Genomic DNA, 71,048 nt, shown 5'->3' with positions numbered 1-71,048 from the left:
GTTGCTTTTGGAGCATTTAGGGGCTTTTCCCCTTTTTAAAAAGGAACAAACTAAGGTGATTTTAAACTAATCAACATCAATAGATTATAATTTGTGCCATTGGCTTTATGGGAACATAATATCAAGGCTTTATCATGATTTAGCATCATTACAAATACATACACTAGGACTTGGAGCCGACTATGACGCTGCGTCGGGTGACATAAGGTCGTGGGACCCCGACTCTACGTATGGAGAAATCAAATCATCGCATCTCACCTTGGGAGGGACTAACATTTTGAGGTGAGTGTATATAAAAAAGAAACACCAATGGAACCATACTTAGAATTATTGACCGTGGCGCATCATCTCTCACTTTAGGACTCTTTAGAGTGCTCGTCATCATCGATTATCGTACTTGGTGCCTTGACTCTTCTTTATCTTACACGTACGCCGCTCATATATTCATAGACTCATCGTTATTACTATCGTACTCATAATGTCTCTTATCTTTCTCTCGTAGGACTATTCATGAACGTGGGCTCTTAGTTCTTCGGAATTTAGGAGATTCATGGAGAAGGAAACCACTTTTGTCCAAAACTCCGTAGGCGCGACACGTGCCTGATTGGACACTCTTTACGTACCTTAACCTAAAGTGCTTGAGAATATTACAAATAGCGAAATACGATAATAATTTAACAAATCGAGTGGGCATGACGCACGAAAGTGATAAGGCGTCACAAAACATAGATAAACTCTAAACGTACGCACGTCTCACGAGACATATACGAGAACCCACGCCCCGCGTGTCCCTACGGACTCTGCAAAGGAACAAAACATAATCAAATGACGGGACGGGGGCCCGCCGTGCCGAAACAGAATTAAATGTACATATGCGGCGAAAGTTTTTATGCAAAATACGGGCTCGGGACAAAGGAGCACTCAGCGGTAGTGCGAAGAAAACTAGGCGGCGGATCAATGAGCAACCACCGCCCACGCGCGGGCAGCCGGCGCCCGAAAGAAAGGGGGGTCGATACGGAAAATGTACTGAATATGTAAAGCGGAGACTGTAATACATAAGACTAAAATCAGAACAGAATGTACGGAAAACAAACGAAATGCAGAGGTAATCAAAAAAAATGCGTATCAGAAAGTCATAAGTAATGCGTGCAGCAAACATATGCAAAAGCCGGCCCCGCTATGGGACTCGGTGAACGAGCAGAGCGCTCCGCACGTCGCGCCAAACACATCATACTTCGAGTGAATATCAAAACGATCAACATACAGTGGCCAAATACATCGCGTAATCGGATCGGATATCAAAATATGTACATGGCACATCATGCTTCGGACCGTGTACATGTCATACCCCCCTCACGCGGGCACGGCGGAGTAATGCGAGAAAATACGGCTTGAGAACATCACGGCCCGGGCTCGGTGGGGGAAACATTGAGCATCCGGTGGAGTAAGTGAGAAACTAATGCAATAAAAATACCATAGAAAATTTGGAGACTCGGTAGGGCATGAGAATGACAAATCAAAGTAGCAATCGGACGGAATCATAGTACGTACCTTTCGGACATCCGATAGGTATGTCGGGACGGAGCATTCGAGTCAAAGTACGTATCAAACGTTTCATAGGACTTAATGGAATATTTAAAATGATTTTTTGTTTAGTAGCTAAAACATTCCTTAAAGGCACTTGAAAACAAATCGTAAATACAAAAAGAGTAAAATCGAAATAGGGGGCCCACCTCGGTCAATTGAGGGTGGCGGACGTAAAACCATATGTTAAACTTATAATATCACTTACGAGGATATTAGGACAACCGGAATGCATTTATACAAGTTTTAGAGGTTTAAACAATTTTTCTAACCATTTGCAAAATATTTAGTTCAATTCATTGAATGAAAAGGGGCATTTTTGGACGTGGATTAGAGGAGTAGAGTTGCGAGTTGAAAGTCAAGCCTAATGCACAGCTAAGACGTGCCAATAGAAGAAATGGAGAGCTTTACATACCTTTCTTGCCCTTTACGCTTACCAAAACTCCAATCTGTTTTCGTCGAAATGCGAAATGGTCATCTTTACCGATTACTATTCATGCAAGCCGACATTTCAATCTTTGGTTTCTGTTGCTTCTGAAATTTCGGCAGCACTTCACTATAATGTGGCACCCCGAAGTCAACTCGAAACAAAATAGTCAACAACAACAGAGAATGGAACTCGGCCACAATAACAACAACATACTAACAACAATATGAACAACCAATCCAAAACACATTCCAACATAAGTAGTCTTCCTTACTACATAGTATGTCAACTTTCAATCCAATTCCGCACATTAGAACCAACGTGGTGGTTTTATTCATTCGCTAATTTGAGATCATTTAAACATAAACTAGAGCATTTCAAGCTATATGTCCAATATTCAATACTTTCACCAATTTCCATATTCCATCCAAAATTCTCATATATGAAACAAAACCATTCAACGCATTTTCTACTTACTAATTCATCTCCAACAACAACAATTTACCTTAACAACTTAATTCCCTTAATGTCATAAAATCATAAAAAAACGACATAAGTTCATTCCGTTTCAAAGAAATCTTAACTCATACATGTTCCCTTTACTTGACGATCATAACGACGCAACTAACACATTAAACAAAATAAATTCAACATATTTCCTTCTACCATATACCATACGGCTAAGCACCCATATTCCAACTCTGACAAATTTGTTCAACTTTCATTTTCCAATGTGAATTTCACCATAACCACAACTAGAATACAACACAAAATTAACATAACCATGCATGCATACACACGGCCACATGCCTATACCACGACCATTTGCAACCTTCCATATTTTCATTAATTCTACTCATTTCCATATGCTACAACACAAACAAACCTTGAAAACATAATTAGAAGGGATGAATTCTTACCTTCTTCTTCAAGTTTCTTCACTTCACCAATTCATCCAAACGACGAAACCAACGAGTTATCTTCCGAAATAATTGCACCACGTTGTAGAGGGACCTTGAATTAGTATAATTGCCACGAAAATAATTTTGAATCAATAATTTTGAGGGTTGGTTTTTCTTCGCCCTCATGCCTTGATATGGCCTTATTTTGCTCCTTTTGTTCTTGTTTTTCTCCTTCTTTCTCTTGTCTTGAAATTTCTAGAAAAATGACATAGACCTTTGCCCCTTATAAAGTTAATTTGTCACTGACCTTGTCACATGATTAATTCGTAGGGCTTGGACCATTTTTGGACCATGGCCGGCCACCCTAATCACTTGGGCCTTGATTTCTTTTTTTTTTTTTTTTCATTTCCAAGCCAACTACTTAGCCCATATTTTTGGTGATTCATGAAACCATTTTCCGACATTCCAATTTTGCCCTTAGCCTTTTCCGATATTTCCACATCTAAATTTTCCATAACTTGAGCCAAACATGATGATATTCTGTTACAATGTCCTTAACCATGTTAATATTTCCCCGCGTCAATATTTCCTTAAACATCCCATGCACACTAAGTAAAATCCAATTAGAACCTTAATTCCTACCATTCCGACTTGTTTCTAGTTTTTCCGAATACGCATAAAATGCGAGGTATAACAAATCATGCCTTGCAAAGAAAGAGACGAACATCATAAAATAGGTCTAGCAACAATAAGTAATAGTAAAGGATCGTATGAAGGTCTGGGTAACTCGTAAGGAATCTTGTGCATGGGTCTCGGGATCTCTAGACTTGGGCTCATCATCATATACACAACTTCACCTTTTTAACTTTATCTCACGAGAGCTCTTTATATTAGACTCATCATTCAGATACATTCATATGTAGAGAAGTCATAGAAGATAGGAGGATTCATACAGAGTCGTACCTTAGAAGAAAGGTTGAGCCTCACATACCTTTGTCGTTTAACTACTCGATTGCTTGCTCGTCCTCTTTTATGCACTCGTTAGTACCTTCATATGTGATTCGTCATCATTAGTTAGACAATCATGAGAGCGTGCTTACTAAGGCTATAGAAAATTGGGCAGCATTTCCTTTGTTTATATACTTTCCGCCCATATTCCATATCAACTCTGACATTCATAACAATTACAATATCATAAACAATAGGCATCATCCAATTACATTTGCCACAATTCATGATTTCACTACAATTCTCCTGATTATGACAAAAGTCCATCGTAGCACTCTTTCATATACTATACTCATTTCATGTTCTAGGCGTCATTTATAGCTGGCATTTGTAACATCAACACAACCATTTTCATGATTCATTCAACTCTTATTTCAAAGTGACATTTATTCATCCATTTGATGACCCATTTACTATACACTTCTACAATCCATGTGTTTCAACTTATAAATACTTCAAATAACATGAATAGGTCATGAAACTCACCTTAGATGATGAAGGAATAGGCCTTGGTTGCTAATACACTCTTTTGTAAAACCCTATTTCATCTCTCTTGGGTTTTCTTGATTTGTATGACTTTTGATGGGTTTCTTTCACTTGATTCTCTTGATTTCTTGTTGTTGATCTTTGATTTCTATGGATTTCTCATGGATGAAATGTTTGGAGTGTTCTAGAGCTTTTTTCTTGAGGCAAATTGGGAGATGAAATGAAATGAAATGGAAAAGTTAACTTATATAAAATGAGTTCGGCCACGGAAGCCAGGATTATACGGACCAACATACGATTAGTATGTTTTATGCGGTCAGGTATGTATGGCCGTAGATGCGAGGTCCCGATCGAAGTATGCTCTACTGGACGGAATCTACGTTGGGACATACGCCCATTACATTTATCGGGGTTTTTCCCGGGGGGGTTTTAATCGTTTTGGGTTGTTTGTGGCTCGTTTGATCCCCGACCCCTTATGGAATTCTTCCTTGTTCATCCTTAATCCTTCAAAGGGACTTTATAACTTTTCCCTTGGGCATCTTCCCTCAATTCTTAAAACCTCAAATTCATTGTTTGGCTATGACTGCTTCTCTTAAAACTTTTTTTCCCTTTAAACTCGAATGTCTTTGGAAATCTTAATTGGCCATCAATTACTATCTTTACTTGCCCCCATCGTTTTTATTCCTATATGCAAAATTTTTTCGAGTGTAATAGTACGGGGTTTTGAGATAGTAAGAAAATTGGGGAAAATCGAAATTTTCGAAAAAAAAACAAGAATGAGGTATGGGGTTTTAATATCCTTGAAAGGTTTCAATAAAGGATGGAATTTGACTAGGTTCGTAGGTGACCTTGATAAATAAAAATTAACTTTTGAATTAGGGTAATAGTAATTGGAGGGGTATTGATATAATGAAAAGGAATTTGGAAAGGGCCGAATTAAGAAATGCCTTAGAAGGGTTGGCAAATCTTGATAAGTGTTACATTAAAGGGACCCAAATTTAATTGATAAACGGGGGTAAATATGACGAGTTCATGTTAGAAAAATAAAATGTTAAACAAAACACGGAGGAAAAAAATTCGGAAAAATGTTGGGTTAAAAAAGGGGGAAAATTAAGGGTTTAAAAATTTACCTTTTTAAGATTGATTACGACGGGATTTATTGAAAAAATAAGGATTGTTACAAAAAAGAGCAAAGCCCGGGGGGGGTGACTAAAAAATATGTCGGGGTCATGTCACTAAAGTATAAAAATGGGAAAAGATCAAAAAAAAAAAAAAGGGTTTTTGAAGTTTTCATAGGGAAAGTTGAATAAAGATTAGAGATAACGAAAATGATAGCGAAGAAAAAAAGGGGTTAATTGGAAAAAGAGATGAAAGAAAAGGGGACGAGATAACGGGGCGGAATAGATTGTGACATGTTAGCCAAAAACACGGTAATAACGGTAAGGGTGAAAAACCAAACTATAAAAAATGAGTAACGGGGTGGGGGGGGGGTGGAAATTTGGGGGATATAAAAACACATAGGGGTGAATAGAAAGGATTTGAAAACGAAAGGGGTTTGTAGGAATATTATTTTAAAGGATGAAGAATTTAAAATTCCTCGTGCGCGAAAGGAAGGATGGACATAAGAGATAGGTAAGGGGATAAAGGAACCCAAAAAAGACGTAATTAAATGAGTACGAATATGGAGCAGGAATACATAGTGAATTCAAGGGTGTAATACGACGACACGGTGGTAAGACGAACCGTTATAGGAGACGAACTTGGTATGTTTTGAGTAAGTTAGATGCACGTGTTGATTTACACGGTAAGGGTAGAAAGGCATAAAGCATAAAGGGTGTTGCGTGCACACGACTCCACACCACAAAGTAATGGAATCTTGGGGCGATAAAGACGGTAGGCTTAAAGGCAGGTTTCGTGAAAACGAATGATATAGGTCGAGATTGAATCTTTATTCCCAAGAGAGCTTTCGACATATAAGCTCGGAATGTAAATTATACACTTAGCGAGAATTTGGAATGCCTACAAGTATTAAAGAATTATTGAGGTGAAGTACGGAATACTTTCTAATTCGGCGGGAGATGTGTTGTGAAGACGCTTTGGGCTGTCGAAGCCCAAACTACTCCGGATATGTCTTTGAAGGTCCTTGCGACGAGTTGACGCGATCGTAATAGCATTAGAACGTCGCATTTCATGGGGTCCCAGTTAAGCGTCTTCAGGTGGGAGCAATTTGCAGATGGGTGACCCCACAGGAAGTTTACTAAAATCTTATAGATGTGTGCTCGGAATCTCTCCGTGTGCCAAGGTGAAGAGTAGAACGATGAAGAGCTTGAGTATATGATGTGTTGATAAATTAGAATTAGCCAATCATGAATTTTGTGAAATAGTAAAGTTGCCAAATTTCCGACTGGTCGATAGTGCCACAATACGGCATCAGAAGTGTTACGGACGGGCGTGGTATGATCGTCCTCCACTTACAAAAATCTCAGTTTTGTTAAGTGTTGAAATGGTTAAACACGACCAAGTGTACGGTTGTGAACCGGTTTTACGGACGCGTAAAACGTCGTAAATACCGGGTCCTTCAACATAAACTTTCTGCTTTTCCTTATGCTTAAATACGTGCTGACATGGAGGGACGGACGTAGAACTATATACGGTGCGTAAAGCGTGGTTTACGACCACCGTTCATCCCGACAATAATTCATTAAGGATCGTTTAGATTTTTAAAGGACTTAAGCTCATTTCACTTCATTTCTTCAAGGCACTTCAAGAAACCTCTAGAGAGTTCCACACATTTCACTCATGAGAAATCCCTAGAAATCAAGGATCAATAACAAGAAAACAAGAGAATCAAATGAGGAAACCCATTCAAAAGTCTTCCAAGTCAAAAATCCCAAGAGAGTTGAACTAGGTTTTGGTGCTAAGGGTGAATCACCATTCCAAGCTTATTCCTCCATCATTAAGTAAGTTTCATGAACTTTACATGCTATTTGAAGTATTATTGAGATAAGATTCATGGATTGTGTAAGAGTACAACACGTAGGGTCACGATTGATGAATGTGACGTTTTGAGAGATAGTTTAGATACGGTGATTGTTGTTGTGTTGTGGTGTGAATGCATTATAAATGACATTTAGAACATGAAATAAGATAGGATACGAAAGAATACGACGATGGATTTTTAGTCATGATTATGGAATTTGAAGTGAATTATTAAATACGAATCGTACAGAATGAATGACGATTTGTTGTTGGTGATATCATGATGATTATTGTGAATGTTGGGAGTTGATATGGAATATGGCGGAAAGTAAGATAAACAAGGGAATCTTAAATTCCTATAGCCTTTAGTAAAAGTACGTTTTCATAAGTGTTATATAGCTAATGTCGATACGAATTCATCAAGGTAAACGAGAGCGAAGAGAACGAGCAAGCGATAGAATAAGCTAGACGACAAAGGTATGTAAGGCTAATCCTTTCCTTCTAAGGCATGAATACGTATGCATTTCCTCCTCTCCTATGAGATTCCTATCTCCAAGAAAGTGTCAAGAGTCACCTGCGTAACATTTATATTGAGATAAGAGGTATGCTATGAGCATGAATACGATAATGATGATAGTAAGCTAAAGACTAGAGATGCTACGGTCTATGGTATAATGTACGTGAGCATTAATAACGCTATATCCGTAATCTATTGGTATTGATCATTATGCCTACTCACTTTCATGCTTAAGCCTGAGAGCGAGGCAATATACATATGAATGTCCCATGTGAGAGGGGGTCCGCGACCTTATGTCCTACTTGCACATAAATACGTATGTCTTGAGTTCAAATGTATGTGCTAAGGATATGCATAGTTATATGTGACGTAAGAATGCCAAAATATGATATGCTTATGATACGATTATATGACACGATTAAAGATGAAAGGATAACATGTTCATGAAACAATGATAGCGATGAACTACGATAATGTATGATGACAAGTACATGAAGTATATGGTGTCTATGCACAAATATATGTACTACGGCGAGATGATGATGCATGTACGATATGAGACATATGTGATGTGATGTCGAGCCCTCGTGGCCGACGAAATGCCGTCGAGCCTATGAGGCCGAATACGGATAACGATCAAATGTGTATAAATATATGCGACATTATGATAAGTATATGTGTGTACGATGAATGCAAGATGATGACTGGGATAATGCAAGTGTCATGATACCCCTATGTGATGTATGTGTATATATGTGTGTATCGAGCCCAAAAAGGCCGAGTACGCATGCGCTAAGCCCATCGAGCCCATAGGGGCCGAGTACGCATAATCCCATGCCTATCGAGCCCAAGAGGGCCGGTACGTACGGTGGTCCCATCGAGCCTGCCATTGCGGTCGAGTACGTATACCCGCAATGCCATCTAGCCATATACGAGTACGCATGCCAGTGAACCCATCGAGCCGAGAGGGGCAGAAAGTACGAATGATAATTGATCCACATGAATACGAGTACGAATGATACTAATCTATATGAATACGATTATGTTTATATGTATGATTATCGTCATATGAATCGCGCCTGCGTAGTACGTAACGTAGATAAGTATACGATATCTTTTCCAGTACGCTTTTATGCTATGTATATGACAAGATTAGAGTACGGGTATGTTAATACTATGTAAGTGCCGAAAAGGGCCATGTATATGCAAAGTATGTGGTACGAGCATGAGTATGACGGGGAGACTAGATACGACGATGTGTAAGTAAGTAAAAGATATGAATGTATGTATACGAAGCACGAAATAGAACATGGAACGTCCTACGGAAGACAAAGTACTATGAAGAGAATGTTAATGTCTCCCATCTTATGTTATTTCATATATTACCGTTATGTTTCTCCATCATTACTTCTGCCGTGTTTTACATACTCGGTACAATATTCGTGCGGCGTCACGTCCTTAACTTTCGACGCCGTGTTCAGCCCTACGGTAGACGGGGAGACGGTGCCGATTCACGGTAGCCATCGGCGGAGTTGCGAAGCCCTCCTTTATTAGCCGAGGTGCTATTTCGAGACATCATTTTGTGTACATGTATTTTGGGCAAGGCGGGGTCCCGTCCCTGGCCCATATGTCTAGTATTCCGGGAGAGGCTCGTAGATACGTATGTGTGGGTAGTATGATCCCGTAGTCATTATGTAAATGAAAGCTTATGTACGGTATTATTATTTTGGTGAGCCCAAAGGACTACGTTATATAAGTAAATATGTTCGATATGAAAGTCGTTTTCTATGATTGTATACGGTAAGGAAAGAATAAAGCGAGGTTAAGCAATAGAATGAGGGGTGCTCGGTGGTCGGCCTCGGGTACCGTCGCGGCCGTAGATCGGGGTCGTGACAATAGAGTCGGACATAGGAGAGATAAATGGGAAGCTAGGGGTAGCCTAAGAGAAACCGAGTATACGAGTGGCGAGAACCTGGGGGTCACGTAGGACGGCCCGAGCCGAACCCAAGTGAAAAGAAAGAAGGCGCATTACAGCTTTAGAATCAGGGTAAGTTGAATAGTATTTAGGAATATTTTGTAAGCAAGATGGTAGCAATTATGTATACGTGGGTATATGATATCCCACACATGGCTATATTGAATCCCGGAATCGACGTTGTGACATATTGGAAGGCATTCGTCGGACGAGGGTAATGAAGTTCAAGTGAAAAGGAATAAAATGACACAAATGCCATATAAGGTGCCCGATCGCGTTTTTACTACAGATTAAGCTTGGAAAGTTCTAAACTAATGATATTGGAGAAAAAGAAAGAAAGTGAGTAGAAGGAAGGTAAGGTGACCAGAATATCGGGAAAAGCGAAAGAGTAAGAAACATGAAGAAGTAAAGCCTCCAAGAGATACGACGGGCGAATCACGATACTGTTTGGGTAAAAATTTGGGGGAAGGCGTGTGAGAGGGATAGAGTGTGGTAGTATGGACAAAAGAGGAATGAGAAGTAAAGGAAAGAATGATTAGGCCATGCAACGATGCTAAGAGATTTCTAACTCTCGAAAGACAAGTGCCGAAGACGATGGATATTTAAAAATTATTGGTGTATTAGGACCTCCTTAATATAAGGGGGGAGAACATATTGAACTTGGAAGAGATGATGGCGTTCTCATGCTCCGGAAAGGGAAATTTACTAGCTTGGAGCTAGAGTTCGAAACGATCGTCAATACATGGGGATCGAGGACACGTATGTTTGTGCTATAAGAGAATCGAAAGGCAGTAAGGCTTTACCTTGTACTTTTGTGTAGCATTAGAAGATTTGAGGGCAAAAAGCTAAGGAAAAGTTATGGCAAGAGCCCAAGGATCTGTTTGAACTCGAATTACGAGTTGCCGCCATAGTATAGCGACGCAAAGGATGGCGAAGGGTGCAGGACCATTTCGTATATACATAACCATTATATTTACTAGCGACAAAGTCATATGAGTGAGCATTCGAATGTAAAGGTAAATGGTGACAAGGATGTAAGGATTAATGACGTCGTCTATTGAACCGCAAGAGTCTTAGCACGGCATTTCACCGCCGATGGACGCGCGTATCGAGCGTACTACTATTTAGACATTAAGAAATATGTTACGAACTCGTTATTGATTTAAGAAATTTCTTGAAATGATCATTTGCCGCTTGTGAGTTTGAATATAACAATACCTACCATTCTAGCATCCAGATAGCCGTATGAGGCTTTGTGTAGCAGGAAGTGCAGGTCACCCAGTGGTTGGTTCGATGATGGTGAAATTAAGTCAGTTGGCCCTGGTATGATCCAGCAAATTATTTATAAAGTGAAGCTTATTCAGGAAAGGCTCTTAGCAACCAGAGTCGACGGAAGCCATATGCCGATGAGCGACATCGACACTTAGAGTTCCAATTGTCGATTGGGTATTTAGGGAAGTGTCACCCATAAAGGGTGTTATGAGATTCGACAAAAAAGGAAAGCTTAGTCCGAGAAATATTGGGTCTTATCAGACTGTTCGTAAAATAGGCAAGGTTGCCTATGAATTAGATCTACCGTCTGACTTTGAAGCAGTGCATCCAGTCTGCCACATGTCAATGCTTCACAAATGTATAGGTGACTCTTCCAGAGTATTTCCCACAGATGATATCCAGATGACAGAGAAATTATCCTACGAGGAGCAGCCTATGGTCATACTGAATCGACAGGTGAAAAGGTTATGTGCTAAAGGCGTAGCTTCCGTAAGGTATTGTGGCGGACCAACAACAGGGAACAGATAAAGAATGAATATCCCTATGTATTTCCTATACCTACAGGTCGTCTAAACTCCTTAACGGGTTATATTGATTGATGAGCGAACCGTATGTGACAGCTACGAAAAGACTCCCCCGAAATACTATAAGACCCTAAGACTAGTTTAACATTCGAGGACGAATGTTCTAAAGGAGAGGATGTTATATCCCGCATTTTGTACATTGGGACATTCCCGATTAGTTGTGATAAGTTAAGGACAAGACTATTCCGGGGATACGAGGTTAGATTTTTGACCTTCGATTTTGTTTAAAGACATAAGTTGCTTATGATTTTGTGGCATGGAATATTAAGGAAAATTTTGGGGTTAAAAGTGAATTTGAAGAAGTTAGTATTTCATGTACAAAGGGCCAAGTGGCCGGCCAAAGGGGATGTGGGCCATGGCCACATGGAAGATTAATTCAAGCAATTAAAATATGACAATTTGTTTCATTTTTTCATCATCTTCACCACCAGAGGCTTGTAGAAACTTGAAGAGAAAAAGGAAGAGCTATTCGACCATGGAGACCCAAATTTGAGGTCCAAAAATCTCCATCAAAAAAATAATTTCTTCTAGCTTTTCAACTCATTGGAAGGTCTAAACAACATGGAGTAATTGTTAGAGCAAGCAAACATTTATTCTTGAATTCTCAACCCAAGCCATGTTGAAGAACTAAGTGAAGAAGGTAAGTTTTAATCTCTTTTTATATGTTATGGATGGTTTATGTATGTTGTAGTATGTGAAAATGGGTGAAATTCATGAACTATGGCATGTGGAGGTTAGTAGTGTATATGCAATGTTGTGTGGGAATGATGAATTAAATTCACTTAGCATGCTTGGTTGTTGTAGTGTGTTGAAATGGTTGAGAATCATTAAAATATGGATGCTGGTGTGTGGCCGTGTAGTGGGCTGTTTTTGGTGAGATAAGATGGACTAATTTTATTTAGTGTTTTGATTGTTGTTGTATGGATTCTATGATGAAAGTGATGGTTTAATGATTCAAATTGAAGTTGTAATAGTTTGTAGGTTGTTGGGAAGTAATGTGATTTTATTATAGTTTCTTGTATTATTGAGGTTAATGTTGTTAATGTGTAGATTGTGGGTGTAGTTCATGAATTTGGAAGAAAAGAATTGTGTTGTTGTTGTTCTTATTGAATTTGGAAGGTTTCGGGTGGAGTTGTAAGTTGGTTGAGTTGTTTTGAATATTGTGTGGAGTGTTTGAAATATTCTTGAATCATGTTGAAGGGTTTAAGATTAGTATTTGAATGTATAAGCATTGATGTTGGCTTGATCATATGTGGTTAATTTGAAGGTAAATAGAATGTTGTCGAATTATGTAAGAAAAGAGTTATTGACGTTATAATGCGTTTTAGATTGATTGTTGATGTTGTTGGTATGGTTGTTGGTATTGTTGTTGAAGATTTGGTAGAGTTGAATTCTCGGGGTTGTTGAATTTATATGGGAGATGTTGCTTAATTTACGTAAATGAAATGCTAACCCAGAATTGGATTCCTAAGTGTCTATGACTAATGTTTGGAGCCAATGATGTGATTGTAGATATTGAGAAGCGGGAGCGTAGGTTTTTGACAAACGTAGGAAATGGACGGTATGTAAAGCCTAATCTCTTTCTTTTGGCATGTCTTAGTTGTAAATAGGCTATGACACGAGCCTCAGAAACTCTATTCTTGCGTCAGAGCATGTCTCGATTCTTATTCTTCTTAATGTTGACATTTGTAATGTACTAGAATAATGGCCACCACTTATGTCTTTGGTATGAGCGGATTTTAAAGTTTGCGTAAAAGTTTTGTTCTAAGGTTATGTCGAAAAAAGGCGTAACCGTGAAAACGAAGCCACGGATGCTCTACATGCTCGTAGAAGGTTTTGTAACGTATAATGACTATATCCTCGGCGGGCGGGCTCGGGTGGGTTGACGCTCGTCCCGTGGGTCCCGCGACTTTCCTTTGTACGGAGTTCGAACGACTTTTGAAAAGGACTGCATGACTATCGTCTTAACCCTCGGGCATCGATCACTTACTTACCTATCGGGTGCATGTGTGTGATTATGATTTCTGTTCCGTAGGCTACTTACAGCATGGTTTTGAAACGTATCCGTGATGCGCAAATTTATATTTGATATGTTCTAAGTGTCGTTAGAAACTTGATTTGACTATTCTCTCGATTTTAAATGATAGTTCGTTTTGACTACTTTGTGGGTTTTGAAAATGTTTTCGTGCATATAGTCTCCCGCGACTATAACCGTGCATATGGTTGTTATATCTTTCGCCGAGTCACGGTGGATTGTGTTATCGTGCGGCATGTGTGATACTCTAGAACAGGTAATGGGTTCGCGGGGCCCCTCGCTAGAGGGGGCCGGGTACGTGTATATTTGGTGTTATCTTTTGTGTTATGGCGTTATGATGTGTTATGATGTGATATGTCGATTCTGGGAGATTGAAACCTTCGGTGTTATGCGCCGTGTTATCGCGCCAATGACGGGAGGCGACCGTGTTCTAAGAGCAGTAAGCGGTTGTGTTTTAATGAGTAAGCATTTTTATGTTACGGATATTGCATTTACTTTTCGTACTTTGGTTTTGATTATGATCTTGTTTACTTGATTTCATGCTTTGCGTATGCAAATTACGTATTCCGTGCGCCGACCCCCACTTTCTTCGGGGTGCGTTTCATGCCGCGCGGTACGGTGCTCGCTGTGATGATTCGACGACTTAGGATTTCCATTCGTATTTTGGAGCGCTCCGCTACATTCGAGATTTATATCTTGTCCAGAACTCTTCCGATGCATATGTATATGACCATTCGTGGGTACGGTGGGGCTTGTCCCGATAAAATACGATTTTGTTATTACTCTTAGGGTACGTAGACATATATGTGTGGGTATGGGTAGTCAGCTTTGTTCGGTCATGTACGTGATTTGTGTTTTGGACGTCCCTAGTGTTCGACATTAGCATGGCAGCTTATATGTGATGTCATTTCTTTGAAAGTTGTGGCAATGATATGTATATATGTATTTGTGACCGATTTGGGCGCGTTTCACTTTTACGTACGTATACGATTTGGTTATGCCAGCTATGATACGCGTGTCGACTTTTGTATATGCATAATCTGTTTGTACGTTGTTTATGGTTAACGGGTGCGTATGGGTGCCCAGCTCGGGCACTAGTCCTGTTTCTGGGGGTTGGGTCGTGACAATTGCGAACTTGGAAGGAAGCATTTAGTCGGCAAGTTAGAAAGGCGAAAAGGTATGTAAGGCTAGTCCCTTCTTTTTCTAAGGCATGATCCTTACAATATGACTTCCTTATCTTTCCATAACTCTCTTATATTTTGAAAACAATGAGTCTATGATTAATGAGAGTTTTTCATGAAACAAAGACAAGAGATGCGCTATGAATGTGACAATGATAATGATGAGTTTAAGTCTAGAGATCCCAAAGCTTATGAGGTGATATTCTTATGAAGCTAATGATCCCATGATGTATTCATAGTTGCTAGACTCACCTGATGATACTAGTTCCTTCAAGGTGAGGCATGATGATCATGACTATACGTAGTAGAATCGGGGGTTCTCATTTGTCTTTGTTACCGCTTGAAAAGTTTCGCGTCGATAACGTACGTAAGCAAACTAATGTAAGCCCGAGAGAGGCTGCTATGATATCCCTATCGGGTTAAAGAAAGACTTTTGACAATTATTAACGTGTACCCGAAAGATTAAGGGCTAAGATAATCGAAGAAAGTAATTTTCGTGAAAGTTTGTTGACTAGGCGAGAGATGCCGGCCCAACATACGGACTTACGTAATCATGCACGAGGCGTAAAACAACATCGAGAGAGTTGTGCATAATTTGGCCAACATACGGTTGGACATACGGACGGTAACTATGACATACGAACCGTATGTCCATGGTTAGTTGTGTCGGTGGAAAAGTTCCAAGTCACATATATATTTGGCCCACTTCGTTTTTTCCCATTTTTCTTTACCAACAGACCTTAAATGCTCCCAAAAACCCTCTCCATACCTCTAGAACATTCTCCACACTAGATCAACATAAATCCAAGGTATATCAAAGATCAAACACCAATAACCAAAGGAAATCAAGTATATAGGCGCCCATTAGGGTTGTTAGAAGCCAATAATCTCTTTGGAATTGAAGTTGGGTTTTCTACCAAGTGATATCTTCGTCAAAGATTGTTCCTACATAATCTAAGGTGAGTTTTATGATCATTACATGTCATTAATAATATTGAATGGTTGAAAGGCTTGGATTGAGGAAGAAAGTGGAATATGGAGTTCAAATGTGGAAACAATGGTATGTTTGAATAGTAGTTGATATGAATCATGATTCTTGACATGTTATGAGTATAATCTTGTTATGAATGGTCTAAAGAATATTGGAGAAGCATTATATGAGGATGAATGTGGTGTTGTATTATAGCTATGGTTATGAATGACTTTGAGAAGGAATTTTGGGAATTGAATAATGACTTAACGGAAGTTCATTGATTATGATATTGTGGGTATGTTGTTGATGTTTGGGGAGTTGTTATATTATATGGAGAAAGTTATAGAAACAAGGAGATCTTTGCCCAATTTTTCATTAGCTTTAGCTTAAAACATGTTTCCGATTATCTAATCTCAATACAAATTCTCTTGAAGGTAGAATCGTGAACATTGGAGGAAAAGCGTTTAATTGATAAAGTTGGAGAGACGCAAGGTATGTGGCTAGTCCCTTCTTTTTGTAAGGCATGACTCCTATAGTATGACTGCTTTTTAACTTTCAATGCGTTCTCATATTCGGCAACTATGAGTCTATGACTATTAGGAACTACTCATGAGATAAAGATAAGAGATATGTTATGTGAATATGATCAATGATGATGATGACTCTAAGTCTAGAGATTCTAAAGCTTACGATATGATATTCTTATGATGTTAATGATCTGTGATTCCTTGATGTTATTCATTGTTGCTAGACTCACTTTATAACTCTAATTTCTTCAAGGTGAGACAAGATAATCATGACTACTCCGCTAATGGTATTGGGGGTTCTCGACATTATGTCACCCCAATAAAGTTGTAACTTTTAATTGATTCCCTAATGCATGCTTTTATGATAAGTGTCAAATGATAAGATTACACCGTGCCCGTTCGGCCGGACATGACACCGCTAAGGCGGGGGCGGCTTAGATTACACCAGGTATTTGGCGGGACATGACACGATTAGGCGGTGCTTATGATTACGGCGTGCCGCTTATGATTACGAGCGTGCAGAAGGGCCGAACATGACAAAACTAGTGGGCGGCGTGCGATAGTTACCCGGACGCGGGTTAACGATGATGGTACATTTGATATGCATGACATGTGTTTTCGTTAAAAATTTAAGCAAGTATCTTATTCTCCTTAACAGGCAATTGATGTATAGGTTATATCCTTGTTTCATGTTTCGTTATCTCTTTATTACATTAGTATTACTCATGCCTTACATACTCGGTACATTGCTGCGTACGCGTCCTTTTTTGGACTATGTGTTCATGTACACAGTGTAGACGAGGAGGCAGATTTGGATTCTAGGAGCACATTACACATATATATATACGGGGGCACTCACTACTCCGGAGTTACAGATTTTGGGTATATCCTTTTGTGTACATGTATTGGGTACGACAGGGTCCTGTCCCATCCTTATGTCTTAGTATTCCTGTAGAGGCTCGTAGATACTTATGTGTGGGTAGTAGATGGCTCATGATTACTACAGTGTATATTTGTATATCATTTTTGACAGCCTCGTGGGCTTAGGTACATAAAAGTGGATGTATTTTGGAAATGATAATGATTGTATTATGACAAGTCCCGTGCTGAGAGTAATGTATATTCAGTAAAAGTCTGACGATGAGTATGATGGGTGGTGCCGATGGGAATGGCTACGGTACCCGTCCACGGCCCTTAGTTGGGTCATAACAAAAGTGGTATCGAGCCGATTCCGTCCTAGGGTGTGTATGAGCCGATGTCCGGTAAAGAGTCTTGTTTATGGGTGTGGCGTGCCACGCTTATAAACAAGAGTCGCGGGCGTTAGGAATAATGAGTCTTTCTTCTTCATAGATCGTGCGATAGAGCTATATTATATGAATTCCCTTTTTCTTAACTATGCATTATGTTTTCAGCAAAGTTGATGAAAGGAAAAGCTACAGCAGCCCAGAAGGGCAAGGTAGTGGTGAAGAGGGGATTGAACGGGAGTCTTCTATGGATATAGAGGAGAGTGAACCTCAGGGTAAGGCCTTATTTCAGTTTTCCCATACTTCACCCGCTTTAGAAGGTTAAAGGGGAGTTTCAACCTTAGCTCCAGTACCCCCAAATCCTCCATAAGTGTTATATCCCGTATTTTGTACGTCGGGATAATCAGTAACCATGATAAGTTAGGAACAAGACTATTCCGGGATACGAGATGGAGACTTTCGACCTCCGATTTTATTTTAAGGCATAAGTTGCTTATGATTTTAGTGGCATGGAATATTAAGGAAAATTTGGGGTTAAAAGTGAATTATGGAAAGTTAATTAATTTCATGAAAATGGCCAAGTTGGCCGTGTGTATGGTGGATTCCATTGGTTTGGCTAATTTTAATTGGTCCAAGTTAGGTGTGGGGCATGGTACACTTGTATGATTCATATAATATATGGAAGATGACTAATTCATCACATTTATCATCTTTCACCCCTTAGAAAATTGTAGAAGCTTGGAGAGAAAAACAAAGCCATATTCGGCCAAGGTGATGAAAAATTGAGGTCCAAAAATAGTGATCAAAAAAATATTTTCTTCTAGGTTTCCAACCAATTGGAAGGTCCTAATTAACGTGGAGTGGTTGTTGGAGTAAGCCAACCATTCGTTTTTGCAAGACACACCCTAGCCAAGTTGAAGAACTAAGGGAAAAAGGTAAGGTTTAATCTTCTCTTTTCATGTGTTATGGATGATTTGTACATGTTGTAGTATGTGAAAATGAATGAAATTCATGAAATTGTGGTGTGAAAGTTGTAGCCGTGTATATGTTGTTTTGGTGTAGGCATGATGAATTAAATTTTACTTAGTGTTTTGGTTGTTGATTGTTGTAGATTTTATGATGAAAAATGAAGATTTAATGAATTAAGTTGAAGTTAATATCGTGTGGGCTGTTTTGGAAGCTAATGTGAATTTAATATAGTTTCTTGTTTTATGAAGATAATGTTGTTAATGTGTGGATTATTGGTGTAGTTGATGAATTTGGAAGAAAGAAATGTGTTGTTGTTGTTCCTATTGGAAATGGGAGGTTTGGGTTGCATGGTATATTGGATGGGTTGTTTTGAATATTGTGCGGATTGTTGGAATGTTCTTGAATCTTGTTTGAATGATCTCGGATTAGTGCTTGAACTTGTGAGCATTGGATGTTGGCTTGAATGTATGTAGTTGAATTGAATGTAAATGGAATGTTGTCGAATTATGTAGAAAAAGAGTTACTAGCGTTAGAATGCGTTTTGAATTGATTATTGATGTTGCTAGTATGATTGTTGGTATTGTTGTTGATGATTTGGCCGAGTTGAATTCTCGGGGATGTTGAGTTTATAGGGGAAATCTTTTAAATTTCTGTAGATAAAGTGCTAGTTTGGAATTGGATTCTAAGTGCTTATGACTAATGTTTGGTGTCTAACGACATTATTGTAGATTTTGAGAAGCCAAGACTTAAGTTTGAATAGCTTAGGAAGCGGACGAGGTATGTAAAGCTAACCTTCCTTTCTTTTGGCATGTCTTAGTTGTAAGTATGATATGATATGAGCCTCGGGGTAACTCTATTCTTAAATCCGAGCATGTTTACGATTCTTATTGCTCTCTTAATATTGGCATTCTTTATATGGTAGAAATATGGTCCTTATGTCTTTGTATGATTGGATTTCAAATGTTGTATAAAGAGTTTTTGTTCTTAAAAGGATTCTATGTCTAAAAATGTCCGTAACTTTCATAGATGGAACCGGATTGCTTTGATATGTTCGCAAATGATTCTATAACGTATAATGCCGTAACTTTCATAGTATGGGCTCGGATTGGCTCGATATATGTTTATGATCCTTAAGACGTTACATGACATGTTTCGTAATGATATTCAAGAGTCTTAAGTGTGACTATTATTTGGATACTCGATACGTTGATTTGATCTACTTATCTATTGAGTTCGAATGATGATTTGTATGCATATGGTTTCTCTACTCTTTCTTTCGTGCAAAGCTGATGTATGTTATATGGTTTCTTACTAGATGTGCTTGTTCTAGAGGGCCGGGTACGGTATATATATATATATGATGGCATGATGACATGATGGCATGTATATGATGATTTCATTTTCCGCGTCCTCATTAGAGAGGGCGGGGCACGTTATATTCATGATATGATGATTTTATTCTTGAGTCCCTCACTAGAGGGCCGGGGCATGTTATATGATATGATGATGGGCCGGGACGGATCCCCCTTATATATGTACATGATGGGGACGGGATCCCCTTATCGAGTCCCTCGTTAGAGGGCGGGACACGCTATTCACCGAGTCCCTCACTAGAGGGCGGGGTACGGTATATATATATATATATATATATATATATATATATATATATATGCATATATATGATGACATGATGATGATTTTATTTACCGCGTCCCTCTAGAGGGCGGGACACGATATATATGCATATATGATGATTTTATTTATGTCCCTTCTAAGTCGGGACACGTTATATGTATTCATGATGGTTTTATGATATTGACATGCATGATATATGTTTTCAAGGCAAGTCTTATGGTTTTCGATTGTTATACTCGTTTACGTAATTCCTATTTCGATTATGATCTGTTTACCTTACTTCACACTTTACATGCTCGGTACATATTAAACCCCCCCCCCTTTCTTGGGGGCTGCGTTTCATGCCACGCGGTATACGGATGAGTAGAGGACGTTAGCAGGAAGATGTTCCAGTTTGGATTGGCGAGCTCCATTTCCTCAGAGTCTTTGCCGAGTCGGAGTATTTATGTTGTGGCATCATGTTCTATGTTAGAGACTTTGCGACAGAGTCACGTATATATAACGATCGGTTTGTAAGCGGCTCTATAAGCCGATGTATTATTATGCATTATATTACGAGATTTCATATGATTCTGATTTTATTTGATTTGCGAAGAAAAATGAAAAGCATGTTGTTCTTTGAAAGGTTTTCATTATGCATTCATGTCATGATTTAAGGGCCCAGCATGATTATGAGTATCACGAGAGTCAGCGGGTTCGCTCGGCCCTAAGTAAGGGTCGGGTGCCCATCATGCCCTATGGAAAGTTAGGGTGTGACAAATTGGTATTAGGCTTGTTCGTCCTAGGGGTTGTTTGCAAAAGTCGTGTCCGGTAGAGTCCTGTTTATGGTGTGAAGTGCGCCACATTTATAAACAGGAGGCTACGGGGCATCTAGGGTGGTTACTCTTCTTTCACCTCTTAGATCGTGTCATAGAGCCAAGTTATAGAAAATGAGGTTCCTTATACTCACCTTCGATTTCAGCAGAAGAATGGCATCGACAAAAGAAAGTGACTAGCGATATTGGAAGTTAAAAGCACGCAGGTAAGTAAAGGTATGAAAGATATATGTCGGATAAGATATTGAAGTACGATTGAAATACAAGTTGAAGATTAAAGGGGAGAGTAAACAAGAAAGTGTAACGGTGCGTTTGAGTTGGGCATACGAGGTATGTTCATCATTTTATGTTGTGATATTGGGAGAATTTGTGTGGTGATATGATATGATATATATATATATATATATATATATACATATGTTGGCCCTGTGAGGCATTGTTGGTATTTCCTGCGTGCGGAGATTTTGAGATAGTAACAATTACAGAGGAAACTCTGCCAAAATTTTCCTAGAAATAAAGAGAGAATGAGATATAGGTTTGTAATATGACTTGAAAGGTCGTGCCAATAGTAATGATAAGATTTGACTAAGCTACAAGTACGGCTGACCTCGAGAGAAGTTGTTAACTTGAATTGAGGATAATAATAATTAGAAGGTCGATATCGATATGGTACAAAGAAATTGGAAAGGGCTTGTGATACTAAGAGATGATTTAGAAAAGAACGAGGAAAATCTTGATGAGAGTTATATTAAGGCAGATTGAATTGATAAGCGGGGATGAATTATGACGAGCTTATAGTTAAAAGAAGTAATAGTATGATTAAGACGTAATACGGGAGGAAAATAATTGTGATGGATATGAATGTATTGATAAGACAGCTTGTGAGATATTAAGGATAAAGTGGACCAGAAAGGGTAAAGGGTTAAGAAGTGTTACATTATAGGATTGATTACGAATAAGATATAATGAGGATTGTTATGAAAATAAGTAAAGCCTAGCGAGAAAGTGGCCAAAGCTATCGTGTGGTTTATGTAGCTAGAATGTAAAGGCAAGTGTGAAACGGAAAAGCGAGCTATAGAACGAATAAGGAAGGCTTATCAAGTTCTGTAGGGAAAGTTTGGAATAAGGGTTATATAATAAGAAATGATAGTGAGCATAAGAAAAGAAAGGGTAATTGGAAGAGAAGGAAGTAAGAAGGAAGCGAGATAACGGTGTAGTAATAGACCATGACATGTATAGCCAAGGATACGAGTACTATAAGTGACGGATTGTGAAAGACTCGGTTATAGAAAGGATGAGGAACGAGGTAAAATGAGAGCGAAATCAAAGGCCGATAGAAAGTATTTATAAGTAACGGCGATCAAGGTGTGTTCGTCCATTGGGAATCCAGGAGTCTAGGACGGAAAGTAGTCATGTCCATAGGTGAAAGTGAATATTGAGGATTGAAAAGGGCAACATAGTAATTGTGTAATCGGAAGAGTAAGGACCTCTCTAGTTCGGAGGGATGTGTCATGAGAATGTTTCGGAAGATGTCAAGACGATTTGCTCCGGATTATGTGATGAAGGTCATGCGGTGAGGTGGACACGATCATACTAGCATTAAAGCATCGCATTTCATCGAGTTCCAAAGTTAAGCGTCTTTGGAGTGAAGAAATTTTAGGATGGGTGACCCCGCAGGAAGTGTACTGCAAAATCTATAAAGTCGGACACGGGGAGAACCAAATGGGAAGCTAGAGTAATCTAATATATATATATCGCGTATATATGAAGAGAAAGAAGGTACGGCTTTATGGGGTAGTTGGAATGGTGTTTGGAAATAGTTTGTAAGTGAGATGGTAGTAAATATATGTGTACGTATGTCTATGATATTCCGTACATGGCTACATCAGCGGATATGTGTATTCCGGCAACCAACGTGGCGGTATATGGAAAGCAATAACCGGACAGGGTAACGAAGTTCAAGTGAGAAGAAAAATAAAAGGCACGAATGTTACAAGGCAAGCGATCTTTGTTTCGCTATAGGATAAGCTTGGGAAGTACTAACATAATGACATTTGGAAAAGAAACAAAGCGAGTAGATGAATGGTAAGAGGATCCGAATGTCGGAATAAAAATGCTGCCTAATTAAGATTGGAAAATGCGGACATAGGACAAAGTATAATTGGGTAACAGTATAAGTACACCCCTTAAAGGGGGGAAGCGGATGCGAGAGATGCAAATGTAAGATGGAGACAATCGACACTACGATATATTTGATACGGACGCTCGGGCTACAGGTAAGATTCCTTGCCGAGACAAGTTAGTAAGATCCAAAAGCCAGCAAAAGGGGTAGAAGTTAGGATGGTAATTGAGATAGTGCTGAGAATTAATTGTGGAGATATTAAATGATGACATTGGAAAATGGATGCAAAAAAAAAAAAAAAGGAGAGAATACGACAAGAGAATGATAACGAGTAACTTACGGAGACGTTGTGAAAGACAACAACTACTACTTCTTTGGATTAGGGGTTAAGATGTGGGCAATAGAGTCGTTCGCTAATGACAGTGCAGCTTGTAAGAAATAAGGAAGTTAAGAGTAAATAAAGGAAGAAAAAGAAATCTGACAAAATGAGGCGAGCGAGTTCCAGTATGAACGAGATATATAGGGCAGAATGAACCAGGGGACGGAAAGACCATGTCTATGATTGAACATACTTTATACAAGTTGTACAAGAATAAGGATGCAACCTACAAGTATTGGTATGCTAAGAATGAGACTAAGTGAGCACTGGTTAGGAAGAATAAAGGCCTAGTAATGATAAGGCAGTTATGATATCTTGGGTACATTACAGAAAGATGTAACGATGGTTTGAGCCAATGACTAAAGTAGAATTAGCGCTGAGAACAAAGGGGGCATGGCCATGGTTGAACTAAAGATCTGTCCCGATACCGATGGTAAGATAAGAGAAGAGAAGACAAGGTAAAACATAAGAATTAGTGAAGCGACGCTAAGGTATTTCTTTGGCTAATTTGAACACTTTCATATATTTGCAACATCATGTGTGACAGGAGAGTTGAGAGCAAGATCTTAGCAAAGGGACAATAGGAGAGTTAGAATTTAAGATAAAGAGATGACACGAGATAATGTGCCTAGACTGTCCAAGTTGAGTAAAAGAGGATATTAAGACGATTTAAGCAAGATGATCAGAACTAGCTGGCTACTGGGAGAGAGAGTGAATTTATGTGTCAGATTCTTTCAGAATTATATCAGCTGATGATAGTTAAAGCAGGGGACGGCTATTAGCAGCTCAGAGACGATAGAAATTATATGACGACAGTCGACGTCGACACTTAGAATTTCGGATTGGCGAGCGGGTATGCTTGAAAATACCACCCACGAAGGGTGTAATGAGATCCGACAAGAAGGAGAAGGTTAACCCGAGATGTATTGGACCTTATTACATTATTCGTAACGTGGCCTTTGGTAAGAGGAGATGAAAAAGAAATATGGTTGGTAGATGAGAGTACATGCTATGGTAATAAAGGAAACCCCCCGAGATCCTTATAAGGCCTTATGAGACTAGTTGAACATTCGAGGACGAATGTTCTAAAGGGGGGAAGGATGTTATATCCCGTATTTTGTACATTGGGACATTCCGAGCTAATTGCGGAAAGTTAAGGACAAGGCCATTTTCCGACTTTGTTTTAAGGCATGAGTTGCTTATGATTTTATTGGGATGGAATATTAAGGAAAATTTGGGGTTAAAAGTGAAATTTTGGAAACTTAATATTTCATGAAATGGGGCTAGAAGTGGCCGTGTCATGTAAAGGTGGGCCCTAGTCCATTTGTGGATGCATTATATATATATATTATGCTAGATGACTAATTAGTCATATTCTTCATCTTCACCTCAAGAAAATTCAAGAAGCATGGAGAAAGAGAGAGAGACCATTCGGCCATAGCTTGGCCGAAAATGGTGCCATGGGAATTGATCAAGAAAATTATTTTCTTCTAGATTTCCTACTAATTGGAAGGTCCTTATTAACATGGGGTAGTTGTTGGAGCAAGCAAACTCTTCTTTCTTGCAAAACACAACTCTAAGCCGAGTGAAGAACCAAGTGGGAAAGGTAAGGTTCAATCTTATTTTTCATGTGTTATGGATGGTTTGTACATGTTGTGGTATGTGGAAATGGATGAAAATCATGAAATTTATGCATGTTGATGTTGGCCGTATAGGGGTTGTTTTTGGTAGGTTATGGCGAATTGATTTTACTTAGTATTTTGGTTGTTGTTGTCATGGATTATGTGATGAGAATGAAGGTATTGAATGGTTCAAGTTGAAATTTTAGCTTGGTATGTATATGTGGTGTTGTGTAGGTTGAAGAACTAATTTTATTTAGTATGTTTGGGATGTTGTGTTGTGGATTCTATGATGCAAATGGAGTTTAATGGTTCAAATTGAAGTTATAGTCGTTTGTGGTTCGTTATGGAAGCTAATGTGAATTAAATATAGTTTCTTGTATTTATGATAATAATGTTGTCAATGTGTGAATTGTTGGTGTAGTTGATGAATTTGGAAGAAAGAAACGTGTTGTTGTTGTTTTTTGGAACTTGGGAGGTTTCGGGTTGCATGGTATATTGGATGGGTTGTTTTGAATATTGTGCGGATTGTTGGAAGTATTCTTGAATCTTGTTTGAATGATCTCGGATGAGTGCTTGAACATGTGAGCGTTGATGTTGGCTTGAATGTATGTAGTTGAATTGAATGTAATGGAATGTTGTCGAATTATGTAGAAAAGAGTTACTAATGTTATGATGCGTTTTGAATTGATTATTGATGTTGCTAGTATGATTGTTGGTATTGTTGTTGATGATTTGGCCGAGTTGAATTCTCGGGGATGTTGAGTTTATAGGGGAAATGCTGCCCAAATTTCTGTAGATAAAGTGCTAGTTTGGAATTGGATTACTAAGTGCTTATGACTAATGCTTGGTGTCTAACGACGATATTGTAGATTTTGAGAAGCCGAGACTTAAGTTCGGAATAGCTTAGGAAGCGGACGAGGTATGTAAAGCTTACTCTTTCCTTCTTTTGGCATGTCTTAGAAGGAAGTAAGATATGACCTGATTTGTGCCTTGGGGTAACTCCATTCTTAAATTCCGAGCATGTTTACGATCCTTATTCGCTTCTTGATGCTGGCATCCTTAATATGGTCAAGCTATGGTCTTTATGTCTTTTGTATGATTGGATTTCAATGTTGCATAAAGAGTTTTTGTTCTTAAAAGATTCTATGTCTAAGAATGTCCGTAACTTTCATAGACAGAACCGGATTGCTTTGATATGTTCGCAAATGATTCCATAACGTATAATGCCCGTAACTTTCATAGGCGGGCTCGGATTGGCTCGATATATGTTTATGATCCTTAAGACGTTACATGACATGTTTCGTAATGATATTCAAGAGTCTTAAGTGTGACTATTATTTGGATACTCGAGCGTTGATTTGTCTACTTATCTATCGAGTCTGAGATGATGATTTGTATGCATATGTTTTCTCACTACTCTGCTCGTGCAAAGCTCAATATCCCCTTTACCGAGTCCCTCATTAGAGGGCCGGGACACGCTATTCACCGAGTCCCTCACTAGAGGGCCGGGTACGGTATATATATATATATGATGGCATGATGACATGATGGCATGTATATGATGATTTCATTTACCGCGTCCCTCCCTAGAGGGCCGGGGCACGTTATATGTTCATGCATATGATGATTTTATTTACTGAGTCCCTCACTAGAGGGCCGGGGCATGTTATATGATATGATGATGGCGCCGGGGACAGGATCCCCTTATATATGTACATGATGGGGACAGGATCCCCTTTATCGAGTCCCTCATTAGAGGGCCGGGACACGCTATTCACCGAGTCCCTCACTAGAGGGCCGGGTACGGTATATATATATATATATATGATGGCATGTATATGATGATTTCATTTACCGCGGCCCTCCCTAGAGGGCCGAGGCCCGTTATATGTTCATGCATATGATGATTTTATTTACCGAGTCCCTCACGAGAGGGCCGGGACACGTTATATGTATTCATGATGGTTTTATGATATTGACATGCATGATATATGTTTTCAACGGCAAGTCTTATGATTTTCTGATTATTATACTTATTTCTGTAATTCCTATTTCGATTATGATCCTGTTTACCGTACTTCATGCTTTACATGCTCAGTACATATTCTGTACTGACCCCCTTTCTTCGGGGGCTGCATTTCATGCCACGCAGGTACCTACAGATGAGTAGAGGACGTTAGCAGAAGATATCCCAACTGGATTGGCGAGCTCCATTTCCTCCGGAGTCTTTGCCGAGTTAGAGTATTTGTGTTGTGGTATCATGTTCTATGTTATAGACTTTGCAGACAGAGTCACGTGTATAACATGTCAGTATTGTAAGCGGCTCTATAAGCCGATGTATTATTATGCATTATATTACAGATCTCATGTGATCACAGATTTTATTTGATCTGAAGAAGACGAAAAGCATGTTGTTCTTTGAAAGGTTTTCATTTTGCGCTCATGACATGATTTAAGGGCCCAGTATGGTGATGAGTCTCCCGAGAGTCAGCGGGTTCGCTCGGCCCTAAGTAAGGGTCGGTGCCCATCACGCCCTAATAAGTTAGGGTGTGACAAAACCCTTCTAAACACAACTTATACTTCACTTTCTTCGACGAACTCTCTTCTCTCGCCTCAAATGTCTTTGGAATCTTAATTAGAATCGTTAAGTATCCCTTCTTACATGTAGAGACATCGTATACACCTTACTTGTGTTAGTCTATTCACCACACAACAACCCGAAATTCGGAGGTGTAACAGTTTCCTTATTTTGAATTCCCAAATGATCCATATAACTCGAATAGGTTTAAGCCTCATCTCTGATTCACTAAATTAGAACGTTTAATCATTGTCGAACCTAAGCACACCTAACCATTCAAGCAACTATACCATCAACTCAACATGATAACAACACCGATAAATGACAAAACTCACTGAAGCCACACAACAAGTACAAAGGCTCTCAGCCTCAATTCAATAGTGGACATAACTCCTAACAGTTGCTTGGTTACTAGAATCTCACTCTCATAACAGTCACAAACACATTCTCATAAGCATGCCAGATGCCAATTACTTGCTTCTAGTGCCCAAGAATTTTCTATCCAAATCCTCTTTATCATGACTTAATTCCATGTACACAACAAGTACCAATACCAATCCCCTTAAGAATTTGGATTCTCCATACTCCCTCACAATATTGTCAAGTTAGCACTTCCTCTCAACTTCTCTTATCTTCCACACACAATCACTATACTCGTTGAATCTGGTAATCCCTAGCGAACTCACTCTCGTCCTCGCATACCAATACTAAAAACTTAACCATTGTGAAATCATTGTCTGCCCTAAGTTCACACTTTGTGCCCACGCAAATTATCACGAAACCTTATGAAGTCGAAACCTTCTTCCCGATCTAGGCCCGAACTAGGCCGTACATACGAACCGAGATAACACCTCTCTTGTACGAGATCAAACACATGAGAACAGGTGTTTGCCGTTTGAGAGAGGATGAAACAAGGATATATAGATACTAATTGGAATCGTCTAGACACCAATTGGACCAGCTGAGATACCAATTTGATAGAAGTAGCACGAATAGAAAGAATAAAGGGAGTTTTTCCGAAGATGCCTCATAGCCTCTCGCAGATGGGTACAGACATATCCATACCATTCCAAAAGACTCTACTACACATTGCTCTTGTACCTAGTAGATCTGTAACCTAAGCTCTGATACCAACTTGTCACGACCCAATACCAGGTCGCGCGGGTACCTACCTTTCCCACCTCGGTAGGCGAACCCTCTATCGAATAACATACCATTAAACAAGGACAATCATTCTCACTAAAAGATGATCGACAGTAACAGCGAAAAATCATAATATACATTTAATAAACTCAAGTATTCGCATGATTACAGACTTGATCCAATTTCCCATGACCTGGTCTAGACTAGTACAAGAGCGACTAAATGAATTTTGATTTCCACTATATTCTAAGACTCAACCTCCATCCCGAAATGAAATGGGAGGAGGTCTTCAAGATCAGCACCGCGCATTTTCGTACACATCACAATCAACCACCTGAAATAATCTACACTGCAAAAAGGGTGTAACAAGTGCAATATCAGTACAATCCACCCGTATTGAGTAAGTATCATAGGCCGACAATGGTCAGTAACACATATCAGTAAAAGAATTCAAAGATAAACATGATAACAACCCAATCAAGTCATACGTCTATCGACCACACACTGTACCTCAATACCTTTTAATTATCAACTTCACCCCAATAATCACCAGCCAATCTTACAACTCAAATATTATTAAATCGTTCGTTTTAGTCTAGTAGTCAACTCACCATTAAGACACCCGTTATCCTACATCACATAGAGGTGAAAAATATGACTAATCTTACGGACGTTCTATGGGATACTTCAACAAGTTCAATCAATATATCAAGACCCAAGTACATGTCATTGCCTAAGTAAAGCATCTAATCCCAAATGTGCCAAGTCTGAATATATCAAATCTGAATCCAACACCATAAGTACAACACCAACATCTCAAAATCAAATCACAATGCAATGCAATAGTGTATGAATGCAATGCAATACCATGCAAATGCGGTGTACACATGTACTCCGGACGAAAATATCAACGTCTTGGTAGCACAACCCAGCGTGACTCGCGAAGTCTAAGTGCCACCCGTCCTGGACCTTTGCCCAACAGACAGACAGGATCCCGGATCTTTGCCCACGGAGGGTTCTCATCAGCACTACCCCGGGGTACCCCAACAATGTATCATATCACAATACCAACAGTGGGTATGCCAACAATATATCAATATCACAATACTAACAGTGGGTATGCCAACAATGTATCTATATCACAATACCAACAGTGGATATGCCAACAATATATCAATATCACATTACCAAGAGTGGGTATGCCAATAATGTATCTATAGCACAATACAAATAGTGAGTATGCCAACAATATATCAAACCAAGACGGATAATAGGATCTAATCTCTATCAACAACTCATGGAATCAAGCCAACACAATAGAATAGTCAAACACAACATAATAGGGTGGCTAGTCCTAACACATAACAGGTCAATCAATCGATATACATTATTACCCCTTCCTTAAATCAGTCTATTAGCTTAGAACACGAATCTCACCCTACACTCAAAATTCCTCGTCACAACTCATTTAGGACTTAATCACAATCGTTGATACATTTTATCCTCCCATTTATCCACTAGATTCACTATTAATGGCATGACACAAGTAATCACTTATTACGGGAAATTTTCATCATTAGGCACAAAAATAAGTTTCGTCCGCTACTCCCAAGTCACACAAATCCACCGATATTCAAGAAAAAGCCCGAACAAACAAGTCACACAACAATACCATCCTAGGATTCCATCTCAAATTTCTGATTTCCTACACATTCATTCTCTATTCCTTCTAATACAAATATATGGAAAACTAACCGGAGTCTATCGAAGGGAAGCCATAACCCACCTGGTAGCTGAACAGGTGCCACGAACCCACACGTCGCCTTGTCTTTCGAAGCGTCTCCAAATAATCAAACTCTATCACATATGAATTCTATGTAAGAAACCATGAATAATGATACCCATATTGGCTACTTTCTGTTCGGGTCAAATTCCAACCCTTAATTTAGGAAAAACAGGTCTCAAGGGCAAAACGGAAATTTTATGACCAAAATGCCAAATTCAATACTAAAATGTCAAAACCCATTACTTTAATTACAGGAATATTCAATTAATTCTCAAAATCATCATTAATATGACAACCCTCAAATTTGGCATAAACCTTAGCCTTTAATTCACAAATTAAGCCTTAGAAATGGAAGATTCAAGTTACTATAACTATTATCCATCAATTCCATGCTTATCCAAGTTAAATCCACTAACAAATCAAGGTTTTATAACCACAAGTTCATTATATAAGAAAACCCCAAGAAACCCGCTTGGCCATACTCTTAGGAAGAATCTTAGCATAGATTAATGGTTAAGAGAAGTGAATAGATAATTCTAAGGTCAAGGATGTTACCTCTGTGAAGAACTAGTTGAAACACTCTCAAAATCGCCTCCCAAGCTAAGAGATATGAGAATGAAATAATGACTTAAGGTTGGGGCTTTTAACACTAATACAAGATTCTGCCCGTCGGCCGCTCCAGCGGTTCGTTCAGCGCTCCAGCGGTTCGGCCAGCGCTCCAGCTGTTCGGCCACGCTTCCGCGCGACACCAGACACCAGATTTTTCTGGTATCATCCAAACTTGAAATTGACCCTCAGAACCATCCCGGAACCTCCCAGACACAAATCAAATATGCAGATATACATAAAAACGCACCACAAACACACTCGTAGCCTCGAAATCCCCATCAGAGGTCTCGTTGACCGAGTCAACCCCCAATACCTCAAAACTAAATTTCTAACCCAGGTCCAAAAATGCACCCGAGTGCATTGGGAACCGAAACGAATATGCACACAATTTCTAAACGATCATCCGGACCTCTTGGAATCAACGAATTTTCAAAAAAAGTATGTTTACTGAAAATTCAACTCATTTTATTTAAAGCCTAATTTTTGTAGAAAGCATTCTAAAGGCCACAACGATGCCTAGGAAGTCATGCCAACTATCTCCTTGAGTCAAAATAATTCTAACGAGACTCAGGAACTGTTACACCCTATAGTTTTGTATGTTAAGATTCGAGCTACCTTCCAGGAGGTATATGAGATTATATGTGCTTATCATATGATTGTGAGGGTTTAAGTTCATATAATAAGCTACGGAGAGATTGAGGGGCAAGTGAATCAAGGAAATTAAATTGGTTGGAACTTTGAAGAAAATATAAGGGGCAATTTTGGACCAACTTTGAGAAAGCGTATCTTTTAGTATATGAGGAGTTTTGAAGCAAAGCAAAAGCCTAAATTGAAGTTCATGAAGTGTAGTTTCCAAAGCAACAAACCGCTCGTCGATAGGACATCGGAGGAGAGAGTTATTGACGTTACAAGTTAGGCCGCTAGAGCAGAAAATTACCCTATGCGAACGCGACCCTAGGGCCACGAACGCAAAAAGTAACCCTGAGAAACCCTTCACGAATGCAAAACAAGGCCGTGAACGATAAAGGCAAATTTACGTCGGTTTCCACGGACTTCAACCCACTATATAAGGGTTAAAACCCTAATCTTTCTCTATAATAATTCCCCTAAAAGCTCAACAACATATGAGAGCATACATACAACACAAAAGTGAGGATTTTGAGTAATTTCAAGTGACGGAGTATTAATCGAGCTCTAGATAACATGTAGTCACGATTATAGTTTTGTTTTGTGATGGAATTGGTTCGGATTCAACACAAATACTGAAGATCTTGCTATTCTAGTAAGGATAAGGTATGAATATCTCTTTATTAACATTGATTTAGGAATATTTATGAGAATAAAAGTTATAGTTTGTTGTGTTGATGTTGTTGGCTTATGGATTGAGGTTTGAAGAAAGTTTTGCTTGGAATTGTACGTATTTATCTTGTAGAATCTTGATGATATTGTTGTTGATGTGGTTGGTATTGTTTGGGAGTTGTTTTGGTATTTGGAGGAAGTAGATAATATAGGGGAGATCTTTTGCCCAAATTTTCATAACCCAAATTAGTCTTCGATAACTAGTACATATAAGTTGATGGGAAATATGATGAAAGTATGATTAAAGATGTATTTCTCGTTATATAGGTTCGGGTGAAGGGCGAGCATCGGAGTAAAGGATCCTTTAAGTGGTGGCTTGACGAATAAGGTATGTAAGGTGTTCGTTCTCTCTTTCTTTGGCACGAATCCACTAGAATATGAACATGAGCGTTCCATAACAAAAATCACTCCACTCCTATGCTTTGTCTTTCCAATCTTAATGTCTTAATTATTTGATTGATTCTGGAAATGTTATCATGTTATGTCATTAAGTTATTTCTTGACGACAAATTCCATAAATTGTTCGGAGGTTACCGACCTTATGTCACTCCGAAATCGGCCGTTGTTACCATTGACTCCTTGTTATATATATATATATATGTGTATATATATATATATATATATATATATATATTTTACTACATGAAGCACTATGCAGTGGTATTACTCACCGGTCCCATAGTCGAGCGGGTACACCTACATGTAACCACCGATCCCGAGTTGGTATTACACACCGAGTCCCGAAAGTTGGTATTACACACCGAGTCCGAAAGGGCCGGGTACGTTACACACGAGTACGGTACGTTACCACCGAGTCCTAAAAAAGGACGTTATAACGTTATAATGATGATACTATTTTTATATATATGTATGTATATACTTGCACATGATTTTTAAACACATGCATTGTATATTGTACGTTCTCAGGTGGCTCAAGTTATTTTATCTCTTATATATATATATATATATATATATGTTATATGATTATATATATATACATACTCGGTATATATTATTATCCGTCCGACATCCCATTGCACGGGACGCTGCATTTCATCTTGTGCTACGATTGGGTTATTGAGGAGCAACCGCGGTAGGATTTTCCGGCTTCGGCGGTGTCGGCAAGTGCCACTTTACTCGGACTTGCTATCTCTTTTGGTACTTTTAAGTTAATGTAATATATGTTTATATGTACATTCTTAGAGGCTCATAGACATAGTGGGGTATGTAGATACTATGTATGGTCTTGCCGGCCTTGTCTAGGTTGTGATATTTTCCTGTAAGCCTTGCCGGCTTTATGATACTCGTGATGTTGTAGCGACCTTGTCGGTTCGCATATGTACATATATGTTGGATTATCGGATATTTCTATGTTGGGCCTTTTCTGCGTGCAGGTGTATGCTAAGTTATAGTATATGGTATTCAAGGTAACCGTTAAGTCAGGTGGTTCCCGGCCTGTGAGTCGGAGCCCGTCATACTCCTCGTTGGGGGTGTGACAAATTGGTATCAGAGCAGTTCAGTCCTAGGGATGTCTATGAGTCGTGTCCAGTAGAGTCCTGGTTATCGGTATGTCATGCACCATATCTATAGCCAGGAGGCTACAGGGCATTTAGGAAGACACTTTTCTTCATGATCTAGATCGTGCGATAGAGCCAAGTAAGGATGACATTATCTAATCTTTTCCTGTTTAAATTTCAGCGATGCCTCAGAGAAAGAAGAAGGCCAGCAAAATACGGGACGCTGCGGGGGAAGGCCCGAGCCGAGTATCCCCAGCCGAGTTAGGGCATGGCGAGGCTCAGAGCGCTACCCCCTCGCATGCTACCTCTACTCCATCAGTTGCTGAAGAGCATGATAGAGCTCCAGTCCCTCCGGCTCCTCAGCCTCCAGCTCCTCCCCCTGCTGTTCCAGATCAGGACTTGCGAGATGCAGTCCAGTTATTGACTAGATTGGTGGCTACTCAGACTCAGCGGCAGGCTGGCCTTCCGGACAGGGCTGTTAGTTCCCGCGTGCGTGACTTTCTTACTTTGGACCCTCCGATTTTCACGGGGACAAACTCAAAGGATGACCCTCAGAACTTTGTAGATCGAATGGGCCGCGCTTTGAGGGTAATGCATGCTTCTGATAAGAATCAGTGGAGCTAGCTTCTTATAGGTTGTGGGATGTGGCGGCAGTATGGTATGAGTCCTGGCAACAGTCGAGAGGGCAGAATGCACCTCCAGCAGTATGGCCCGAGTTCACCAGAGCCTTTTTAGATCATTATTTGCCGGCCGAGGTCCGCAGGGCCAGGGTTGATGAGTTTCTATTGCTTCGCCAGAATAATATGAGCGTTCGGGAATATAGTTTGAAGTTTAACTCCTTGGCTAGATATGCTCCGGCGATGGTAGCTGAAATGGAAGATAGGGTACATCGTTTCGTGACTGGACTTGGACCTCACTTGATTAAGGATTGTATGACGGCTTCATTACAGGGTGGCATGGATATTGCTCGTATTCAGGCATATGCTCAGAATTTGGAGGACCTTGAACGTCAACAGCGGACCGAACAAGACCCGAATAGGGGCCGTTATAAGCGACCCAGATCCGCAGGTTATTCAGGTGCTTATCAGGAAGGTTATAGGCCCTATTCTTATAGAAGATCAGCTCCTTCAGTAGTTAGTGCACCTTCTCGATTTCAGAGGCAGCGTTATGATCGACCCATTTATTCTGGACCGGGTTAGAGTTTGAGAGCGCCAATTCCTTCTTATAGGGGAGAATCGAGCCAGGCAAGGCCCCCACTACCCCGTTGTGATCAGTGCGGTAAGGGCCACTTTGGCCAGTGTCGCCAGGGTATGGGGGTGTGTTACTCTTGTGGGCAGCCTGGTCATGTTATGGGAAACTGTCCATCTCGCGATAGAGGAGGCCCGGCTCAGCCGGTAGGTTCGATCGCAGGTTCTTCATCTTCTGTTCGCCCTCCTGGGCAAGGTTCTTCTTCAGTCCTTGCAGGTAGAGGTAGGGGAAGAGGTCAGATGTCTGGTTCCGGCAGCAGCCAAAATCGTATTTATGCACTTACAGGGCGGCAGGATCTTGAGTCGTCCCCAGATGTTGTGACAGGTATTTTATCCATCTGTTCCTATGATGTCTATGCATTGATTGACCCGGGTTCCACACTATCTTATATCACTCCTTATATTGCTGATAAGTTTGGTATTAAGCCCGAATCTTTGTCCAAGCCTTTCTTAGTTTCTACTCCGGTCGGGGAACCTGTTGTTGCGAGATGAATTTATCGTAAGTGTGTGGTTACGATATGTGGCCGTGAAACTTTTGCTGATTTAGTGGAGTTAGAAATGGTGGACTTTGACGCTATTATGGGTATGGATTGGCTAGCCTCTTGCTATGCCAATGTGGAATGTTGGTCCAAAACTGTGAAATTTCAGTTTCCGGGGGAACCAGTTCTTAAATGGAAGGGCAATACTCCAGCTCCAAAGGGTAGGTTTATTTCCTATCTTAAGGCGCGAAAATGATTTTCAAAGGCTATATTTATCATTTGGTTCGAGTTAGGAGCACTGAAGCCGAACTATCAACTTTGCAATCCGTTCCTATAGTTAATGAATTTCAGGATGTATTCCCCAATGAATTACCATATCTCCCTCCCGAAAGGGAAATTGAATTTGCGATTGATGTGTATCTGGGCACTCAGCCCATCTCCATTCCTCCTTATCGTATGTCCCCTGCCGAATTATAGGAATTGAAGGTGCAATTGCAGGACTTGTTAGATAAGGGCTTCATTAGGCCCAGTACTTCTCCGTGGGGAGCACCGGTATTATTTGTGCGCAAGAAGGATGGCTCACTAAGAATGTGTATTGACTATCGGCAATTGAATAAGGTGACTATCAAGAACAAATATCCATTGCCTAGAATTGATGATTTGTTCGACCAGCTACAGGGTGCCAAATGCTTCTCGAAGATTGACTTAAGGTCAGGGTATCATCAACTACGTGTAAAAAGGGAAGACATTCCAAAGACAACCTTCCGAACGAGATATGGGCATTTTGAATTCTTAGTTATGTCTTTCGGATTGACAAATGCTCCTGCGGCATTTATGGCGCTAATGAACACAGTATTCCGGCCCTTCTTGGATGTTTTTGTTATTGTATTCATTGACGATATCTTGGTATACTCTCGTTCGGAGACGGAACATGCTGAACATATCTGAAAGGTGTTGCAAACACTGCGAGATCAAAGGTTGTACGCAAAATTTTCCAAATGTGAATTTTGGCTGACCTCAGTGGCTTTTCTAGGCCATATTGTGTCTGATGAGGGTATTAAAGTTGACGATCGGAAGATCGAAGCCGTTAAGAATTGGCCCCGGCCAACAACAGCTTCGAAAATTCGAAGTTTCTTGGGCCTTGCGGGGTATTATCGGAGATTTGTAGAAGGATTTTCTTCTATAGCAGCTCCCCTTACAAAATTAACTCAGAAAGGGGCCAAGTTTCAATGGTCAGAAGCGTGTGAGCGGAGTTTCCAGAAATTGAAAGATAAGTTGACATCCGCTCCTGTTCTCACCCTTCCAGAAGGCACTGAGGGTTACACTGTATACTGTGATGCGTCACGCACTGGCTTGGGATGTGTGCTAATGCAAAATGGTAAGGTGATCGCTTATGCCTCTCGATAGTTACGAAAACATGAGCAAAATTATCCAACCCATGATCTGGAGTTGGCGGCAGTGATTCACGCTCTGAAGATATGGCGGCATTATTTATACGGAGTCCATGTTGATATCTATATAGACCATAAAAGCCTTCAATATATATTCAAGCAAAAGGAATTGAATTTGAGGCAACGAAGATGGCTCGAATTGCTAAAGGATTATGATGCCGAAATTTTATATCACCCTGGCAAAGCTAATGTTGTAGCTGATGCTCTAAGTCGCAAATCAATGGGCAGTCTATTGTATGTGCCAGCGGAAAAATTGGAAATGACTAGAGAACTTTATCGCTTAGCAAATCTGGGAGTTCGCCTACTAGATTCAGAAGACACTGGGATTACCTTACAGAATATATCTCAATCGACTCTTGCCTCGGACGTAAAGGTTCAAAAGTATGAGGATCCAGTTATAATCTCTACCAAGGAAGGAGTTCAACAAAATCGGATCTCAGCTTTTGAACTTGACTCAAATGGGGTTCTCAAATATCGAGGCCGCCTGTGCGTTCCAAATGTAACCGGGCTTCGGGACAGGATCATGTCAGAATTTCATTATTCTCGGTATTCAATCCATCCCGGATCCACGAAGATGTACCATGATCTCAAGGGCTTTTATTGGTGGAATGGTATGAAGAAAGATATTGCTAACTTTGTAGCTCAATGCCCCACTTGCCAACAGGTAAAGATCGAACATCAGAAACCCAGTGGCTTATTACAAGAAATGGAGATCCCAATGTGGAAATGGGAAGTGATTAATATGGATTTCATCATGGGATTGCCCCGTTCTCATCGCAAATTCGATTCTATTTGGGTAATCATTGATAGGTTAACCAAATCAGCCCGTTTCTTGCCGGTAAGGACCACCTATGTTGCTGAAGACTATGCTAAATTGTATCTTAAGGAGATTGTGCGTCTTCACGGCATTCCTGTGTCCATTATTTCTGACAGAGGCGCTCAGTTTACGGCAAAGTTCTGGAAATCTTTTCAGGAAAGTCTTGGTACTCGAGTAAATCTTAGTACGGCTTTCCATCCGCAGTCAGACGGGCAAGCTGAGCGGACTATTCAGACTTTGGAAGATATGTTACGAGCCTGTGTACTGGATTTCCAAGGAAGTTGGGATGATCATTTGCCTCTGATAGAGTTTGCTTATAACAATAGCTACCATACCAGTATCAAAATGGCTCCGTATGAGGCTTTATATGGCATAAAGTGTAGATCTCCTGCCGGTTGGTTTGAAGTCGGAGAAGAAAACTTATTCGGGCCAGACCTTGTTCATCAGGCTATTGAAAAAGTAAAGCTTATTCAGGAATGGTTACGTATAGCTCAGAATCGTCAGAAATCTTATGCAGATGTATGACGATGAGAATTGGAGTTTCAAGTAGGTGATTGGGTGTTTCTGAAAATATCACCTATGAAGGGCGTGATGCGGTTTGGTAAGAAAGGGAAACTCAATCCCCGATATATCGGACCTTATAGGATCGTCCGAAGGGTAGGCCAGGTAGCTTATGAATTGGAGCTACCATCAGAACTGCAAGTAGTTCATCCAGTTTTTCATGTATCCATGCTGAGAAAATGTATTGGAGATCCCTCCAGAATCGTACATGTTGATGATATATAAGTTACAAAGAATCTGACATACGAGGAAGAACCAATTGCCATTCTTGACAAACAGGTCCGCAGACTCAGGACCAAGGATGTGGCGTCAGTAAAGGTTCTATGGAGGAGCAAGGACAGGGAAGAGATGACGTGGGAAGCTGAAGCGGAAATGAAGTCCAAGTACCCTCACTTATTCCCTGCTACAGATGATGCTATTCCAGAAGAAACCTTACAAGAGTCCGCTCCATCAATAAATAACTTACAAGGTAAAAGTTATATTTAAACCCCCCTTAAGAGTTAATGTGATGGGAAATGTTATTCTAATTATTGTACGATTTTGTGTTATTGATTACGGTATTCGGTAGGGCATATAAATTGGAACTTGTTGTATACAAGTAATAGTAGAGCTCAGATTATAAGGGAGACTTTACTAAAGCTTGTGAAAGATTGAAATATATGATTATACTTCAAGTATCCCAACATTCGAGGACGAATGTTCTTAAAGGGGGGGAGAATGTTACACCCCGTAGTTTTGTATGTTGAGATTCGAGTTACCTTTCAGGAGGTATATGAGATTATATGCGCTTATCTTATGATTGTGAGGGTTTAAGTTCATATAATAAGCTATGGAGGGATTGAGGAGCAAGTGAATCAAGGAAATTAAATTTGTTGGAACTTTGAAGAAAATATGAAGGGCAATTTTGGCCCAACTTGGAGGAAAGAATATCTTTTAGTATATGAGGAGTTTTGAAGCAAATCAAAATCCTAAATTGAAGTTCATGAAGTCTAGTTTTCAACGCAACAAACCGTTCGTCGATAGGACATCGGAGTAGAGAGTTATGGACATTACAAGTTAGGCCGCCATAGCAGAAAATTACCCTACGCGAACGCGACCCAAGGATGCGAACGCAAAGAGTAACCCTGAGAAACCCTTCACGAATGCGACCCAAGGCCGCGAACGCGAAGGGAAAATTTAAGTCGGTTTCCACCGACTTTAACAAGCTATATAAGGGTTAAAACCCTCATTTTTCTCCATAATATTTCCCCTAAAAGCTCAGCAACATATGAGAGCATACATACAACACAAAAGTGAGGATTTTGAGTAATTTCAAGTGACGGAGTATTAATCGAGGTCCGGGTAACGTGTAGTCGCGATTATAGTTTTGTTTTGCGACGGAGTTGGCTTGGATTCAACACAAATATTGAAGATCTTTCTATTCTAGTAAGGATAAGGTATGAATCTCTCTTTATTAACATTGATTTAGGAATATTTACGAGAATAAAAGTTATAGTTTGTTGTGTTGATGTTGTTGGCTTATGGATTGAGGTTTGAAGAAAGTTTTGGATGGAATTGTACATATTTGTCATGTAGGATCTTGATGATATTGTTGTTGATGTTGTTGGTATTGTTTGGGAGTTGTTTTGGTATTTGGAGGAAGTAGATAATATAGGGGAGATGCTGCCCAAATTTTCGTAACCCAAATTAGTCTTCGATAACTAGTACATATAAGTTGATGGGAAATATGATGAAAGTATGATTAAAGATGTATTTCTCGCTATATAGGTTCGGGTGAAGGGCAAGCATCGGAGTAAAGGATCCTTTAAGTGGTGGCTTGACGAATAAGGTATGTAAGGTGTTCGTTTCTCTCTTTCTTTGGCACGAATCCAACTAGAATATGAACATGAGCGTTCCATAACAAATTCACTCCACTCCTATGCTTTGTATTTCCAATCTTAATGTCTTAATTATTTGATTGATTCTAGAAATATTATCATTTCTATCATCATTAAGTTATTTCTTTTGATTCGACACAAATTCCATAAATTATATATATATATATATATATATATTATACCTTATGTCACTATATAAACATATATATATATATATATGTTATTTCATTGTATATATATATATGTGTGTATATATATATATATATATATATATATATATATATATATATATATATATATGTATATATATATTATTTTATATACACCGAGCCGCGCTATATATATATATATATATATGGTGTGTGTGTGTGTGTGTGTGTGACACCTATTATGCAACCACCGAACAGTTTGCAACCATTACACACCGAGTCCCGAAATTACACGTTACACACCGAGTCTCGAAAGGGCCGGGTACGTTACACACCGAGTCTCGAAAGGGCCGGGTACGTTACATACCGAGTAAAAGGGCCGCTACGTTAATATATATATATATATATACACACCGTGTGTGTGTATACGTATATATATATATATATATATATATATATATATATATATATATATATATATATATATATATATATATATGATTTCTAAACTCATGCATTGTATATGGTGCGTTCTCAGGTAGCTCAGGTTACTTTTATCCTCCTTAAAATTCTGTCTTACTCATGTTATTGTTTCCTACCTTACATACTCAGTACTTTTATCCGTACTGACGTCCCATTGCATGGGACGCTACATTTCGTCTTTGCAGGCTCTGACAGGGTTATTGAGGAGCAACCGTAGTAGGATTTTCCAGCTTCAGCGGTGTCAGGCAAGTGCCACTACTTCGGACTTGCTATCTTTTGGTACTTTCAAATTAATGTAATATATGCTTAAATGTACATTCTTAGAGGCTCATAGACATAATGGGGTATGTAGATACTATGTAGGGTCATGTCGGCTTTGTTTTGGTCTGTGATATTTCCCTGTTAGCCTTGCCGGCTTTATGATACTCGTGATGTTGTAGCGACCTTGTCGGTTCGCATATGTACATATATGTTGGATTATCGGATATTTCTATGTTGGGCCTTTTTCTGCGTGCAAGTATATGTTATGTTATAGTATATGGCATTCAAGGTAACCATTAAGTCAGGTGATTCTCGGCCTGTGAGTCGGAGCCCGTCATACTCCTCATTGGGGGTGTGACAGGAACGGGTCAGCGAGGGCAAAAATGGAATAATCACAGTAATGATAAAATGGATCGTTACAGCAGACTTAATGGTACCGCACCGGCAGAGTGGATCTAGGGTCTTCCCAAAAGCATGTTGTAGTTGGCAGTGATTGCCATGACCCGAAACTCTGTTGTGAAGGAAGCGAGTTCGACCTGGATTTGTAGATGGACTTCTCCTAATGAATAACTTAGGGATCCGTCGAATCCCCTGATGTTCATCCCACTCTGACGAATCTTGCCTATGTCATAGCCAAGCTATGTCAGGGTGGTTACGGGGCAAATGTTAAGGCCTGACCCGTTATCCACAACTACCCTTCCAACGGCCTTGTCACGGCATTCCCGCCCCCCCCCCCCCCCACACACCCCACATAAAGTAACTTGAATGTATTTGAACAAGCATGTTAAGATAGCAATCTAAATGAAAACCCAGACCTAACAAGCACCATCAACCTAAATTATGGTCAAGGCCACACTTAACACCCTTAATCCAAATTAAACAAGCAATACAAACAGGAAAGTTAAATGGAAGTCCAAGTCAAGCAAATTCTTCAGCTTAATGCCATAGCCTAAATTATATGGGAAAGACACCTAGTCACAAGAAATGAACAGAAATCCTAAATCAAAGACTGAATCAAACCAACCTACAAGCTTGAAGCTACACTCAAATCACACATGAAGCACTTTAAATAAGCATAATGCAGACAAAATCTAAAAGGAATCACAACAAGCATATCAGGTTAAACTTTGTCCTAAACCACAAACAATCGCATTAACTAAGCTTAGTATGGACATAGACTGAAACCAAAAGTAATAGACCAGCACATTAACTCAAACGTCTATCCCAAACCACACGCAATCACCTTGACTAAGTATAATGTAGACAGAATCTAGATATAAAGGTAATAAGCTGAAACAATAACTTAAATCCTATCATAAACCACACATAATCATATTACCTAAGCATAACATAAACAAAATTCATGTATAAAAGCAATAAACTAAAACACTAACTTAAACTTTATCATAAAACCACACATAATCTTATTAACTAAACATAACATAATCAGAATCTAAGTATAAAGCAATAAACTAAAATGCTAACTTAAACTTTATCATAAAACTACACATAATCTTATTAACTAAAACATAACATAAATCTAAATATAAAGCAATACACTAAAAGTTATTTACCTTTTGTAGGTGCAACTAGGGTCAAGCGATGGACATGGAGGCTTTTGTGCTCCAATGCCAAACTCAGGCCACCAAAACACCACACAAATAAACAAAAGACAAATTTTAAAACTAGAAAACTAAAACGCTTAGGTTAACACTAAAATTTTTGACTTATGGAACTCTTAAGACTTAAAAATAGTAATTTTAAGCCTCTTTTTGGTTTCCCCTCCCCTCTTCTCAAACAAATGGGGGTTTCTATTTATAGAAACGCTAGAATGCTTCTCTAATCATACACTACCGATGTGGGACTTGTGGATTTACACAAGTCCCACTCACAAATCCAACATACAGTCCAGATTCATGGAAAAAAAGAAATCAACGGTTCAAACACTTCAAAATTAGCAATAATGACGGAAAAAATATAAAAGGAGAGGATTGTACCTTCAAGGGTCTGTTTGGCCTGATTTTGTGGAGAGAACGACAAAGCATTAATGGCTTCGCCTTCTCTCCTCATGCTACATTCCCACTACGATGGGATGGCACTGAAAAAGGGGTGGGGGGTAGAGGAACAGTGGGGCGGCACTAGGGTTTTACCCCTAGCCGCCTCCCCTTTTCTCTTTTTGCTAACAGACCCCTAGGGTCTTTGAAATAAATGGAGGAGAGTAGTATATACTCCCTCCCTTTTAATTGCTTAGTGGACCGAGTCCTGGTCCATATTGGGTGGCCTGGTCCTTTTATTTTGAAAACACTGGGCCTAGTGCTTTTATATATTCATATATACACAGTGTATATATATATGTTGTAGGGTTGGGGAAAAATAATAAAAATATAAAACCAATTATTAGTCCATTAGGACTTAATTATTTTAAAACATGACTCATAGATAAAATAAAAATCATTTTGCAGATACTGGTTCTGAACTAATTAACCAGACAAAAGAAAATTAAGCAACTACGCAAACACACACAGAATCAAGGTTCAAAGGGTAAAATGGTCAATTCTTTCAATTACTCAAAGTGCCTTGGACAATAAAAATGGAATAAAATTACTCATTAATCTAATTTTCCTTGATTTAATTAATTAAGCAAATAATTATCCAAAAAGGATTTTTTGCCCTTTGATTAATTTCAATAAAAATATTCCTTGAATATCATTAATTTTCACAAAATTTAAAATATCCTGGAGATTTCTTTATCAATTGTATGCCAAATAATTTCATAAAAAATTACGTAGACATTTTAGGGTGCACAGCTGATTTTATTTATTGCCCAAGGACTCCGAGCACTTAAAATAAATTACGGGAGGTCCAAAATTAGGTGTCAACACATATGACGTGTTCATCAGGATAAGGTTGCAAGATGTACAAGAGTGGATGTCGTCTACGGTTATGAAAAGTTAAGTTGGGTTTCGATATGAAAAATTGTGGCGGTGGAGTAAGGACTAGTGGTTTGTGAGTTCCTTCAGGAAAATGGCTATCGGTTCTAGATCAATAGGCAAGGTTACTTGTGGCGAGTGAAACCTAAGGAATCGGACAGCTGTGATTCTTCAATAAAGGGTGTATTCGTAGGGTCGCTTGTGTTTCGAGGTTGGTGAAGGAATCATTTGAACCAAGAGCTTGATGTTTTCAGGGTTGTGTTAAGGTTATATAATGTTGAGTGGATGTAAGAGCTCACGAATGAGTTGGTATGTTTGGTTATGTCGTAGGTTAATTGTTACATCTCGAAAAAAAATCTTCACGTCGTTTGCATTGTAGTTAAACTAAAGTAAGCATGGAGAGGTCATGGAACCCTTGTAGAGCTAATGAGCACACTTAACAAGTGTTAATAAAGTGCCTAAGGGTTCCGGGACCAAGAAAATCGAAGAGAATAAATTTATCAAAAAATTGGAAAAAGTTGGCAGAATTTTTGGCAAATTTTTAGTCAACTTTGGAGGGGTATATCTCCTAGTATATTAGGAGTTTTAAGGTGTTTCAAAAGCCTAAAATGAATTCCGTCGACTCTAGTTTCCAAGGCAACAAACCGCTAGTCGATAGGACATTGAAATAGAGAATTATGGGCGTTATAAGTTAGGCTGACAAAGCAGAAACGCGTGCTACGGTACCACTAAAGTAACCGACACCATACAAGAATCTTGCTACTGACCCGACCCGACTTTACCCACCTATAAAAGGGGCAAGACCCCCTTTTTTCACCAAAAATAAGTCCTTAAAGCTCAGCAAACATATAGGGGCATTTGTGTCATAAAAAGTTGAGAGATTAGAGTGATTTTGATTAATCAAGGCTCAGATAATGCGCAGTTGTGATCACGGTATTATTTTACGTTGGATTTGGCTTGGATTCAAGGTGGAATCTTGAAGATAGTATCGTTTTAGCAAGAAAAAGGTATGAATCTTTCTCTTTTGGTATTATTTAGAGCTTATTTATGGAGATAAAGCCGTTAAATAATGGTGTAGCGAATTTGTGAAGGGAGAAATGGGATAAACACTATGTGAGGTGTTTTATGGAATACTTTGATGTTAGTAATGATGTTGTTGATGTTGTTCTTGTTGTTTGGTGTTGATTTAAATTGGAGGGGAAGCGAAAGATATAGGAAAGGTGTTGCCCAATTTTTCTAAAATCGTGGTTTTGTTGTTATTGTTTGTTGGACTGATTAAAGATTATTTTTATGATGTTTTGGGGGGGAAAGAATATGATAAACCTAAGTATAATGTTATGAAGGGTGGGGACTGAATTATGAAAGAAGAATTGGATTCGAATTGCGTTTTGTTATTCATTAAACGAGCTTGTCGCTCAATATGATTCTTAAAGTAATTGAAGAGGTTTATATTGGATAATATTTTAGTTTTTTCTATGGTTGGTTGTTGTTTTTGTTGTTGGTTGATGGATTATGATTTCGGGCTAGGCATATAAACAAGGAAGATGCTGCCCAATTTTCGGCAGGATATAGAATAGTTTAATTGGAACATTTAACACAGGTATACGACGATGAGTCTAACGATAGTGTGAATCCTCTTGAATGTAGACTTACAAGCTCGGGCGGATAAGTGTAGGTAGTAGGAGACCGAACAGGTATGTTAAGGCTAGTCCCTTTCTTCGAAAGGCATGATTTCTTTCTTATGAATCCAATAGATATTTTCCAAATGTCCCATGATCCCTTTCTATGAATTCATAAATTTTTTCCAAGAATGTTCTTATTCTCAAAAGCTAGAGATTCATGATTCATACAGTTCTTATGATGCTAAAGATAAGCATGTTTTATGATGACGATGATTCTATTTCTAGAAATTTCAATGTTATAATTCCCTACATATTTTCATAACCTCCTTACTTCCACAAGTTAGAAGTTTATAATTCAAAGGCATGACTCCTTTCCTGATAATCCATAAATGCTTTCCAAAATGTTCGTATTTTCCAAATCAAAGATTTATGATTCCGTAAGCTCTTATGACAACAACGATGGACTTTTTTTTACAATGACAACGATGATGTCAAAGAGGAGAATATTTCTATGATGATTTAATGTTTAAAAGAACCAATCTTATGATTTCAATGTGAATATGAGAATGTTGAGCTATTTATTGATTTTCTCAATTTTATTCATTGATGATGATCTCATCTCATGTTATTCATTCCTCCGAGGTAAGAAATAGCGATGATGATTATTTCATAATGTAATCAGCGGTTACCAACCTTACGTCACTCCGATAGAGTCGTAGCTTTTGATTGGGCTCTTATGCATGCTTATGTTATGTATGATTTCACCATTTCTAACGGCACGGGAAGACACCACTATCTTTGGGTGTAGTGGGTAGCTATATATAATTATAATAACACCGTGTCTTAATGGCACGGGCAGACACCACTAGTGGGCGGCGTGAGATGGTTACCCCGGACGCGGGCTAATGATTATGCTACATATATGTATATGAGAAATGTTTTTTTTAAAGTTAAGCCTGCATGGTATCTGTCTTAAGAGGCAATCATATGTACAGGTTATTTCCTTACCTCATGTTATGCTTTATATTTCTCATTATGCTAATTTTCATGTTTGGTATCCCTTACTATATTATTATTCATGCCTTAAATACTCAGTACATTATTCGTACTGACGTCCTTTTCTCGTAATTGTTGCGTTCATGCCAGTAGGTAAAGGGTTGACGCGTTTGATCCTTAGGAGCTCCGTCAGCGACATCTTGGGAGAACTCCAATTGTTCTGGAGCTGCAGTTATTAGTACTACTCTTTTGTATACATACATTTAGGCATGGCAGAATCCTGCCCTATCTTATGGGTTTATGTAATCTATTTAGAGGCTTGTAGACATACGTAAGTAATTAGATGTTCTTTAACTTGCCCAGCTCTCAAAGTTGTATAATATTTTGATAAGTCTTGTTGGCATATGTCATATGTTTACGGGTAATGTTGTTGACGACCGTTCTATGCATGATATCCGCAAGTTGTCCATGCGGCCCACTTAGTAATGAAAATGAAATGTCATATCAGAGATGCTCGGTAGGCTAGTCTTTGAGTACCTGTCATGGCCCTCTAGTTGGGTCGTGACACTATTGGGGGCTAGTGGTTGACTAATAGAAATAACTCTAGTGATGGGCAAGTGTGAAGTTTTAGTACTCAAAGGGTTACCGGGCGTCGCATCGAATTTTGGACAAGGGGTGTGTGAACATTTTATCTGATGTAAGACTCGACTAGGTCCTGCAATTCTGGTGTTATAACTCACTGTAGTTGATCATATGGGAGGGATAATAGCATGCTTTGTTAGAGGTGTTCTGGTTCGGTAATTAATACAAGGTGGTTCTTCGCGAGCAAACATCGTTTAAGGACCCTTGAGTGAGGCGTCAGTCACATTTGAAGTGGTAGATCAATGATGGTTTTGAACTAATTCAAGTTCTGAAGAAACTGTTCAGAAATTGAGTTAAGGATCAGTAATACCGGTTGAAACAAGGAGAGGTAAGTTCCCTATAGAACTTTTGGGTATCGATGTTGGGTCAGTAAACTCATGAACCAAGATAAAAGAAGAATTTTGTTAAGGGATTTTGACAAGGGTACTTTCTTTGTAGTTATATGAGGACGTTAGTAAGATTGGGTATATGGTAATTAAGGATCATCTAACGGATTATGGATCAGTTCGGTGGTGGTTTGGGATATTGCATTGACCATGATTGATTCTTGCTAGAACAACCAGGGTTGGTCGGTAATTTCTAGTAGGAAGACTTCACGAAGAATTGCATATGTGATTGTAACGACCCGTTTGGTTGTTGTTGCCTTTTTGGTGCTTTTGACCCTTCCCCGAGCTTGTTTAGTTCACATTTGACCCGAGGGGACCATTGACATGCTTCCTGAAGTCTTTGAACATGATTTGGGTGACTTTGTGGGAAATATGGGCTTAAAGCAAAAAAGAGTCGACTCAAAGTTAACTTTTTGGTAAATGGACCTTTTTCGAGAGGTCTGGATGACCTTTTAGAAATCGTGTGTATATTCAGTTCGGCTCCCAATGCACTCGGGTGCATTTTGAGACTTAGGTTGAAAAGTTAGTTTTGAGGTATCGGGGGTTGACACGGTCAATAAGACCTCCTTTGGGAATTTTGAGGCCACGAGTGTATTCGTAGCGTATTTTTATGTATGTCTACATATATGGTTTGTGAGCAGATGGTCTCGGGTGGTAGTCGAGATTTCGGGTTGACTTACTGAAACTTGTGTGATTTTCTAGTGTCTGGTGCACTACTTAAGTGGCACCAGGATCGTAGCGCGTACCGTATTGCTATAGCGGTGGCCCTGCCGCTACAGTGTCCTTGTGCATTTCGGGCAGTTAATGGACCTAATGGAGCGGATGACGGGCAGTTAGATTCATTAAATGTGTATTAAAAGCCCTAAGTTGTTCATTCAATATCATTCCGACTTTAGAGCTTTTTGGGAGCATTCAAGGCTGTTTTTCATTGAAAATCATTGTGGTAAGTTATTTCACCTTCCTTTTGTTATATCCCGCATTTTGTGCAATCGGATAATTCAAGACAATCGCGGGAAGACAATAAGCAAGGCCACATTTTATTTTGTTTGGCATATTGTACCGCCAGAAAAAATTTAGAAGTGGAGTTAATGAGGAAGGTCAAGGGCATAAAGGGAAATTCGCAATATGACTCGTGGGATTATGGAAGAAAGACGAAGGGCAAAGTTGGAAGTTGGAAAATTTGTTTTCATGAATTACAAGAACTAGCCACAATATAAGTGGGCTTGAATATTTTGTTAGAAAATTTAGGCCCAACCGGCCATAAGGTATGGCCCAAGCCCAAAATTAATTCATGCATGGTATTAAATAAGATGACCAAGTCTTCTACATCATAACAATTTCTATAATTTTCAAGAAAAGAAGAACAAAACAAGAAGGAGAAAATCTGAAGGCCATTCGGCCAAGAGGAAAATTCCAAGAGAAAAATTTCAAAATTTCTTTAAAAATCATTTCCTACCAATTCAAGGGTCCCTAGCAAGGTGGAGTGGTTTTGGAGCAAGAGGAACACCTATTTCTATAAGTTGGAATCTCTCTACTCAAGGGAAGAATTGAAGAAAAGGTGAGGTTTGACTCTTCTTGCATGTTATGGATGATGTTGCATGTGTAGTGTGTAAGAAAATGGATGAAATTCATGGAAGAGAAAAAAAAAAAGTGGTGTGGCCGTGTATATATATATATATGTGTGTGTGTGTAGAAATCATGTTCTAATTAATTTATCTAGTGTTTGGTTATTATTGTTGTGAATACTATATTGATAATGGAAATTGAATGAATTTGGAGAGAACGTGGTTGTGTGTGTGCATGATATGGCCGTGTAGTGTGTGGTGTGTATGTGGCCGTGTATACTTGATGTATAGTCATGTATATTGGTGAGTTGTGAAAGAATAATGAGCGAGTTGTAATTAACATCTTAGTCGTTGTGAAGTAGATGTTATATCGCAAATAAAGACTTCGATAAGTTTGGTGAAGTATTGGCAATTTGAAGATTGTGTATATTGAAAAATAATGTTCTTGCATGGATAGCATGTAATGATATTAGTATGATGTTGATGGAATATATATTATAAGGTTGCTATGTGTTCATCGAAGTTGGAAGGTTATGAAGAAAGTAGTAAATTGATCATGCATTTTGAATGGAATATGTGAATTGCTAGTGCAATTGTTGAATTATGTTAATAGTTTGGCCGGGTTTGAATTCGGATTGTGATTGATGAAGAATTTTGGCTATATTGAATGTTGAGGATGGTATATTTACAGAGGAAATGCCCGAAATTTCGGTAGCCAAGTGTTACCTTAAGATTTCTAACCCTAAGAATCCTAATAAGAGTTTTGGTAAACATGACCAATTTGCAGATTTTGACGAAATTGCAACGTGAATTTGGAATAGCTAAAGGAGCGAAAAGAGGTATGTAAGGTTTTCCTTTCCTTTCTTGGCATGTCTTAGATGTATAGGCTTGATTTCGCGTCTCGGGGACCTTCCTAACTCCGAAATCCGCAATTGAAAATAGTTACTATTCATTCAAAGTAAGATTGAATCAAAAGTGCATGAATTGCGAGGACAATGTCTAAACATCCTAGAACTTGCAAGAATGAGACCCGATTACCCTAAGACCTTCATAAGTAACGTCATGACACGTATTACATGTAAGTGGTGTACGCCACCTCATTTGACTCGAGGTGGGCCCACGGTTCCCGAATTTTCTTTAGCGCCTTGATTATTAAATGATAAGTGTTGTAACTACTTTAATGAGAATATTTCTACGACGATAATGCTAAGAAAGAACATACGTCATGATTCCTCGACTAAGGTGAAGAGTATGATCCTATAATGATAACGATGGGGTCGAAAATGGGTAAATGTCTACGATAGATATATTGACGGTATATTCTGCTATAAAAATGAAAATATGGAAATGTTAAATATATATATATATTATCCAAGACCTATAAAGGTTCTAAGTTAACGAAACTATATTTTATGACCCTATTTGATGTTTTTTTAAAACACTTTTCATTGGTAAGGGATACATGTATATGTGCGAATATATATATGTATATGTATAGGAATATGTACATGTATATGAATATGGGGAAAGGGGAAGCCCGTGTCCAGATTGGGCTTATCATCCCGACGCGGGATGCCCGGACGCGGGATATGGGAGAGCCGTACGCGGCGTACGTATATGCGATATATGATATATATGACATGTTGTGTTGGGACGACCGTCGGGAAGGGGGGGGGAGAGTACTCGATGTACGTAAAGGTAAAAAGATGTCTCACATTTCTTCACCGAAATGTACGGTTTACTGAAATGTCTTGTTCACATCGAAAATGTACGGTTTCGAAATGTCTGTTTATCGTATACGGGGATACGGGACACCGTATTCGAAAATGGGCTAACCTTGCGTTTGTATTGGCATAAGATCTATACCAGATAAGTTCGTACATCTATCATATGACTTATACTCTATATTCATTTACTATGTTATTATTCATGCCTTACATACTCGGCACACTATTATTCGTACCGACGTCCTTCTTGTGGACGCCGCGCCCGCAGGGCGACGTACGGTTTTGTCCTAGAAGCCCTCCAAAGCCAGCCGCTCCCAGCTTGTTAGAGCCTCATTTTCTTGGTACTATTTTGTGTATATATTTTCGGGCACGACAAAAGGCCTTTTCTATGTATGGGTACTACGTTCTAGAGGCTCGTGCCAATATGTACGATTAAATATGTGGTATACATCATCTTTGGGTAGAAGGATAGCAACGCTATCGGTCTATGTTCCCGTGTTAATGTTAATGTTAAGTTACCTAAAAAAAAAAGAAAAAAAAAACGGCTCCGCTCATATGACTTGCGGGTCAATGGTAGGTAAGGACTCGGCACAAGTATCACAGATTTAGATACTAAGGGTGTCGGTCCGGGGTTTGTTACGACGGTGTCGAGTCTGCTTGTTTATGCGTGTGTAGCGCGCCAGTCGAGGGCTATTGGCATTTAGGAAATATGACCTCTCTTTGTATTCTAAGATCGTGCGGGCTATCTTACGTGATTCCATATTCTTTTCCTAATCCTATGTTATGGTTTTCGAGAATGCCACCGAAGAAGAAATGTGAGCAGCCCCGAGGGGAGCAAACGCCCCTCGGGCCGCCTGGCGGCGGAGGCCATTGACTCGAGGCGTTGCCGCTCGCGGGCCGCAAGACACCCCCGGCGGAAGTTCGACGAGTGCTAGGGCCGAGATTTCATCGCCCTAAGATATGTTCTTAAATCTTAAGCAAGGAATTTTATAGATGAGATGCTAAGGACACCGAGGATTATACATCTTCGCTACGAGTCGGTGGTCAATTGGCATCGTACGCTGGATGTGGGATGCTTTGTGGTATGACACTGGAGAGCCTCGATACGGGAGCAAATGCCTCCCCGTTTCGACGGGAGCGAGGCATTTCTCGCATATCTGCCGCCTAAGTTCACGGCTTAAATCTTAAGCAAGGAAATATGACGGGGAATACGACCATTGCTTCAACTCGCCGGCCGTGTAGTATGCCCATGCCCATGGGGGAATGTACATCGGAGGAGCAACAGTGCTTCGACCTCGCTCCAGAGAGGATGACTACCCACACACAAAGCCCGTGAAAACCTCGAGGAGGCGCATCTTCGGGTGAGCGAGACTGGGGATGGTGGTTCCCGGTGCCGCAGCGAGAGAAGCGAGTACGAGAGAAGTACAGACACAAGAGCATCCCGGATTTCCGGCCATCCCGGTGCGATGCACCTCCTCGAACCGCGAATAGAAGGTTTGATCATCCTACTTATTCGGGACCGATCGTAGTGCCAACGCTTCGTGATCCCGCAAGACAGTAGCCGATTTTAGTAGGGACGGGTCGCCACCACCACGACGCGCTCGACGTGGCAAGCCACATTCTCGCGTGTTACCTCGGAAATGTGGTTGCTTTGCTCGCGGTCGAACCGACCATTTAGTGCGTGACCGCCCATTAAAGGATGGAAGAGGCCAAACTCGGCCACGGGATCAAAGAATCGGTTCATCGTCGACCGTGCGCCCTCGCGGACGCGACTTCTCAGCCCCGGCGGGCCGCGGCCGAGGCGGAGGAGGGGCACCTAGTTCATCCGGTCCTATGCACCGCTTATATGCATCGACAGACGAGACCCTCGTGCTCTCGCGTACGCGGCCACGTGTACTTTTCCGCACCTTCTATGATACGCGTGTTAATTGATTCGGATTCTATCTTATCCCATGCCGCCCTTGTATTGTTGAACATTCGGAAATTAGGACGAAAAGTGACCATACGTACATGTGTAACAAGAATACTAGAGATCGTGAGGGTAGAACCGTAAATAAAAGAAAAGATGTGTTACGCGGGTATTTTGAAAACTCGCTAAGACCCCAACTCGTTCCATATTATGTGATATAGCAGAGTGAGGGAGTGGAGACGAAAATACTAACGCTAAGACGCCGGAATGCATTAGAGTTTCAAGGTTAAGCGTCTTAGGGTGAGGGTAATTTCACGATGGGTGACCCCCGGGAAATATGTTGAAAATTTCATAATTGTGGGAACGGGGGACGAATGTGAAAGTAAGTAGTTTAGAGTAAAAGAGAGTGTGGAGTGATCGGAAGCTCTATAAAAGCCGTGTAAGTTGGGGCGAGGTTAGACTAGCAAAAAGGAGAACGCGTTAGACTTAAAATGGATATGCGAGCAACATGTGGGATATTGACGAAGGAGACTCCCCCGAATATTATCATACGCTATGAGGCCGGTTCAACATTCGAGGACGAATGTTCTAAAGCGGGGGGAGGATGTTATATCCCGCATTTTCCGTGCAATCGGATAATTCAAGACAATCGCGGGAAGACAATAAGCAAGGCCACATTTTATTTTGTTTGGCATACGTGAGTTGCTTATGAAAAATTTAGAAGCGGAAGTTAATGAGGAAGGTCAAGGGCATAAAGGGAAATTCGCAATATGACTCGTGGAATATGGAAGAAAGACGAAGGGCAAGTTTGGAAGTTGGAAAATTTGTTTTCATGAATTACAAGAACTAGCCCACAATATAAGTGGGCTTGAATATTTTGTTAGAAAAATTTAGGCCCAACCGGCCATATTTATGGGCTAGGCCCAAATTAATTCATGCATGGTATTAAATAAGATGACTAAGTCATCTCTATCATAACAATTTCTATAATTTTCAAGAAAAGAAGAACAAAACAAGAAAGGAGAAATCTAGAGGCCATTCGGCCAAGAGAAAAATTCCAAGAGAAAAATTGACAAAAATTCTTTAAAAATCATTTCCTACCAATTCAAGGGTCCCTAGCAAGGTGGAGTGGTTTTTGGAGCAAGAGGAACACCTATTTCTATAAGTTGGAATCTCTACTCAAGTGAAGAATTGAAGAAAAGGTGAGGTTTGACTCTTCTTGCATGTTATGGGTGATTTTGCATGTGTAGTGTGTAAGAAAATGGATGAAATTCATGGAAGAGAAAAAAAGATGGTGTGGCCGTGTATATATATATATGTGTGTGTGTGTAGAAATCATGTTCTAATTAATTTATCTAGTGTTTGGTTATTATTGTTGTGAATACTATATTGATAATGGAAATTGAATGAATTTGGAGAGAACGTGGTTGTGTGTGTGCATGATATGGCCGTGTAGTGTGTGGTGTGTACGTGGCCGTGTATACTTGATGTATAGTCATGTATATTGGTGAGTTGTGAAAGAATAATGAGCGAGTTGTAATTAACATCTTAGTTGTGAAGTAGATGTTATATCGCAAATAAAGACTTGATAAGTTTGGTGAAGTATTGGCAATTGGAAGATTGTGTATATTGAAAAATAATGTTCTTGCATGGATAGCATGTAATGATATTAGTATGATGTTGATGGAATATATATTATAAGGTTGCTATTGTGTTCATCGAAGACGGAAGGTTATGAAGAAAGTAGTAAATTGAGATCATGCATTTTGAATGGAATTGAATTGCTAGTGCAATTGTTGAATTATGTTAATAGTTTGGCCGGTTTGAATTCCCGGATTGTGATTGATGAAGAATTTTGGCTATATTGAATGTTGAGGATGGTATATTTACGTAGGAAATGCCGAAATTTCGGTAGCCAAGTGTTTCCTTAAGATTCTAACCCTAAGAATCCTAATAAGAGTTTTGGTAAACATGACCAATTTGCAGATTTTGACGAAATTGCAACGTGAATTTGGAATAGCTAAAGGAGCGAAAAGAGGTATGTAAGGTTTTCCTTTCCTTTCTTGGCATGTCTTAGATGTATAGGCTTGATTTCGCGTCTCGGGGACCTTCCTAACCCGTAAATCCGCAATTGAAAATAGTTACTATTCATTCAAAAGAAGATTGAATCAAAAGTGCATGAATTGTGAGGACAATGTCTAAACATCCTAGAACTTGCAAGAATGAGACCCGATTACCCTAAGACCTTCATAAGTAACGTCATGACACGTATTACATGTAAGTGGTGTACGCCACCTCATTTGACTCGAGGTGGGCCCACGGTTCCCGAATTTTTTTAGCGCCTTGATTATTAAATGATAAGTGTTGTAACTACTTTAATGAGAATATTTCTACGACGATAATGCTAAGAAAGAACATACGTCATGATTCCTCGACTAAGGTGAAGAGTATGATCCTATAATGATAACGATGGGGTCGAAAATGGGTAAATGTCTACGATAGATATATTGACGGTATATTCTGCTATAAAAATGAAAATATGGAAATGTTAAACGATTTCTTAATATTTCAACTCTATTATAGGGGATGACTTATAAAGGTTCTAAGTTAACGAAACTATATTTTATGACCCTATTTGATGTTTTTTTATAATGACACTTTTCATTGGTAACTTCGGCCTTGTGATACATGTATATGTGCACGGATATGAATATGTATATGTATAGGAATATGTACATGTATATGAATATGGGGAAAGGGGAAGGGCAACCGTGTCCACCGATTCACTGCTTATCATCCCGGACGCGGGATGCCCGACGCGGATACGGGAGAGCCGCACGCGGCGTCCGTATATGCGATATATGATATATATGACATGTTGTGTTGGGACACTGTTGGGGAGGGGGTGGGAGAGCCGATGTACTCAGCGTCTGTAAAGGTGAGAAAGATGTATCCGCATCGAAATGTACGGTTATCGAAATGTACCGCATCGTATACGGGATACGAAATGGACGTATACGGGATACGGACATTGCCGAAAAATGGGCTAAGCTTGCGTGGTATCCGCCTACAGGCATACACATGTACATGTGTTACTTCGTACTGTGATAAGTTTCGTACATCTATTCTCGTTATGACTTATACTCTATATTCATTTACTATGTTATTATTCATGCCTTACATACTAAGACACTATTCGTACCGACGTCCCTTCTTGTGGACGCCGCGTTTCATGCCACGCAGTCGGCCGTTACGTACGGTTTTGTTCCTAGAAGCCCCACCAAAGAAGATTTCTTAGCGCTCCGCTTGTTCCGAGCCTCATTTTCTTGGTACTATTTTGTGTATATATTTTCGGGCACGACAAGACTCGGCCCTTTCTATGTATATGGGTACTACGTCTAGAGGCTCGTACGGATATATGTGTGCCTATGTACAGTTAAATATGTGGTATTTTGGCATCTTAATGCTGTTGTATGAAGTGATAGCAACGCTAACTGGTCTATGTTCATAATGACGCTGCTAATGTTAATGTTCAGTTCAAAAAAAAAAAGAAAAAAAAAAAACGGCACCGTTCATATGACTTGTTAAGAGGTACAGGTACAATGGTAGGTAAGGAGTGCTCGGTACAAGTATCGGGTACTCATCACGGCCCCTAGCTGGGTCGTGACACCTTTCCATTCCATGTTACATTAATCACTGTAGGAATCCATTTAACATGCTAGTTTCCTTAAGAAATGAGGATTAAAAGAGGGTTTTGTGGGTTCTTTGTCCTAGACTATTAAGTCTTGAATTAATGTGTCACAGCCCAATCGCAGGGTCATGACGGGCACCCGGAGCTAACCTGCTGAGCACCTATCATCATACTCTCATAATCATATCCGGGTGAGCCATATGGCTACCTCATAATTACCATGCATCAATAACACAATTCCCCTCGTGCTAAGGCACCATTTATATAAACATCATCAACTATGCCAATATATACACAAGACGACAAGGCTATCAAAATGATATATCAAAATATGAGCCGACAAGGCTAAGAGATACCTAACTGTACACGACTGTCTACGAGCCTCAAAGAATGGTACATAAATCATAAAGACGGGACAAGACCCCGCCATTATATATATATATATATATATATATATATATATATATATATATATACACACACACACACCAAAAGAATAATACCAACTATTGCAACTTCGGATCAAATGGAGCACCTTTATGCAATCACTGAAGAAGCAACCTACTAGTCCGATCTGTCTCCCTGTCTACCTGCGGGTATGAATGCATCGTCCACAAACAAAAGAACGTCAGTACGAATAATGTACTGAGTATGTAAGGCATGGATAATAACATGATAAAAGCATGAAGAATAACATAAGATAAATGAATCATTTATACCTCTTAAGACATTTGTTAGGCTTACTTAACCTTCCTTGGAAAAGAACATTTCATACATCTACATATAATGATACCATACCCGACCGGATAGGTTCGGTGTCATCCATTCCCGGCCATAACAAGGCTCGGTGTTGTCCGTACCCAACTGCAGTGGTGTGCGCGCAATAGATATCATACCCGGCCATATAAGCTCGGTGTCATAAAATAGCTACATATATATATGACATACATAAGTTCCCGAGAGAAACATTATGTCCCGGCCCAACTAGAGGGCCATGATGGACACCCGGAGCTAACCTACTGAGTACCTCTAAACATGCATCTCATAATCATTTTTAGGTGGGCCATAAGCTAGTTCATGTGCATCATGCTCTATAAGGACATGTATCATAAGATAATGGCACGTCGTTATGTAATCACCAGCAACCACGACCATAAACATAACCCAACAAGGCTGTCTAAAAAACATACATCAATATGTACTGATAATAAGACTACAGAATATCTAGATACATGCATCGGTCCACGAGCCTCTCTCTCTCTCTTTCTCACTCTCTCTCTCTCTCTCTCTCTCTCTCTCTATATATATATATATATATATATATATATATATAATATAGGAATTATAGGACACACCATGCCCAAGTATGTATATACAAAAGAGTAGCACCAAAAACTGCAGCTCCGGAACAATTGGAGCGTTTCTGAGACTCCGCTGATGAAGCTCCTAAGGATCAGATTCGTCTACCTACTTACCTGCCGGCACGAACGCAGCGTCCACAAGAAAGGACGTCAGTACGAATAATGTAATGAGTATATAAGGCATGAATAAAAATATAACAAGAGATACAGAGCATAACATGAGATAACGATAACGTGGACATCTGATTGCCTCTTAAGGCGAATATCATGCATGCTTAGCTTTCTTTTAAAAAAACATTTTTCATATGTCTGTAAATAATCCACATATATATATATAACCGATCCATATATCATATGATCATTATATATGTTGCCGCAGAACGAACGGCCCGATCCATACCCATATATCTCGCGTCCGGGACGATATCATAATATACCAACTGATCAGGTGGCTATGTCTAGATAACGACTCGCCCTTTTTCCCATATCCCTTATATACATATATAATACACATACATAATATAAGTAGCATGCATGAGAGCCCAAATAAAGGTCACTTTATCAGAGTGACGTAAGGTCGGTAACCTCCGATTATCTTTTGGAACAATCATCATCGTTATATCTCACCTTGAAGGAACAATTCACGTAAGGTGAGATCAACAACAACGAATAAGATCAAGAAGTTCATAAAATATACTCAATAATCTCATGATAGCATTAGAACCATAAACTTTGAAACTTCTGGAAATAGGATCATCATCATCATCATCATCATCAATGTCGTCATAAAACATACACATCTTTAGCATCATACAAACTCTAAGAATCATGAATCTCTAGATTTTAGAAATAAGGACATTATGGAAAGCATATGTAGGTTCATAAGAAAGGAATCATGCCTTTTGAAAAGAAAGGGACAGCCTTAACATACCTGATTGATCTCCTACTACTTAACTTAATGCTTATTCTCCCGAGCTCATAAATCTACAGTCAAGAGAAATCATGCTACTGTTAGACTTATCGTCATATGCTTATCTCAAGTCTTTAAATTAAACTCCTTTAGAATCTGCCAAAATTCGGGCAGCATCTCCCCTGTTTATATCCCTAGCCCAAAATCACAATACCAATAACCAAAACAACAACAACAACTCTAACGCCAACAACATCATCATCCATACCAAAATATTCCCTAAAACATCTCACACGATGTTTATCCAATTTCTCAACCAACAATTCCGTTATACGATCATTTAATAGCTCTACCGTCGTAAATAAGCCTAAATCAATATCAATAAGAAGATATTAATACATTACTTCCGCTAGAACCGCAATATCTTCAATTTTTGCCTTGAATCCAAGCCAAGGTGCCCCGCAATACGATATTATAGTCGCAACTATACGCCGTCCGAACCTAAATTCAGAGATTTCACATAATTCGTGCTAAAATTTTATGGGTGGAAGTTGGGGAAAGATTTTAGAGAGTTTGGGGAGTTTTTGGGGTGGTCTTTATGAAGAATGAGGGGGTAACCCCCCTTTTATAACTTTCTAGAGCCTGCCTGCACCGACCAAAAAATTGCTCGGCGTGTTCGCGCTGAGGTTACTCCCTGTTCCTCTGCGCGTTCACGCCACCTCCAGGCGCGTTCGCACAGAGTTAATCCTTTCTCTAGCGGCCTGTCTTAGAATGCTCATAACGTTTGATTCTAGTGTCGGATCGACGCGCGGTTTGTTGCATTGGAAACTAAACTCCCTAAAGTTTAATTTAGGCTATTACTTTACCTCAAAACCCTTCATATGCTAAAATATATTCTTCCCCCAAGTTAGACCAAAATCATCACACGAAATCTTGCCCAACTTTTCCCCAAAGTTCAAGAAACTTAATCTCCTTGATTCACTTGTTCTCCAATCCTTCCATGACCTATTGCCTGACTTAAACCCTCATAACCACAAGATAAGAACATATAATCTCATATATCTTCGACAATAACTCCAGTGTCCACAATTGAATGACTATCACCTAGCGAATCTCAACGTACAAAAAACTACGAGGTGTAACATTCCTCCCCCCTTAGGAGCATTCGTCTTCGAATGTTAAGCTCTTAGGAATTTCTACAAAAATTTTGTCAAATTTTCTCCTATAATTGTATCACTACTATCCTGCCATAACAACCCAAAATATGCAATGCCTTACAGGGCTACAACATCAATACCCATATTGGCCACGCACGGCCAAGAAATTATTTAAGGAAGCATCATATACCTGAGGATAATGGTGTCTCTGTCTAAAGCTCTTCTAGAGGTGGAAATAGATGCGGATACCTGCACTTCATATCCTCCTCCTCTTCCTAAGTCATTTCCTCTCTGTTATTGTTTCTCCACAAGACTTTAACTGAAGCTACGTCTTTGGTTCTAAGTCTTCGAACTTGCCTATCTAAAATGGCAATGGGTACTTCTTCATAGGACAATTTCTCAGTAACTTGGACATCGTCTACAGGCACAACTCTGGAAGGACCTCCTACACACTTCCGAAGCATTGACACATGAAGCACTGGGTGGACTGACTCCAAGTCAAAAGGCAGATCTAACTCATAAGACACTTGGCCTACTTTGTGTACAATCTTGTAAGGCCCGATGTACCAGGGACTAATATACCGGGGACTAAACTTGCCCTTCTTGCCAAATCTCATTACACCTTTCATCAACGACACTTTCAAGAATACCCAATCATTAACTTTGAATTCCAAGTTTCGTCGATGATTGTTCGCGTAGGATTTTTGATGACTTTGGGGTGTTAATAACAGATCCTAAATAAGCTTGATCTTCTCTACTTCTTGCTGGATCAAGTCTGGGCCCACTAACTTTGTCTCTCCTACCTCGAACCATCCAATTGGCGATCTACATTTCCTTCCATATAGAGCTTTATATGGGGCCATCTGGATACCAGAGTGGTAGCTATTGTTGCACACAAATTCAATAAGTGGCAAATGATCAACCCAATTTCCTCCAAAATCTAGCACACATGCTCTCAGCATATCTTCAAGGGTCTGGATAGTGCATTCAGCCTACCCGTCAGTCTGTGGAAGAAATGCTGTGCAAAGTCTTACCTGAGTTCCCAGACCTTCTTGAAAAGATTTCCAGAAATTAGTTGTAAATTGTGTTCCTCTATCAGTGATAATGGATATTGGAACACCATGAAGTCAAACTATTTTCTTAATATACAACTTTGCATAATCTTCTGTTGAGTACATAGTTCTGACTGGTAGGAAATGAGCGAATTTTGTGAGTCTATCCATAATCACCCATATAGAGTCATATTTATGCCGGGAACGAGGCAAGCCTGTAACGAAATCCATATTAATCACTTCCCATTTTCAAGTTCGAATCTCTATAGCTTGCAGTAATCCCCCAGGCTTCTGACGCTCGATTTTCACCTATTGACAATTAGGTCATTGGGCTACAAACTCCGCTCTATCTTTCTTCATTCCATCCCACCAATATACAGATTTAAGGTATGGTACATCTTCGTTGCTCCTGTATGGATAGAATAACGGGAATGATGGGCTTCTTTCAGAATCTGTCGACGTAGCCCCGTAACATCAGGAACACATAATCTATCTTGATACCTGAGAACTCCATCTACAGGAACTTTAAATTGTGACTTCTCCTTCTGAGGAAGCACATCCCTATGATGAACTAACATGGGGTCCTCATATTGGCGCTTCTTTACCTCTTCTACTAAAGACGACACAGTTGGGTTCTGGACAGTAACTCCTGTACTACTCAAGTCCATTAAGCAAACTCCTAGGTTGGCTAGCTGTCGAAGCTCGCGGACTAACTCCTTTTTCTCCTGTTGAACATCACCTAAACTACCCATGGATTTGTGGCTAAGAGCATCGGCTACTATGTTCGCCTTTCCAGGATGAGATAAGATACTCACATCGTAGTCTTTTAATAGCTCCAACCACCGCCTTTGCCGCAAATTCAATTCCTTCTGTTTGAAAATATATTGCAGACTCTTATGATCCATATAAATATCCACATGAACACCATATAAATAATGTCTCCACATCTTTAGTGCATGAATAATTGCAGCCAACTCTAGGTCATGAGTCGGGTAGTTCCTCTTGTGTTTCCGCAATTGCCCTGAAGCATAAGCAATAACCTTACCATGCTGCATCCACTCACAACCTAGCCCAACACCTGAAGCATCACAATAAATTACATAGCCCTCTGATCCCTCTCGAAGTGTTAGGATTGGGGCCGAAGTCAATCTATCCTTCAACTCCTGAAAACTGTGCTCACAAGCATCTGGCCATTGGAATTTTATCGATTTCTGAGTTAACTTTGTTAATGGTGCCGAAATGGAAGAAAATCCTTCTATAAATCTTCTATAATAACCGGCCAACCCCAGGAAACTACGGACCTCTGTAGGCGTTGTAGGCCTTGGCCAATTCTTCACAACTTCAATCTTCTGGGTATCTACTCGAATACCGTCAGCTGAAATAATATGCCCCAAAAAAGTTACAGAGTTCAGCCAAAACTCACATTTTGAGAACTTGGCATATAGTTCCCGAGCCTGAAGAATTCCAAGAATAGTACGAGATGGTCTGCATGCTCTGCCTCTGATCGAGAATATACCAGAATATAATCGATGAACACAATCACGAATAAGTCTAGGAAAGGCCTGAATACATTATTCATCAACTTCATGAATACCGTTGGGGCATTAGTTAATCCAAATGACCATATCTAGTTCTGAAGGTTGTCTTTGGGATGTCCTCTTCTTTAACCCTCACTTGGTGGTATCCCGATCTTAGATCTATTTTTGAGAACTACTTGGCGCCCTGCAACTGATCAAATAAATCATCAATCCTTGTAAGTGGATATTTATTCTTTATCGTCACCTTGTTCAGTTTTCTGTAATAAATACACATCCTCAAGGGACCATCTTTCTTTCTTACGAACAGCGCTGGCACTCCCCATGGTGATGAGCTAGGCCTAATAAAGCCTTTCTCAAGTAAATCTTTCAGTTGCGCCTTTAATTTCTTCAATTCTGCAGGGGCCATTCGATATGGAGGGATAGATATGGGCTTAGTGTCTGGCCACACATCAGTGGTAAACTCAATCTCCCGTTCTGGAGGAAGTCCTGGAAGCTCGTCCGAAAACACGTCTGGAAACTCATTCACTGCTGGGATAGATTGGAGAGTTGGCGGTTCTGCTTCTGTGTCGTGAACCTGGACTAAATGATAAATATAGCCCTTAGTAATCATCTTCCTCGCTTTTAGATAGGAAATAAACCTACCTGTGGGGGACGCTGTATTACCTTTCCATTCTAAAATTGGCTCTCTCGGAAACTGAAATTGAACCATCTTTGTTCTACAATCAACATTGGCGTAACAGGAGGCCGCGCCCAATCCACACCCATAATAACGTCAAAATCTAACATTTTCAATTCATGTAAATCAGCCATAGTATGGCGGTTGCAAACTACAACCACACAATTCCTATATACCCGTCGAGCTACCACTGGTTCCCCTACCGGTGTAGACACCTCAAAAGGTTTGATTGGCTCAGGTTTCACCCCAATACGATTAGCAATATAAGGAGTAATATATGACAGAGCAGAACCCGGATCAATCAATGCATACACATCATAAGAGGATACCGACAATATACCTGTGACAACATCAGCGGAGGACTCAAGATCTTGTCGTTCCGCCAGTGCATATATAAGATTCTGAAGCCTGCTTAAACTGGATGCTCCTCCTCTGCCTCTTTCGCGGCCTACTGGAGCCTGAGAAGTATGCCTAGGAGGGCGCGCAAATGATGAAGAGCCAAGTACAGACCCCGTTGGTTGAGCCACACTTCTACCTCCTCTCAAAGGACAATCCCGCAATATATGACCAATCTGACCGCAAGCATAACAAGCGTCTGAACCTTGGCAACACTGTTCCGAATGCGGCCTACCACATTGGTTGCACTGTGGTAAGAGCGGCCTCATCTGATCGGATTCACCTTTATACTGGGAGCCCGAAATCCTGGAACTCTGACCCAGTACAAAATAAATAGGACGATCAAATCTCTTACCCGCAAATCGAAGGGGTGCACTGGCCGCTGATTGGCCTGAATGACTGGAATACTGCTGCCTTCGACTCCCTCTGAACTCGCTAGTGGCACCGAAAGATCTAGCCCTCTTACTATACCTTCTATCGGAATCACGCTCGCGTCTTTACGGCTGCGGCTGTACCTCCAAATTCTGAGCATGGGCCTGAATATGAGCAATATCCATCCCATCCTGGAGTGAGGCTATCAAGAACTCCTTAATCAAATGCAGACCCAAACCACTCACGAACCGATGTACACGGTCTCCCATGTCAGCTACCATGGCTGGGGCATACCTAACCAAAGAATTAAAGTGGATACTATATTCCCGAGCATTCATATTCTCCTGCCTGAGATCTAAGAACATATCGGCTCGGGCCTGTCGAACTTCTGGTGGCAGATAATGTCAGAGGAAGGCATCCACGAACTCCTGCCATACTGGGGGAGGTGCATTTGCCCCTATCGAAAACATCCAAGTGTTGTACCAGTAGACGGTCATATCTCGCAGTCTATAAGAAGCCAATTCAACTGACTCACTATCAAAAGCATGTATTATTCTCAACGTCCTCAGCATCTCATCTATAAAGCCCTGCGGGTCTTCATTCGGCTTCAACCCGTAGAATTCTGGAGGGTTCAGGCTAATAAAATCACTGGCTCTTGCATTGACCGCTCTATCACCCTGGCCCACACCCTGCTGCTCAGCCTGAGCGGCAACTAACTAGGTTAGCAGTTGAATAGCCTCTCTCATCTGCTGGCATGAAGCATCTGGCAGAGGGACTGGGGGTATTGGAGCTGAAACTGAAGCCCATTTATGCTCCTCTGGTAGGGGTGGAGTAGCAAAGGTCCGAGATGGAACCTCGTTATGAGACTCACCCTCTTCTATCTCTGTCGGTGGCTCCCATTCAGTCCTTCTTTCGGCCACCGTCTTGCCCTTCAGGGCCGTTATACCTTTTCTCTTCACAAGCATTGCTGAAATCATAACACACGATTAGGAAAAGGGGAATCCTGATAACATAGCTCTATCGCACGATCTAAGATAAAAAAAATAAGGTCAATTGTTCCTAAATGCCCTGCAGCCTCCTGTTTATAAGTGTGGCGCGCTTCACACCCATAAATAGGACTCTATAAGACACGGCTCATAGACACACCCTAGGACGAACTGCTCTGATACCACCTTTGTCACAACCCAACTAGAGGGCCATGACTGACACCCGAAGCTAACCTACCGAGTACCTCTAAAGATGCATCTCAAAATCATTTCTAGGTAGGCCATAAGCTAGTTCATATGCATCATGCTCTGTAAGGACATGTATCACAAGATAATGGCACGTCGTTATGTAATCACCAGCAACCATGACCCTAAACATAACCCAACAAGGCTGTCTAAACACTATACATCAATATATACTGATAAGACTACAGAATATCTAGATACATGCATCGGTCCACGAGCCTTTATATATATAGAATACAGGAATCCATAAGGACGGGACAGGACTCTGCCATGCCTGAGTATGTATATACAGAAGAGTAGTACCAAAAGACTGCAGCTCCAGAACAACTGGAGCATTTCTAAGACTCCGCTGATGAAGCTCCTAAGGATCAGATTCGTCTACCTGCTTACCTGTGGGCATGAACGCAACGTCCACAAGAAAGGACGTCAGTACGAATAATGTACTGAGTATTTAAGGCATGAATAAAAACATAACAAAAGATACAGAGCATAACATGAGATAAGGATAACCTGTACATCTTATTGCCTCTTGTGGAATATCATGCATGCTTAGCTTTCTTTTGAAAAAAAAACATTTTTCATATGTCTGTAAATAATAGTGCTGCGGAACGTGCAGCCCGATCTATATATCATATCATCAATATATATGTTGCCGCAGAACAAACGGCCCGATCCATACCCATATATCCCGCGTTCAGGACGATAACATAGTATACCAACTGATCAGGTAGCTATGTGTATATAACGCCTCGCCCTTTTTCCCATATCCCTTATATACATATATAATACACATACATAATATAATTAGCATGCATGAGATCCCAAATAAAGGTTTTCACTTTATCGGAGTGACGTACGGTCGGTAACCTACGATTATCTTATGGAAAAATCATCATCGTTATATTTCACCTTGAAGGAACAATTCACATAAGGTGAGATCAACAATAACGAATAAGATCAAGAAGTTCATAAAATATACTCAATAATCTCATGATAGCATTAGAACCATAAACTTTGAAACTTCTGGAAATAGGATCATCATCAACATCATCAATGTCGTCATAAAACATACACATCTTTAGCATCATACAAACTCTATGAATCATGAATCTGCTTTTAGAAATAAGGACATTATGAAAGCATATGTAGGTTCATAAGAAAGGAATCATGCCTTTGGAAAGAAAGGGACATCCTTAACATACCTCATTGATCTGCTACTACTTAACTTAATGCTTATTCTCCCGAGCTCGTAAATCTACATTCAAGAGAAATCATACTACTGTGAGACTTATCGTCATATGCCTATCTCAGGTCCTAAATTAAACTCCTCTAGAATCTGCCAAAATTCGGGCAGCGTCTCCCCTGTTTATATTCCTAGCCCAAAATCACTCTACCAACAACCAACATAACAACAACAACTCTAACGCCAACAACATCATCATCCATACCAAAATATTCCATAAAACATCTCACATGATATTTATCCCATTTCTCAACCAACAATTCTGTTATACGATCATTTAATAGCTCTACCTTCGTAAATAAGCCTAAATCAATATCAATAAGAAGAGATTCATACCTTACTTCTGCTAGAACTGCAATATCTTCAATTTCCGCCTTGAACCCAAGCTAAGATTTCCTGCAATACAATATTACAGTCACAACTATACGCTGTCCGAACCTAAATCTGGATATTTCACGTAATTCATGCTAAAAAAATTTAGGTGAAAGTTGGGGAAAGATTTCATAGAGTTTGGGGAGTTTTTGGGTGGTCTTTATGAAGAATGAGGGGATAACCCCCTTTTATAGCGTTCTAGAGTCCGCCTGCACCGACCTAAAAATTGCTCAGCTCGTTCGCGCCACCTTGGGGCGCGTTCACGCTGAGTTACTCCCTGCTTCTTTGCCCGTTCGCGCCACCTCCAGGCGCGTTCGCGTAGAGTTAATCCTTGCTCTGGTAGTCGGTCTTAGAATGCTCATAACGTTTGATTGCGGTGTCGGATCGATGCGCGGTTTGTTGCGTTAGAAACTAGACTCCCTGAATTTCAATTTAGGCTTTTACTTTACCTAAAAACCCTTCATATGCTAAAAGATATTCTTCCCCCAAGTCAGACCAAAATCATCATATGAAATCTTGCCTAACTTTTACCCAAAGTTCCAGAAACTTAATCTCCTTCATTCACTTGTTCTCTAATCCTTCCATGACCTATTGCATGATCTTAAACCCTCATAACCACAAGATAAGCACATATAATCTCATATATCTTTGACAATAACTCTAGTGTCCATAATTGAATGACTAACACCTATCGAATCTCAACGTAAAAAAAATACGAGGTGTAACACATGACAACTCTATCGGGGTGACACAAAGTCGATAAACCCCCGATTTCTGTTATTGAATCACCATCATCATCACTATTATCATTATCATCATCACTATGAGGAGCTTTTGCCAAAGTATTTCAAGAATATTGTAAGTTATGAACTTCTAGCATCTCTAGGATTAGGACATTGTGAATATCTTAGATGGCATCTCTAGAATTGAACTCATCATCATAAACGTTATCATTATCATCACAAAGAATATTTTCTACAATATCAAGAGAATCTCGAGGATTATGAACTTATAGCATTTATAGGAATGGGAATATCGCGGATATCTCGTATAGATTCAAAATGAGGAAAACATGCTTTTAGAAAGAAGTTAGCCTTACATACCTTTATATCTTCTAAATTAATTAACGCTCACCTCCAAAGTCTGCAAAAATCTACATGTAAGAGGATTCGTACTAAGGTTAGGTCTCAAGGACTCTGTTAAGTTCAAGCTAGTGCAATTAATGAGCTAACGAAATTTGGAGAGCATTTCTCCTATTTTATCAACTTCTACCAAATTACAATTCAACTCCCAAACAACAACAACAATAACATCCACAATATCATGTTCAAGAAGTTACATTCAATACAATCTAAAATTTATCGAAATTCCCCTTTTTAAGTTCATATCATGGTCATCCTCTTCACTTCAACATTTATGATTTCTCCACTTTAATTCTTTTCCTTTCCAAGGGTCACTAAACCCTTACATTAACTCAATCGTGTAAATAATAAGAAGATCATACCTTATTACAAAAGAACTTCACCTTTCCCAACTCCTTTCAAGACCAAGCTTATCACAACTTTGAAGAGAAGCAAGAACAATCACCTTCCATGGATTCCTTTTGGGTTTTGATGTTGATTCTCTCTTTGGATGATATGGAAAGGTTTGGATATTATGGAACCTTCATGAACCCTCAAGAAAACTTTAGAGATGTGGGGAAATAAGTGTGGAAGGTTGGAATGAAAATGAGGTCCTTGGGGATTTCAAAAGGTTGCAAAAATCACTCCCCGACTCAATTGACGGAGAGTATGCGACCTAGCACACTAAGTGTGCAGCCGTACATTCTCTCCACCACATAGGGGTGGTGTTGGCCAGTGATTAAACCCAATATGTACTATTCTTCCCTCTTAGGAATATTCGTCCTCGAATGTTAGGCTCTTAGGGATTCTACGGGAAAAAAAAATCAGAGTTTCCCCTATAATATATCACTACCATCCTGTCACAGCAACTCGAAGTATACAACGCCTCACAGGGCTACAATAACAACAACAATAATGGCCACACATGACCAAGAAATCATCGAAGGAAAGCATTACATACCTGAGGACAGTGGTGCCTCTGTCTGAATCTCTTCTGGCGGTGGAAATAAATATGGATACCTAAACTTCATTAATTCCTTATTATTGTTTCTCCATAAAACTTTAACCGAAGCTACATCTTTGATTCTGAGTTTCCAAACTTGTCTATCTAGAATAGCAATAGGGACTTCTTCGTAAAATAGTTGCTCAGTGACCTGGACATCATCTGCAGGTACAATTCTGGAAGGATCTCCAATGTATTTACAAAGCATCGATACATGAAAACCGGATGGACTGCCTCCAAATCTGAAGGTAGATCTAACTCATAAGCCACTTGGCCTACCTTGTGTACAATCTTGTAAAGCCTAATATACCGAGGGCTAAGCTTGCCCTTTTTGCCAAATCTCATAACGCCTTTCATCGACGACACCTTCAAGAATACCCAGTCATTTACTTGAAACTCTAAGTCTCGTCAGCGATTATCTACATAGGATTTCTGATGACTCTGAGCAGTTAATAATCGACCCTAAATAAGCTTGACCTTTTCTATGGCCTGCTAGATCAAGTCTGGCCCTATTAGTTTAGTTTTTCCCACTTCGAACCACCCAATTGGTGATCTGCACCTGCGCCCATATAAAGCCTCGCACGGGGCCATCTGGATGCTGGAGTGATAACAATTGTTATAAGCAAACTCAATAAGCGGTAAGTGATCATCCCAACTACCTCCAAAATCAAACACACACACCTGTAGCATATCCTCGAGAGTCTAGCTGGTACGCTCAACTTGTCCATCAGCCTATGGATGAAATGATGTACTAAGGCTCACTTGAGTTCCCAAACCTTCTTGGAAGGATTTTCAGAAATTAACCGTAAATTGTGTCCCTCTATCATAATTGATAGATACTGGAACACCATGAAGCCGGACTATCTCTTTGACATAAAGCTTTGCGTAATCTTCAGCTGCGTATGTAGTTCTAACTGGTAGGAAATGAGCTGATTTCGTAAGTCTATCCACAATCACCCATATGGAATCACACTTACTCTGAGAACGAGGTAAGCCTGCGATAAAATCCATATTGATCACTTCCCATTTCCAAGTCAGAATTTTCATAGCTTGCAACAATCCACCGGGCTTTTGATGCCCAATCTTTACCTGCTGACAGTTAGGACATTGAGCTACAAATTCCACTATGTCTTTCTTTATTCCATCCCACCAATATACGGATTTGAGATCATGATACATTTTCGTCTCTCCCGGATGAACAGAATAACGGGAACAATGGGATTTCTCCAAAATCTGAGGACGTAACCCTGCAAAATTTGGAACACACAACCTGCCTCGATATCTGAGAACTCCATCTGTAGAAATTTTAAAAGATGACTTCTTCTTCTGAGGAAGTGTATTTCTATAATGAACTAGTATGGGATCCTCATACTAGCGCTCTTTCACCTCAACTACTAGTGATGAAAATAGCTGAATTCTGAATGGTAACTCCCATATTGCTCGAGTCCATTACCCGAACCCCTAGGCTAGCTAACTGTTGAAGCTCACAAGCTAACTCTCTCTTCTTTGGCTCAACATCACATAAACTTCCCACAAATCTACGACTAAGAGCATCGGCTATGACGTTCGCCTTCCCGGGATGATATAGAATGCT

At 39.8% G+C, this 71,048-nt stretch overlaps 2 protein-coding genes across 2 annotated transcripts; both read left to right on the top strand.

Moving 5' to 3' along the window:
* Positions 1 to 11,357: 11,357 nt before the first annotated feature.
* LOC132038049 (uncharacterized) lies at positions 11,358 to 34,852 on the top strand. The gene is made up of 3 exons (XM_059428774.1): positions 11,358 to 11,644; positions 17,863 to 17,969; positions 34,410 to 34,852. Exons 1-3 carry the CDS (start codon positions 11,358 to 11,360, stop codon positions 34,850 to 34,852), a joined length of 837 nt encoding a protein of 278 aa, XP_059284757.1.
* A 686-nt stretch (positions 34,853 to 35,538) lies between these two features.
* On the top strand, positions 35,539 to 39,269 carry LOC132038047 (uncharacterized). Its single transcript, XM_059428773.1, has 5 exons — positions 35,539 to 35,800; positions 36,988 to 37,337; positions 37,554 to 37,868; positions 38,070 to 38,396; positions 39,063 to 39,269. The coding sequence occupies exons 1-5, from the start codon at positions 35,539 to 35,541 to the stop codon at positions 39,267 to 39,269; spliced, it is 1,461 nt and encodes a 486-aa protein (XP_059284756.1).
* The last annotated feature ends 31,779 nt before the right edge of the window (positions 39,270 to 71,048 follow it).

Source organism: Lycium ferocissimum, chromosome 11 (assembly GCF_029784015.1).
Source record: "Lycium ferocissimum isolate CSIRO_LF1 chromosome 11, AGI_CSIRO_Lferr_CH_V1, whole genome shotgun sequence".
Lineage (NCBI taxonomy): Eukaryota > Viridiplantae > Streptophyta > Magnoliopsida > Solanales > Solanaceae > Lycium > Lycium ferocissimum.
This window is presented reverse-complemented; position numbering and strand designations above follow the sequence as displayed.

What these genes read in the sequence shown, in the direction of transcription:
- LOC132038049 (XM_059428774.1), top strand. Translation starts at nt 11,358, where the DNA reads ATGAGATTCGACAAAAAAGGAAAGCTTAGTCCGAGAAATATTGGGTCT. An exon ending in AAAGGCGTAGCTTCCGTAAG is followed by an intron (nt 11,645 to 17,862) that starts GTATTGTGGCGG and finishes TTATGTTTTCAG; the next exon opens with CAAAGTTGATGAAAGGAAAA. An exon ending in AGAGGAGAGTGAACCTCAGG is followed by an intron (nt 17,970 to 34,409) that starts GTAAGGCCTTAT and finishes TTTAAATTTCAG; the next exon opens with CGATGCCTCAGAGAAAGAAG.
- LOC132038047 (XM_059428773.1), top strand. Translation starts at nt 35,539, where the DNA reads ATGGGGGTGTGTTACTCTTGTGGGCAGCCTGGTCATGTTATGGGAAAC. An exon ending in GTCCCCAGATGTTGTGACAG is followed by an intron (nt 35,801 to 36,987) that starts GTATTTTATCCA and finishes TGGCTTTTCTAG; the next exon opens with GCCATATTGTGTCTGATGAG. An exon ending in AGGAAAGTCTTGGTACTCGA is followed by an intron (nt 38,397 to 39,062) that starts GTAAATCTTAGT and finishes CTTGACAAACAG; the next exon opens with GTCCGCAGACTCAGGACCAA.